Below are 72,089 nucleotides of genomic sequence, written 5' to 3' on the forward strand. Positions count from 1 at the left end.
AGGCAGCATCTATAAAGGAAGTTGGCCGATCGACGTTTCAGGCCGAGATCCATCATCAGGACTCCTCACCATGACCCGAAATGTCGATTTTTTATTTCCTTCCATAGATGCTGCCTGACGCGCTGAGTTCCTCCAGCTTTTTGCTTGCCTTGCTGAAGATTTCCAGCATCTGCAAAGTCACATTTGAGTTTCTGGTTTAAGAGTCAGACGACTGCCCCGCTGTATTTGCATGATGCGCATTTCCCCGGGACATATCCCGCCTCTCCCCCGAAAACATTGCCCCCCCCACTGCGCACGTGCGCAATCGGGACAGCGCCCGACCAGCGGCGCATGCGCAGACAGGGTGGCGTTCGCACAGCGCTTCGTCAGTGACGCATGCGCGAAAAGAAGCGGCGGATCGCAGTCGGCCGTTGCTGTCCGGACAAGAAAAGGAAGCTCCCGCAGCAAAGTCAGCGCCAAAAAGTGCGAGTGAAACTTCACGTCGGATAACGGTAAGGGATCAGCGGGGATTCTGAGGGATGAGCCGGCGGTGGGAGCCGGTCGCGGTCGCACACAGAATCCTAACACGTTCCTTCGGACAAAGAGTTGCCCGCTCAACATGGCGGAGGCGAGGCCGAACCCCGGGCCGTCCGCTGGGGCCACCGCCCGCCTCGACGAAAACCGGCCGGTGGTTGAGGGAGGCAGATTGGCGGCTGAGGTGTGGCGGGGAATCGACAGCAGAAGCCAGGGGCTGCTCTGCGCCAGCGATGCGCCTTGGGAACGCGTCCTGAAGGGCAGAGCGCCTTAAAATGGCGGCGGGGAGAGGTGGGGGAGGTGCTTCCTTCGGTGTCGGCTTCCGCCCGCCTCTGTAGCGAAATATAAAACCTTTCATTCTCGTGGCTGGCTAGAAACACACACATCATTTTGCATCTGACTGAATAAAGGAATCTGTAATCTGGAGTGTCTTCAAAATTCCCGCACTAGCACAACAATACACTTAAAACATCTGAGGGTCGGATTTATGGCCGCCCGCATTTATTCGATCAGCTGTGCATTTTACCTGCAAAGATGCTTGATATACAGCCTAGGTTATAGCCGGAGGGAAGTGGTCAAAGATCACAGCTCTACTCGCCCGAAATCTTCCGTCGGGGCAAGGAGGGCAATGTATGCACTTGGGCCTAAAAATTATTTATGCACTCAGACCAGATCACACCACGAAAAGATATCTGCCGGTGATTTGTATTAAGACCTCATTATTTTTTGTGTGTGATTGATTTGGAATTGCTTCCTATTTGGATTCAGCTTCACCAGGAACATGCACTGTTCACCCTGTTTTTCATTTGGCCTGTGTGAAAGCGCTTGTCAAGTTTCCTGTGCTGTTCGGCATTATCCCGTATGTGGAGTCAACGCCAGTCGGGGAGAAAGAAGTTAGGTGCGCTGCCTTTTCCACAAGTTATGAAAATGGTGCTTGCGTTCACTTAGAGGGAAGGTTGTACCTTTGGATCAATAACATAACGAGGGGCTGGGGTCGTTGGACCAAGTGATTGCTGGTGTGAATTGGTGAAGAAACGTCCATGTGGCAATGTGACAACGGTGAACGTATTGAGTGGAGAAGAGTCTAATCAGATTGAAGTATGACAGCTCAAAATACAGTATGAGTTTAGTGGCTCAACCTCACCCTAGGATGAAGTTTAGTTGATCCAAAGTTGCCTCTGCCATTTTCACAGTTCCCAACCAAAGAAGAGTATGCACAAGGGTATTGTTTTCATCTCATTTAACAAATTTAATCAGTTTATAACAATAAAATTTGAAACTGAATTTGTGCTGCTGGTGTATTTTTTTTCATTATTCATTATTGTGTTAATTGTGAATTAATTATGGCCAGAATAAAATATCCTATGTACAAACAACTACAACTCAACTGATTTTAAAATGAGCATTCTATCAATTGGAATAGAATATTTTTATGCATTGATCTCTTGGAAAGATACATTTTTAAAAATTCATTTTGATACTTTATTTTCCACTTACAGTACATTTTTCTTTGGAATTCTGCTTTAATTGTGTTCACTTAAAAGTGCAGGTGTGAGCTTGCAGCAGTTGAGAAAAGTTCTAAATTTGTCATTAATTTGTTCAGTTCCACATCTGAGTGGATTATGACAGCCTTTTTAAGTTAAAATGTTATTTCCGAATAGTGTTGAATTTAAAATCTTAAAATTCAAAATCAATTTAAGTCTACCAGTGTAGGTTTTAACAAGGCAAAATGTTACTACATTTGTAAGGTGCATTTTGAAGAGCATGCATATATTACAATTACAATGACTGATTAATCTTTGTGATGACGTTCAACTAACTTGGTTATCCAACTAAAGCACATCAAATGTTATGGCTTTCTTCGGTTGAAAATGGGGAAAAAGTATTGTAACTTCAGCAAAAAGGGAGATTCTATGACTGCTGATGGTCTATACTTGAATTTCTCAAAAAGTTCTTGGCACGTATCTGTATGTGAATGTTGAATTTGGTTATCTATCCCAGGAAGGGCAATTATCCACCCATATAAAATTCTTACCTATTTGAAAATAACCCATTTGAAACTAAGTTATTTGTGTTGTGATAGTAAATACACTAAAAGACTTATTTGGAACGCTTGGTTAAATTCTTTGTTATGGAAGTTATTTAATGCTCATTTTGATTGGCAGGACCTGAAGATTTTGATACTTCTCTGTCCATCCTATTGTAACACAATTAAGTTCTTTTGCTTTAATGATTACTTTTGCAGTATTGGTTTAGTGTGTTATTGCAAATAAAATATATACATTGTGGATCGTGACACAAGCATGAAAGGACCAGACTTGTTTGATTTGAGTTATGTCCTTCGGCTCAGTTTGGATTAGGCCAGATTGACTGTAAATAAATGCCCTAGGTTCAGAATGTGATTGGGCTGATTTCTTGTGACTACGAAGGTGTTGGTAGTATAGAAAGCTGTCACATTGTGTAGTTTTCTTGTACAAGTTTAGAACTCCATGATCAACCTTTTACTTGCCTCCTGCAGAGCTCTCCATTTTTCTGACATCTATGCTCTAATCTAAGAGTCTCCGGAATATCCCTAATTTATCTGTCTCTACCACCACTCTCGCTGATTAAATAAACACCTCTTTGACATCTCCCACCCCCCCCCCCATACTTTGCTCCGAAATGATGACCTGTTGTTTTAACCATTTCTATCTTATTGGCTGTCCACTCTTATCAATGCTCTGCTCATCCTTTTCACTTCTATAAAGTAACTCCCATCCTCCTTCACTCAAAGGAGAAAAGCCTTGGCTTGCTCAACCTCTCCTCATAAGATGTGCTATTCAATCCAGGCAGGATTCTGGTAAATCACTATATTCTCTGTAGAGTTTCCACATCCTTCCTTTAATGAGGCAACCAGGACTGAATGCAATATTCCAAGTGTGGTCTAACTGAGTTATAGAGCTACAGCATTGCCTCGCAGTTCTTGAACTTAATTCCCTGACTAATGAAGGCCAACATATCATGTGCCTTAACTACCCTGTCAAGATGCTCTGCAGCTTTGAGGGACCTATGGACAAGAACCTCGTGATTTCTCTTGTCCCTCCACACTGCTAAAAATCCTGCCAGTTACCCTGTATTTCACTTTAAAGTTCGACTTCCAAAGTGTATCGCTTCATATTTTCCTGGATTGACCTCCTATCTGCTTCTCCTCAGCCTAGTTCTGCCTGTTGTTACCTACAACAACCTACTACACTAAACACCACCACCAACTGAATTGTGTACCTCCCACTTGCTGGTCAAAATCATAGAAACAAAACACTGATTATTTGAAATTAAGAAATGTTTTGAATCTGTGCAATTGCCTAGCAGTTAAAAGGGTTTAATAAAATATGAATATTTTGTCAAAACTTCAGAAAGACAATTTGTTGTAATTAATATATGGTCTGAATAAAATACCTGAGGGATTTGGTCAGTATCTTACAGAATGATGGAACAAGCATCAGACCAAATTAATGTTTTTTTTAGTTGTGTATTTCAGCCTTACTATTTTATTTAAACTTGTGCAGAAGGAAGTCTGATGTGGACTGCAAGCGTATGTAAAATGAAGTAGATTCCTTACAGTGATGGATTTCACTAATGTGTGTATAAAAATTCTATAAATTCTTGGTACAGGTCCGGCTTGGATTGGTCTTGGTTGGGTATTAATTTTATACCTGCATAGAACTTTTATAAAACACATAATATATCCATGTTTTTGTTAAATATAATGATTGGAAGGTACTGAAAGACAATTATTTATTTGATTCACTCTCAAAAGTTTTCTTGCTTTGAGATTTCTGTTGTGAGTGTTGTAATGGCTCATGGCCTTTGGAAAATTTTTACTATTTTCACTAGCTGATGGATTAGAGATGAGTGGCTTAACTTTTTAAAAATATTTTCCTGGTGAGCAGATTACTGTATAGTGGGTCATGTGTCTGGTAGTACAATAAACTAGAGGCTATTTTTAAAATAAGTGGAGGGTGACACTGTTGCTGTTAGCTGGGTTCAGTACTTTAATATAAAGTAGTCCTCTGCTTATTGTCTAATGATGTACATCCATTTGAATGTTTCCTTCATCAATCCCATTCCATCTTCTACATCTTTTATTGTAGTCGTGGTTAAATTGAGCTTCATTTTGGTTTACTTGTGAGTGCTGTATCCTCATAGTCAAACTAAATAACACGTTGGGTGAGTATATGTACTTAAAGATTGTTTTTGAAGAAATTATTGAGTTCAGTTAATTATTTCAGCAAACTAAATGAATTGTTTTTGATTTGTATTACCAATCCATGAGTGAAAGTTGTTTTCTAAATGTATTGTTGCGGATGTAGTGAGTTCATCTTTGCTATTTTCTTGCATAAAGTCTCTTGTGAGCAATTCAGTTATTTCACATGCTTTGTAACCAGATTTTTGTCGTTCAGTAAGAATAAAATTTGCCTTTTGAGTAGGTGATGACATTTTTTGCATCAATGTCTATTAGAACATCTACATATTTTCTAGAATTTCACAGAAGGATAATTTATGGTATGTTAGGAAACTGGTATTTTATGTGGAAACTACATCTGCAAACATGTTTATTTTCAGAAATGCATAATACACCAAACACACTGGGATTCATTTATTAATTCTCTATCTTAACCGGTGACATGCCATCAATTGTGGTTAAACTGAACAATTAAGCCTCTGATTTTTGAGAAAGGTATTGGGAATTGCATGGGACAATTTCTTCCCTGCCCTCCTCCCCCAAAGTAATATGCCTTGTAATAAATTATTAATTGTGACTCACTGTAAACAATGTCAAATTTAAAACTTAATTATATAAAACACTACAGAATCTGTAAACCAGTTGCTGGCTCTGCACAAAGAGTAATCTGGTCTTAATGCGGTGGTCCCAAATCTCATTTTGCATAACTTCTGATGTAACTTACAGGGCACTTTTTGCTAACGACTTCTCCTCAAACTTATCTAATGCAAATGGAAATTTTCTCTTTTTTGTTTCACGTGGTGAAGCCCATAAAAGGATTCTAAATGATGTCCCGGAGAAGAAGCAGAAGCCCATCCCGAGAACGTAGAATGCGTGGTGACCGGGGTGCAAGTAACAAGACAGACAGTGCTGATCCTCGAGATCTTGAGAGGCGCGTTTTTGTTGGAAATTTACCCACCGACTCCATGGTGAGGAAGGATTTGGAGGATATGTTCCTTAAATATGGCAAGATAAATGGTTAGTATCTGGAAACATTAGATTTTCCAACTGAACCCGATACTTGATTCTAATGTCCTACCTTTTACTACACGAAAGGTATGTTACCACAATTTTAGAATTTAGAACTGTATTATCCTCAGCCAATCCAGTGCCATTTGTTGACTCTTTGCTTCTAAGTTAGTAAATTGTAGTGGAAAGAACCAAGAACTGGAATTTTGCCATCTGTAGCTAATTCACGATTTGGTGGAGCAACATGCTAAATCAGTTTGAATCATTAATTTGTCCATCTTTGCACAGCTCTGAATTCCATTGCATATAATGGATATACCCAAATCATGTGAAGGGAGGGGTTTTAGCATCTCATGTTGCTTGAGGTAAGTTTGATTCTCTGAATTTGTATGGTCAGTTTGGACCAATATCAATCAAGATCAATATGCATGAAATAGTTTGCTTAAAAAAAACTACTCTTAAAACAGATGTTAACTTTATTGGGGAAGAAGTCCACAATTTGGCGAAGTGGTACTTGAAAACTTGCAAATGGGTGGTTAATTTTCTATTCTGAGGCACAATAACGTCATGCCTATACACTTAGTCAATAGAACGGGAAAATGTTTCTCGCCTACAAACTCAAGAGTACCATACTATTGCAACTGTAGCGTTGCCATCAACATTTTTGGGCGTCCTTCATCTTTATACAACCAATTCTTCATTTTGGTCCAACCTGGAAATTTTAAAATATGGTATAACTAAGCTAGTTATCTTTTGGAAAACCATCAGTCTTATCTGTCTTGCAACGTGGAACCCATCGTCAGCTTAAGTTGGATTTTGGTATTTTTCACTTGAGAAGTTCAGTCACCAGTGATGTCACACCCGTTTCCATAATTTTGAATCTTTGAATTTTTATCAAGCTTGTCAAAGCTGTAGGGCTGCAAGATCGGCTAATGAGTGATGATTTCAATTACTATGTCTCTTATAACTGAATCTCATAAGAGATTAAAGAGCAAGCTCCTTATTTAAACTAATAATTAAAAATGCAGCTTATTTGATCAGTTTAGGTACAGGTAGGAAAGAAGTTTTTTTTTGCCTTTGGCTGCTTATGGTGTCTGTAAAAGTCTTGATTCTGAACTGAAAACCCAACAAAACAGTCAGGTTTTCATGGAAGTTGATTACTAGTATAGCCTCTGCATGACTGTAAATATCACAGATTTCATTGTATAAACTTCTGTATATTGTAATTTGACAGGAATGTGTTAAATCATTTCAAGCTCAATATTTAGGGTATGCGGGCTTACTTTCTGAAAGATTATTTGAACTATTTGGTCTCCTACCTTGACACCATGCATAACAACAAGTTGTTCAGTTCATTTCTCATGCTGGAGAAATGATTTTCTTGCTGGTGGTTTTGCTGGTCACCTCAGGGATGGTCTTCTACTGTGTATGTATAATGAACCCTCAGAGCAAACTGTAGTAGTGATGCAGTTTGCTGCTGTTAAATGCTTTTTTTTTCCTGTTTCAGAATTATTTTAGCTGGGAAAATTTCTTCTGATTGTTCATGTAGGTGGGTGTACAGAGATTTTAAATTTCTGTCTCACTGGATTAAATTGGGGGGGGGGTGGGGAAGTATCTGGATATTTAAGATTCCATTTTGTATATTGACCATTGAAGGAAATGTGCTATCTACTGCATTCCTATAGTCACTGCACATTCTGGCAGTTTCCATTGATAATGCTAGCTTCTGTTTGGTTGCCAGTTCATTTGGATTCCTGGGACCCTGCAGGTATGCTATGATTGAAATAATTGACCACAGCCTGCTGAAAGAATCCTATAGACAAGAGAGCAATGGATTAACCTGGCTCAACTTCAATACTGAGGAAATGTTGGAATATACTTGTAATTAAAGAAGCTAAGACATCAGGCTTCATAGATGAGTGATTCATCTCATTTTAAAATTTAAGCAAAATAAAATTAAGAATAATTAGCTTTCGCAGGCTGGTCCATTTCCTGTGTTGAATTTTTGGCTTGCTATGGAATTAGCAACTTCATTAGATTGAGAGATTATCTGTTAGATTTTCAAGGATTATTATAAATATTTACTGCATAATAACTGAAATTATGTCAGTTGTTGTGTTTTCACTTAATTCTGTTGGAGAAAGTGTTAACTGTAATATACTTTTGATCATTGATAGTACTTTGGACTTCCACCTCAAAAATCTGGACGTTACTTCCAGTTTCACAGTGTAATGATGAAAATTGGTAATTTAAAATGCAGGTTTAAAGTACAGTGTCAAAACTGATAAAACTTGTACAATTAATGCTTTTGTTTATATCTCCAACTGTAAAACTCATTTTCAGATATTTGCTCAGACAATTACACACACTTCACTTCGAGCTGTGATGTCTAAAAAAAATCTTGATTATATTGTCCAACATAATTTTGAATTTGGCTGGCAAAACAACAGCTAAATCTGAAATCTAGAGCTACTATCCTAATGGTGTTATATTTAGGGTTCTCAGCCCTACAGCCATCAATGAATAATTTTAACTGGACTGACTTTTGATTTTTGTTCTTGGTTTGTAGATGTTGGTAAAGCTAGATTGGATATTATGTATTACTGGTAAAGGATAATGTTCTCATTAAAGCTCATTTTTGCAGCTTTAGTAAAAGGATTCAAATAGGATTGCTGATTTATCTGTTGGTTTGCTGATTTGGAAATCAGTCCTGGAATTTCAATTACTTTGAAGAGCTATGAAGCATGAGAATTTGAGAGACCATCGGAGACTATACCATGCATATTTTGAACTTTTGGCTTTTGAATGAATGCCAGATTGTTGGTGGCATATATTTTAAATTCAGAAGTAAAGAGGTTATTGGGTGATTGTTAGTCACATTTGCAATGCATTATCTATAGGTCTGGCACTGACCTATGAACTTAAGTCAACACTGTAACTAACAATTTACTTTTCCTGCCATAGGCTTACATAGTTGTAGCATAATGTGATTACTGACCATTTAGAAGTGATGAATTTGAAACTGGTGAAGAGGTAAATATTACACAGCTATAAAGTTGGTCATCTTTTGCTGGGATAGATGGAAAATCTAAAGCTACTATCCAAACTGCACTATTATATTAAGGTTTCTCTGTCCTATGTGGAACTAAATTGACAGCCTTCAATGGATGATTTCAAACTTTTGATCCATAATGTCTTATAGTGTGTGGACACTTGGAGAAATCAGAACTATATATTCTGGGTGGAATACAAAAAAAATATTGCCTTTTCTTTATTTGTCCACTTCATATTTGCATTTGTTTTTCAAAGGACAAGGAAATACAAGCAGAATGTTATTTAAATTTCATTAGGTGCTATTGAAGTTAATTGCTTTTATGATGTCACTGAGTGTGCTTTCTTTCAACTTTATATTTGCCTAAATGGTCATTGTTGAGCCTTTAAGTATCAGCACAGACTTGCAAAATGGGAGTTTCATGCTTTCGGTTTATCTGGTCACTTTAAAAGTTGCTGCACTGTAGTACAAAGCTAGGTGGCATTGAAGCTTGAGCAGGATGTGGAGAGGCTTCATGGGAATGCAGACAAATTAGTGGATGGTTGAGAACTTGACAGAAGAAATATGGAAAACTGAAGTTGTATGATTTGGGGAAAATATAGAACAGAAAGTACATTTTATATAGTTAGAAATTGGAAAATATGTTCAGAGAACCTGGGTATGCTTGCAAATGACTCTGAAAGTTGCAATGCAGTATAGCATAGAAAGAGGATGTCAAATGGAATGCTGTCCTTTATTGAAAGAAAGTTTGAGTACAAAATGTTATAATGCCACAATTTATACTGGCCTTGAGTATGTTGCACTAAGAGTATTATGTGCAGTTCTGTCCTCCTTGCCCTAGGGAGAAGTGTAACAAAGGATCCTGGGACTGGAAAGGTACATGTTTTGAACATGAATTTAGAAGAATGGGAAGTGAAGCACATGAGCTTGCAGGGCTTGTCAAGAAAAATGCAGAGATGTTTGTTCCCTGACCTGGAATGCTTCAACCAAGTGCTCAGCCAATTAGAACTTGGCTGAGAATAAATAAAATATCCTCTGGGTGGAAGAAATCTTGGGAATTGTCTGTTGTTGAGTTTGTTCAATATCTGATAGAATTCTGGATAAATATGTTGCAGGAATGTTTCTGAGGCAAAGGTTTAGCTATAAATTTAATTAGAGGCAGAGCAGGCAAGAGAGGCCAAGGGATCTTGTGGTACTACTCATCTTAACAGTCCCAAGCTATTTGGATCCTGATTTGTTCGCAGCTATTTTTCCATTTGTCTTACTGTAAAGGAGCATTGGCAGCCTAACTGGCCATTGCTTAAACCACTGAAAAGTAGGGCATTCATCACAGATGTTTCTTTGTTCCTTACATTAACCTAATGGATGAATCCGTGTTTGTTTGAGAAAACCGTAACCAGATTGCAAATAAGTTAGCCATTGCCATACATACAGTGCCTTGTAAAGGTATTCAGCTCCCAACCCTTTGTTCACATAAATGAGTAATATAACCAGGGATTTTGATCAGTTTAACTGAGAATTTTTATTTGTGAACCATGTGCTTCTTTTCTACATCAGAGCCCAATAACAATGGAAATTTATAAAGCATGAAAAACTGAATTGTCAGCAGTAGAAAAGTATTCATCCCACTTTGCCCAGTTGAACCACCTCTTGTAGCTATTACAGCCAATAGTGTTTTGGGGTAGCTTTGCACAGTGTGATGGAGCAAGATTTGCCCATTCCTCCTTGTAAAATTGTTCAAACTTTGCCAGAGTAGTTGGGCAGTGGCAATGGACAGCAATCTTGTCCACTGTGCCAGAGGTGTTCAGTTGGGTTAAGGTCAGTACCCTAGGGAAGATGACTTTTCTTCATTTCAAGCCACTCCATGGTTGCTCTGTTAGGCTGCTTTGGGTCCTTATACTGTTGAAAGATGAACTCCCTTCCCAGTTTAAGTGGAGGCTAGCAGGTTCTTGTCCAGTATCTTAATGGATTTAGCAGCATTCATTTTCCCATCAATCCTGACCAGATTTACAGTCCCTGCTGCTGAAAAGCATCCCCATTGCACGATGCTATCTCCACCATACTTTACAGTAGGGAGGATGTTACCTGGCTGATTTGCAGTATTAGATTGACACCGCATGTTCTGCTTAATGTTGAGGCCAAAAAATTCCACTTCAGTCTCAGCTGACCACAAGAGCTTCTTCCACGTCTTTACAGTATCTTCTAAATGATGCTTTGCAAAGCCTTTACAGGCAAGGATGCTTTTGTTTAGCTTCATAAATACCCTTTTTGTGAAGGCCTTAGAAATTGTGGACCCATGAACTTTATCTCTAGTTGCAGCCACTGACTTTTGCAGCTCACTCAAGAATGACTGTTGATGTCACAGTAGCCTCTTTTACAAGTGCCAGTCTTCTCCGACAACTAAGTTTAGAGTCCAGGCAGCGTGGCTGTTCAATATTTTCCCCACTTTTTCCACAATGGACTACTCGAGGTATGTACAGTGCCTTTGTGATGGTCTTGTACTTTTTCCCTGCGTTGTCTGTTTCTGTTATCGTTTCCCTAACTTGTCTTGAATGGTCTTTTGCCTTCACTCATTTTGGTTTGGTCTGTTGAAAACCTACCATACTGTTGGACCTTACAGAGAGGGAATTTATTCTTAAGAATTTGTTGAAGACAGGTGGTCCTCTAATTTTCTACATCAACAGGTTGGGTGAGTTGGTAAGGTTAATATAGTGTATTGCACCTGGGGAAAGTTGACATATTAATTACAATGGGGATGAGTGAATACTTTTTCAGCCTCCAATTTTGGTTTTTAATTTTAGGTAAACAGGTTTTGTTTTTTTTTCCTTTTAATTGGACATGATATACAGTGTTTTGTAGATTAGCTCCAAAAATCCTTTTAATTTTAAATTTTAAGTTTGGAAAATAAGACAGTACTCAGTGAAGATATTTGTGGGGGCTGAATACTTCAGGGCACTGTACTTAGGTGTCCTTTTCAGAGCTGGCTCTGAAGGGGATGGCTGCTTTTATGTCACTATAAACTTCTCTGTATAGGACTGTTTTGCTACATTTCTTCTGGTGTCTTGTTTTGCAGGTTCTGAATCACTGTGCTGCTTCAGTACTCTTACTTTAAAAGGATTTGGTTGGTCCCCTATCAGAAATTGCCTTCAATACTGAGGTGCACAGTGAATGGCTAAGGGCCTAGTTATTATAAGGTTAACTGAAATGCACACAAACAGACCACCTTTTTGCTTTAAAGCTGTGCTGTAATTCATCTTGGTGGCTCCCTTCACTCCTCCTCACTTGACATCATGCTTGACTTTTTTTTCCATGACATGATGTTATGGAATTTTAGTACTACAGGAATAGTCCTCAAGTTCTGTGGTGGAGTGGAGTGAAAGATTCAAATGGATGAATCTCTCAAGTCCAGGATGCATTCCCAGTCTATTTTCTGAATGAGGTATGTGACTTCAGTTTGAAGTACTGGCAAAAGGGTGAGTGAATTATGGGAGTTCACAGACCATTTAAGCCACTGCTTTAAATCACTTTTGTATATTTTTCACCTGAAAGTAATATACAGAATAAAATACTTTGGGTGTGGGACTTCTGAAGTAAGCTGGTGTACTTGGAAGGTAAATGTCTTCTATGAAGAAGAAAAATGTTTTTTGTCAGTGAGTGTTCATCAGAGCTGAAAATATAAAATAAACATTTTTGGTAACCAATGTTTTATAGGTAATATAATTTTAATTGCCTGGCAAGTCATACCGGATTTTTTTTTTGCTTTTGCAATCAAATTTTAAACTACTTATTTTTTTAATCTCCATCTCAGTTACATTTTTGGTTTATAAACTTACACATTATTTCAATTAAATTGTTTGGAATTTTTTTTGTTCCCAGTGGGGCAAGAATCATGAACTTAGTACTATGGGCAATACTGGCTTTATCAACAACATGATTTTTTTTACGTAATTGGTGTGATGCTTAATTTATTTTGCATAAATTAAATAAACTACAAGAAGAAACTCCTATTTCTTATAAATGTAATCATCTCTGTATTAATCTTTTTTTGTTGCTTATAGGCATTATTAATCCCTTTAGCATTATTAATGCCTGGGGATTAGTGATAATTTGTAAAAGCTGAAATGTGTCAATTTCTAAGATAGTGGTATTTCCATTAATGGGAACAAATAAAACCACTTAAATACTGTTTTTCTTCCAAGTTGCTTGATTTGCTGCAATTGACAATCAAATCCTGTATTGCCCTAGCATTTTCAGCAATCGCTTAAAATGAAGAATTAGCATTGCAAGTAGATTTATTGTAATCTTGACATTGTGGTGTGTGTACATAAGACTGCGTGATCTCTCATTTATAAATGTGCCCTGCACGCTTCAGTCTGGGTTAGAGAATCTGATTATAGCTTATTTCTTTCATGTTTCTTGTCCGTACTCATCTAACTAATCTAAATCTTGAAGACTTCAGTAGTGGAGCAGTGGAAATTGGGAACCTTCATGGAGAGTAACACTGACATCTTGGTCCCTCTATACTGTTTTTGATTACTGCCTCAAAGGCTTGGATTATTTTGTGCATTTCACTTCATTTAATCTATGGTTAAACATCCACATTATTTGGAACTGTCTGTGACAAATTTTAAATGTTTTGACTAGAGCATTCAAACATTCACAACTTTTAGAGGTGTCAATGGATTTTGGAGTGCTTGACTTGTTTTACACCAGTCACACCTTTGTCAAGATGATCCAAGAAATACATATAGTTCAGAACTTTTGAATGTTTTTAAATTTCTTTCATGAAGGAAAATTGCATGTTAATTTTGAAGGTATCTGGTTCTACAAGTTAGCTTTTTATATTTTTATTTTGCAAACTGGCATCTGGAGGTTTTGCCAGTGTTTAAAATTTAGGTTCTGTTGAGGTTAAAATGGCAATGTCTACCAAATAACTGCAGTATTCCCGTGGAACGATGTTTTAGTCATATTTTTGACTACAAAGTTGCTGCCAAGTTGTGTACTTGTTGCAGTCACATTAATGTATAATTGTCATTGTTAACTTTTATGTATCAAATAAAAACATGCCCATTTAAGCTCTGAACCTGTCTGTTTTATATTGAAAGCAAACTGTTTTTGCATCTTTGGCTAATTGCAGATGACAAGGTGGAACTTTTCTTTGAGTCAGTATTAGATTGAATTTACGAGTGGGGATTGAGATTAAACTCCATTGGTAAATGCTCATCATATCAAATTAATAATTAACCAAATTTACTGTGGAATGGCACATACACTGATCATGGTTTGGACTTCAAAGTATCTTACTAACATGTTTTAGCTGGTTTATGGTTGAGTGGAAAAGTTCTTTTTTTAATGTATTTGTACATTAGAGATCCAATGTAGTTTTGTCTGATAAAGAGATGAACCAACCCTCCACGAGGAAATTGTGTCAAACTGTAATGGATTTGCGAAGTTGGAATAATTTAGGGTATAGTTAATTGTAACCGGTCATTTTGGCTGTTGGTATTTAAAAAGATGTTCTGTAAATCTAGTGAATATTACAAATTACTTTCCCTTGAAGTCAATTTCTCTGTAGCGTCTTGACTGTTTCAAAAAGCTCCAAACAATGGAGGTTTTGTGGATTTTCTTAACACCACCATTGATTCTGATGGCTAATTACAACAAGTAGGCTTCATTCTGGTGTTGTCTGGAGCTATCATATTAGAAGATGAGATCTTGTTCGCAACATTTGGAATTCTCCCTTCTATAAATGGGAAATTTTGCCTGAACAAGTGAACAGTTTGAAGAAGTAATGGACTTCGTCATCAGTTCTGTTGACCTTCTGTGAACTAGACATTGCCAGTTTAACTTGCAAGTGTCAAGGGAAGTAATTTTGCTCTATTGAATGGAGATTTTTGAACATCTGGAATTTTTCCATCCCACAGGTATGTACATTTTCATTAACAACATTAATTTTGCAGCTTTGTCAATGCACCATGGATTTGGGTTTGTGCAGTTTGATCGTGTTGAGGATGCTAAAGCTGCCGTGCAAGGAGAGAACGATCGAATGTGTAGAGGGTACAGATTAGGTAAGAACTTGAGATAACTGCAAATGTATACTATGAATGCAATGGGATTTACAAGCATTAAAAATCATTTTTTTTTATAAAGGACTGTATTGCTTAACAGTTTGCCATTGCTCAATTTATTCTGGTTCCCTGTGCATTAGTGTATCAGCCCATATTTTCAAATAAATGGTTTTGAAAGCGTGGACATTGATGTGTTAACACTAGTTTTGGCATGTTTGGCATCTTTAGTGTGCTCACTGGTAATCCAGAGTTTATTCTGAATGAGGAAACATTACTCCAGACCATCAATCCAACTAATTGTATTTTTGTGATCAAAATAGCGGAATTTTATGTTCCAGAGAGATTTTCAAACTGTTCATTTATCTAAAACACGGTTATGAAGATCTGCAATATCTTTTCTCTTAATCTTTGATGGAGCACTCTTCCTGTTTGACTCCATTTTCCAAGCTAATGAAAAATAATATTTTCCACAAAAAAAAAACTGTAGTTTGGAGTACATAATTCAGATGCAAGTTCGTGATCACTTGTCCGAAATTCATCTGTAAGCTATTTGCTTTACACTTGAAATAATTCTTCTGTTAATAAACACTCACGTAAATCTTGTCGGGTATGTTTACTTTCAAGTCTGTTATGTTTTTGTTTTGTACAAATTGGTTGGTTGGTTCTTTTCAGATGTTAATATGGCAGCTGATCGAAGAAATTCGAATAAATCTGCACGGAGACAGAGTCCTCCGAGAAGGTAATAACACTTGTGCATCTTTTTATCACGAAGACAAGACTATTTGCCAATGATGGGATGAAGGTCGTCTCTTGTTAAAGCAGCATATTAAAATCCTGAAATTGCCCAATTTGTATGGGGAGTTGTGAATCTGCTTTTTAAAGTGGCTGTTCCACCTTTGCGTTGAAGTAAGTTACACAAATCTTTATTCAGGATACTTGTTCGTTTTTGGCGTGTCAGTTGTACATTTTGCTAGTTACAATAAAGTATGATTGTAGCATAAATGCTTATGTATGTCAAGATGTAAATTAGTATTTATACAAAAACTAATAAAAGTTGGTGCATTTTGAAATGAATTGCAGCTTGCAATAAATTTTCCAACTGTTCTTTGGAGTGTTGACTGCAGCATGGTTCCCAGTGATTCTTGTTTGCGTCCTTCCGTCACACATCACTACACATCTTGTTTGCCGTTCCTTCAAAGTATCATTTATGCATTCATTAACACATTTAGTCTTTTATTGCCATGACTAGTGAGGTAAGTACCAGAACGGAAAGGGGTGAGGGCGAAAGAGGCTGATTTGGAGCTGGCGATAATTAGTTATTGCTATTCTATGCTTCTGTTGCCAAATGGTTCTACAGTCGTCTTCTGCTGTACAGTGACATAGAGCTCGGTACCTGAAAGGTTTGAAAGCTGCTCTAATGCCATGACAGTCGATTCATTTGGAATTACTGTTTCATCGATTTGTCACTCGTTCAATTGTCTTGAAGTGTCAGTCTTCTTCATGAGGTCTGTTTGGAGATACCACTTCTCTTCTTGTAGGATTACCGCCTGATATGGCAAGGCAACTCTTGGTCCATTAGCTATACTATATGTCCACCATCATTCACTTTGTGTGAACTTGGACCCAAAAGTATGGAATATGGAATTTCTGGGATGCTGATTACTTGAGGAATTGTTTCATTTAAGCAAACTGTTTGTCTAGACCAACATATAGATTTCATCATTGAAGATTCTTGGATGGCTCTTTTTCTGGTTCCTGCTCATCATTTTTGCTCTCTGCCTCTCTTGTTTGCTTTCTTTGCTTATTTTATAATATGCTGATGGAAGGTAAGTAGCAGTCGATTAGCACAAGATTTCAACGAATAGGATGGATATTTCAGTTACACTGACTTCTAAGGAATTTAAACATGGATCTCTGAAAAGGTGAGCAAGAAAAGCTGGAACTGGAGTCACCGGAACTGTTGGAAAATGAGCTGGTGGAACATTGGCATATACTGTAGAAGGTTTGTCTACATTTCCATTGCGAAACACCCAATGGGACAAATAAAACTTCAGGAAATGACTAAATGTATTCATTGTCAATAATTATGCTAAAATTGGATCAATGTTAGAGACTTTCTGATTTATGCTGACTGTGAACCTAAATAACTATTCTGGTGAGATTCCTCAGTTGTACAAAACAGCATGCAATTCAACTAATGACCAGTTATGATCATACATGTATAAAGAGGGTATCTTTAATGCTCAGCTCATTGCTGGGTAATATTTATATTTTCCCTATTTCCATCCATCAGCTCTCCTCTCCCCTCTTTACCCCTGCATGTTAAATGTTACAGTTTACAAAATCTGAGTATTAAAGCTGCACAATTTAAAACAAGTGTTGGGGTCTCAAGTGATGCCTAGAAACAATGTAAAAATAGCCCAACTTGATTTGTTTTTGTTGTTGCTACTCAGCTAGAATGCTTTCGTATACTGTGAAGTGCACAATGTAGTCTATAATGATACTTCAGTGAAAAGCAGCAAACGGCGAATGGGGATGGAGATAGGGAACAAGATCGGAGTCGATTGAAAACTGAATTAATTAGATTAAAGATACAGCAAGCACTAACCTTACATAATTTTATTAAGATGTTTCAAGGTCATCTGTTATTTAACCTTCATTAACCTCAAGGCATCTTGTGACTTAGAACATTGTTTTGGTATTCAATGAATTTTGCATTATTGACAACATCAAGTTCTTTGGATTCAAATATGAATTTTCAGTAGATTTAAGCTGAGTATGAGAATTACAGCAAAAGGGCTTTTTCAACAATATGCTTATTTTATTTATCTGCTTTCGTTAGAGATCCATTTGCCTTTGGTGATGAACGTGATGTAAGACGTGATCGCTCCCCACTCAGGCCTACAAGGGATGAACGTGATGCAAGAGATCCTCTGTATGATCGATACAGGGATACCAGAGACCCCAGGGAGTCAAGCTACAGGTAAAATTATTGAAGTGAAAACTGTTTAGATACTCATGTCAGGCAGTACCTGGAGAGGCCTGAGATTTCTATATCTCCTTGGAGCGACAGAGGATGAGAGGTGACTTGATAAAGGTGTATAAGGTAATGAGGGGTATTGATCGTGTGGATAGCCAGAGGCTTTTTCCCCAGGGCTGAAATAGCTAATAGGAGAGGGCATAGAAATAGGTACCAAGGGGATGTCAGGGGTAAGTTTTTCATTAGCATGATTTTCCATAATCAAAAGAGCAATCTATGATCTCAAGTTCACTAATCTTTTCCATGTTTAAATCAGGTAGTTGCTTAAAATGGCCAATGCACTACAAGCATTAAGCATTTATGATCTCACTCATTTAGAAGTTATTGATTTCAATATACTTGAATGCTTCATTAGCTTGGCCAGGCACACCCACAGGCACAATAAGTTTGGAGATCATACGTAGCCCTTAGGCAATGAGGTACTGTTAGACTGTAGAATGTTACATAAAGGTTGCTCATGTGATAACAATCTCCGTAATAGGGAGAAGAGAAGAAACCTTGCCAAGGCAATAAATTGACTATATTTGGGCCATTGAACATTTTAATTTTCATCGTTTGATTTGAAGACACAATTACTTCAAATTGTGCAATGAAAAATACTGATTTGGTATGCTTAAAATTTACTGACCTTCCTATTAATTCGTTACTGATTGGTTAGTTACGGAGTGAGCAGAATTACCCAGGGGTTTAGTTGGAGCAAGACCTGAATTGAGTATAGTTGTAGCATACTGAAATAGTGAACACAACAGTAAATTCTTAAGTTATTGATTGCTTAAGGATTTGATTCTCTTCCATTTTATCTGTTTACTTGATTGGAAGTGGGTATCATGCTGGAACTTTAAATGAGGAGTAACTTCACTTACATATGAATTCGCAAATACCACTGTTCATAGTTTCCTGTTGGGATTGTGAAATTTTTTGTTTTAAGTCAGTATTAACTGCACAAAAAAGTCAATTATGTTGATTTTGATAGTGCAGTTTTGTTAATGAAAGCAAGTATAAATCTTTGAGTCACTAGTGTCCTAAATTTTATAATTTATATTAAATGATGCTAGTAAGTTTTCATTCATTACAGCAAAACTTAATTGTATGCACTCATTTTAAGATCTTGCATACAGATTTAAGAAATTGTACAGCAATGTGTCTGTTTGTTGCTACCAGTCAAGAGCCAAGTCTGAAGACTTTGATAATAGTTCTATCACTCAGCAAGATGAAGATTATTTTGATGTTGGCCTAGGTTTCATTCCCCTTGTATGATCTTGGAACCATTTCTACTTATTAAACTCTGACAGCAATTTGTGCTGTCATAAGATTTGGCATTGAGAAAATAGCTCTTACCTCAAGTGAGTCTTGTTTCCTGTACTGAGTCCTAAGATAAAATTGATATTGCACCTCAGAATTCATATGTTCAATGGCAAACTGTTAATTTTTATTCCTAATTTCCACACACAGATTTTTCATAGGTTCAGCTGATTCTTCTGATTAGTTCTCCTCATCCTTCCAGCATAAATGTTCTGCAGTAGTTTATAGCAACTAGATGTTTTGAATGTTGTTCATTTTTGGCTTTCGTGTCCGTTGCTAACTATTGATCATCTCTATGCATAAACCATTAAATTATTCCTGCCCTGTGTTACACCCTTGAAAATTCTGGATGTTTTACTTTTGCAATGCATTGAACTTGTGTTCTGGAACCTGTTTTTACAAGTATTCTAATTTGTACAGGTCCACAATCCCTTATCTGAAATCCTTGGGGCCTGTTGCATTTTGGAATTAAGAATTTTTTGGATTTCAGACTCTTTCTCCCCCCCCCCCCCAAACCAAAAAACACGTATGCTCAAGTCCCTTATTTAACCTGCCTCAATGTGGTGGACTTTAGGACCCAGTGGCACACCAAACCTATGCACATCCTCCCGTATACTTTAAATCATCTCTAGATTACTTATAATACCTAATACAATATGCTGTGTAAATAGTTGTTATACTGTATTGTGTAGGGAATAATGACAAGAAATATTGTATCATTTCTTAATGCATGCATTACTAAATGACAATAAAAGAGGACTGCATGTCTTCATAATCTAAAAATAATTTATTTCCAACAAAAATGTTCAATAAAACATAAAAATATACAGCCTCAAATGAATCGAATCAAACACATGGTAAATGACGTATTGGAATAAATGTAGAATGTCACTGTCACTATAAAACTTTAGTAACTTGTCTTTCTGTTTATTTAAATCGTATACAGTGGTGAGTTCTCTTTTTCTTGTTGTTACCCATAGGGGTATCTGCAGCTCTTTTTGACATTTTCACAGTGTTATTAAACACAAAGTCAACAGTGAGCACAAAATATCAGAGAACAGCAAATACAGGTGTAACCAGTACGAGTGCTGAGCCACAACTGACGTCTGGCAACCTCTGCTAGTGCTGCCATGTCACACCTGAGTGACGTCAGCTGTTGGCGAAAAAAACTTCGGTTTTTGGAGCTTTTTGGATTTCAGAATTTCGGGTAAAGGAATGTGCACCTGTATTTCAAGTTAACTTTGAGTTAGCAATTTATGTTTAAATTGCATAAGGCTGGATATACTGATTGTAGCTCTCATTGTAGTTTTGTCCAATAAATCTATCTTACTACTCCTAGCTAACAAGAGATGTTAAATGGATAATTGTATTTCTGACCCACACTTGATGATTTGGAAACAGCTTCTTCTCCTCAGCCATGAATGAGATTGCTGAATACTACTCATTATTCCTTATTTTTGCACTGTATTTATTTTATAATTTGTCATAATTCTTTTGTCTTTGCACTGTACTCCTGTTGCAGTACAACTAATTTCACATCATATAAGTCAGTTATATAATCTATTTCTGATTCTGAGCATTGGGATAATAATACATAGGAAGTTAGATATGAATTCCTTAGTATAATGGTCATTAGATCTGAGTATATCACCATCTACTTGCTAGTTACCTTATGTTGTTATGCTATAAAAAAAACTTAACCTTATTTGTACTAGAGTTGGAACCATTTTGATTATTAAGGTTCTACTCCAATTTTGTGCATAGTAGTCAATTTCCTGTCTTCATTCCAATTTACCTCCACTCCACCATCTTACCAGGGAAAGAAAAGATATTAAGGCACCAGTCTTGGTTTACCAAAGATTGGATTGCTTTGGAACCCAGAATTTATTTTGGTAATGTGGTCAAGGTCTAACAACCCATTTATTTCTAATTTGTCTGAAACAGAGATCCAGAAAGTAGCATTTTCGAATTCCATATTGCATATTCCAAAGTTCAAAGTAAATTTTATTATCAAAGTGCACGTATGTCACCATATACCACCGAGATTTTTTTTCTTGTGGTCATGCTCAATAAATCTATAGAATATTAACCATAACGGAACCATTGAAAGACTGCCCAACTAGGGTGTTCACCCAGAGTGCAGAAGACAAAAAACTGCAAATACAAAAAGAAGAAATAATAATAATTTGATAGATTACATAATTCTAAAGAAGCCCAACAGAAAAGCAGAAATCTTTCATGCTGTTATGTTGACTACCAAAAAGCATTTGACTCTGTCCCACACTCATGGTTAATAGAAGTTCTTAATATTTATATAAACTACACCCAATACTTGTGGAATTCCTGCAACATCTGATGAGGCATTGACGTACTGTAATCACTGTATCTATTAACAACCAAAAAAGGACAGCCAGCGTTATCAAAATAAACAGGCATTTTTCGAGGCAACTCTCTAAGTTGACTGCAGTTCTGTCTGGCATTAAACCTGCTCTCTAATGTATTGAATTGGACAAAAATTGGGTTTCAAATCAGAAACAATGAAATGAGCTATACCTTAACACAACGTTTATACACAGCTGTTGTGAAATTATATACTCCTCATCAGTTAAGCTAAAGCAATTAATTCAAATAGAACTATTTTCAAAAGACATAAACATGAACTTTGGCCTAGATAAATGCAGAACATTAAACATAAAGAAAGGTGCAATAGGGCTAATAGAATACAAAACAGTGCAGTAGAATACAATACAACTGATGGATGAATATGAAACATGTAGGTATCTGGGATATCAGCAAGGGAAGAAAATAAGCCATAGCATGATAAAGGAAAAAAACTTTTTGACAAAATTTACTTCGAGGCTTACGAGAATCTGCCAAACAGAGCTCATCAGCAAAAATACAACAAAGGCAACAACCACTTTTGTAATACCTATATTAATATATTCTTCTGGCATAATGTCTTGGTCCAAAGAATCTGGAGAACTTACAAAGAAAAATAACTGAAATGACAAAATTCAGAAAATATTATGTACATTTGAATGTACTTAGATTAACACTTACCTGAAATAGAAGGGGGAAGAAGAATAACAGACATTAAAAATCAACACAACAGTCAGATAGAACTTTAGAGGATATACTTTCATCAATGACTGGAATCAGTACTACATGCAAACATAGACAATTCTGATAAGTATGCCACCACTAAACTTAAATGAGACCACAACCAAGAAAAGTGAGGACATTATCACTATTGAAGAAAAAAATTAACTAATGGAAGAGCATGACCCTCCATGGAAGACATCTCCACGATCTGAGTAGACTAGATGTCGATAAGGAAGCATTGAATGCCTGGCTCCAAGTTGGAGACCTCTTCCCAGAAACAGAAGGTTTCCTTGTGGTAATACAGGACCATGTGATTAACAAAAAAAAATCAAAGTATATAATAAAAGACCAACAAATTCAAGATGATAAATGAAGAAAGTGCCAAGGAAAAACCAGAAACAATCCAACATGTTACAAGATCTTGTAGCAGTTTAACACAGTCTGATTACTTATACAGGCCCAATCAACATAATTCATCAAAAGGTACCTTTAAAATACAAACTCTTAAATGAAATCACACCTTACTATAAATTCAAGCCTGATTCAGTTTTAAAATCAGAATACCACGAATTATGTTATGACTGATTAGTTATTACAGATAGGAAAGTCCATAATAACCATCTGGCTATAATAATACAGAATAAACAAGCTAGAACAACTTAGTTACTTGTGTTTGGAATGGCTAAATCTATTAAATAACAGATATCAGTAAATGAGAAACACCGGAAATGTACTGAATTAAAAGAGGAAATTGAAAGACTTTGGAACATGACAAGGTATACATTGTCCAGATATCTACAACTGGTGTCATCCCAAAGGCACTACACAATAGCATTAAACAATAGCTACACAGAAATATATATGTAAATCTTCAGAAAGAAGTAATATTACACACCACTAGAATAGTCTGAAAGTTCCTAGCTGTTGACAAATGAGCATGCTTGGCTATGCCCGCACCTTAGGTTTTACCAACTTGAGCTCAGAAGAAATGCAAAGAAAACAAATAATAACAATGATAAAAAAGGAATAAATATTGAGAACATGAGATGAATAGTTATTGAAACTGAATCCTTCGGTTGTGGGAATATTTTCTTGTGGTGTGAGTCCTGAGGCACTTGTACCTTCTTCCTGATGGCAGCAGTAAGAAGAGAGCATATCCTGGGTAGTGAGGTCCCTGATAAGTGCATGCTGCTCTTCTGTGACACATTTCATGTAGATGTGCTTTACCTGTAATGGACTGGGCCATTGCTATTTTTGTAGGGTTTTCTGTTCAAGGGCATTGGTGCTTCCATACCAGAATGTGATACAGCCAGTCAGTGTACTCTCGAATATACATCTTTAGAAGTTAGCCAAAGTTTTAGATGCTATGCCAAATCTCCTCAAATGAAGGAAGTAGAGGCGAGGCGCTGGTCTTCATAATAGCACTTGTGTGCTAGGCCCAGGACAGGTCCTCCAAATAATAACACCTAGGAATTTGACTTGTATTTCTATAATAAAATTATATAAGATGCTGTCAGATTTATTGGTGAGTAATTTCATGCCAAATGATGAATACTTCTTCCTGTTTGTTAAGTTCCTGTAGCATTTATTCTATCATGGTTGGAGTCTGTAAACGAGTAATCTGGAGGCCTGGGCTATATGATCCAGAGACGACATCTGGTAGTTGGAGGATTTGTACTGCTAACTTGATAAATCAGGCATTGAATTATAGTGTGAACAATCATGATTATGAAACTCTTGGACTGAGTGGAAAAAGCTGTCCTGTTCATTAATGATCCTTTAACGAAAACCTCTTAATTTGTATATGCCTCTAGAGAAAACATGGTAATGTAATAAAACCAGATGGCGTTTCCAGTATCCTCTGAGTTAATACAGAAAAAGTTGGAAATACTCCTTAAATCAGGTAGCAAACACAGAAAGAGAAAGTTAATATTTCAGAGAGACAGTGGGCTTCTGTTTCTATCCTGCATTTATTTCATCTACAATATTATATATATTTCCATCCTCTACAAATTATTCAACAAAGACATTCACCCTCCAGTCTTCCTTATTTGCACTTGGGACCAGTGCCAAAATTGGGAGAGCTGTCTTTCAGAAGCAGACTCCTGTTGTATGTGCAGTCATACTTTTCAAGCAAACCCAGGCTTCTTTATTTCCACCCCGACTGTGGGACAGACCTAAAACTGATGGAGGTAGAGGTGGTGATGGTGCTAGAAGAAATTGATTCATTTACTACTTGATACCATGTATGACATGGTATTGTGTTATATCTGGATGAACATTCCTGTTATGTCAGCTGCCGTCCTCTTCAAGTTAATGCTGTCATGTTGAATATCACTTTTGAAGATGCGCTGATAGCACGGCTGTGGAATGGATAATATTTCACTGTCAGCAGTTAGTAGAACCATGGTGACTGAGTTGGCTGAGTTATGAAAGATGTAAATGCCATTCTGATCTATGGCTGGCGAGGACAGTTGTATTTCATCAAGATCTATAACTTCATAGAACGTAGAACATTCATTGCTATTTCATTTAGTCAGAACTGAAGGGTTTCCTGTGGGTCAATAAGGTGTATACTTGACCATGCCAGGAGCAAACACTGGCTGAGTGGCAGAAGTGGGACCGCTTCTTTTTATGTTACATGTCAGTGATTTGGATGATGGAATTGATGCCTTTGTGGCCAAGTTTTCAGGCAATACGAAGATAGGTGGAGGGACAGGCAGTGTTGAGGCAGGGGCTGTAGAAGGAGTTAGACAGATTAGGAGAATGGGCAGAGAAGTGGCAAATGGAAAACAGTATTTGCAATTGTATAATTGCGTACTTTGCAAAAGAAATAAAAGTATATACTATTTTCTCAATGGAGAGAAAATTCAAAAACTGAGGTGCAAAGGGACTTGGGAGTCCTTGTGCAGGATTCCCTAAAGGTTCATTTGCAGGTTGAGTTGGTGGTGAAGAAGGCAAATGCAATGCTTACAATCATTTCGAGTGGACTAGAATATTAAAGCAAAGGTGTAATATTTATAAGGCACTAGTGAGGCCCCACAGAATATTGTGAGCAGCTTGCAATTCAGTTCAAGTTTAATTGTTATTCAACCATACATAAACACAGCCAAATGAGACAACGTTACTCCGGGGCCAAGGTGTAAAGCACAGTACCAAAAGTCACACTGCACAAAGCATACATAGCACCTACAAGATAGCAAGCACGTAAAATCAGTGAGATAGTCATGCCAAAAATAGTCCAGACCAGGGTCATGAATGCCGCAGAAATCTGCAGTTGACCACAGTACAGCTTGTCTTGTGCCACGCCACCTATGGTGGAGCGTACCAGCTCCAGTGCCTCTCCTGGAGGCTGTAAACGGGTGACACTGTTGCTTGGCCTTGTCCTTGCACATGCAGGATAGCAAGCATATATATCAATAAAATACAACCACACAAAAAGAAATAGTTCAGATCCCGAGTCCATAAATGCTGCAGAAATCTGCAGTTGACCATAATGCAGCTTGTCTCCTGCCAGGCGAATGCTGGGAGGCAGCACTGACTCCAGCCTGGATGCAGTGTCACACCAGCTCTAACACCTCTCCTTTGGGCCCCTTACCTATGAAAGGATGTGCTGATGTTGAAGAGGGTTCACGTACATTATTCTGGGATTGGAAGGCTTGTATGAGGAGTGTTTGATAGCTGTGGGCCTGTGGTCACTGCAACTCAGAAGAATGGGGCGGATCTCATTGAAACCTATTGAATGTTGAAAGGCCTCGATAGAGTGGATGTTTCCTGTGATGGGGGAGACTAAGACCAGAGGACACAGCCTCGGACTAGAAGGATGTCCATTTAGAATAGAGACTAGGAAGAGAGGGGTAAATCGGTGGAATTTGTTGCCAGAAGCAGCTGTGGAGGCTTTGTCATTGGGTATATTTAAGGCAGAGATTAATAGATTCTTAATTAGTCAGAGCACAAAGGGATATTTGGAGAAGCCAGGAGATTGGGGCTGAGAGGGAAATGGGGCTGCCATGATGAAATGGCAGAGCAGACTAGATGGGCCAAATAGCCTAATTCTCCTATATCTTATGGTCAGTTACACAGAAGTGTGCTTTTCGCTAATTGAGTAGATTTAATCTATCAAATTACTGCCTCATGAGTTATTCTGAGTTCAGAGTGCATTCAAATATAGCTAAGAATCACCATTTGGCGTGGGTTCTTTTTTGGGGCTTATTACAAACCTATAGTGTCAATAGCCAGCAAGAGAAAACGGTAGAAGACTGAATGGAAGGAACATTTCTTGCCATTGAGCTAATAGATTTAATAGTCAAGTTATGGTCAGAATGTCAACATGATGCGGTGTGCTACTTGACAGTAAAGCATAATCTCTTGATAATGTGCTGTTATTTCTTAACAAAACTGGTGCAAGTGGAATGATTGGCCCATGTGCTATTCAGCAAGCAATGACAATTGTGTTAAACATGTGAAGGACTTTACATTGTAATTCTGTTCACTGGGTTTTCTTATAAACAAATAATGGCAGCAAAACCTCAGTTACAGGAATTCTTAAACATTTTAATCTTTGTTATATATTACGATGTGTTTCATGTAATTTAATATCTCTTTGCACTGCAGGCGAGATGAAGTTTATGACCGCTATTACCGCTATGATGATATTTTGCGCAGGAAGGAGGAGCCATATCTGGATAGATTCCGTGAGCCATGGGATCCCAGAGCATCTCGGGATGTTGATGGTAAATAATGGGATATCGTTTGATAATGTTGCATGCAAAGAACAAATTAATTGAATGTTTAGCAAAAACTTTTAGGTGATACTGAGATTTCAAAAAAACCTTTTGCATGAATTTTGGTGAATTCAATATTGGGAAATCTGAAACTGTTGTATCATGATTTTGGACCGTGTTTCATCCTTTACCAGTATTTCATCCTCAACCCGTGGAGTCTTTCTAATATTTTTCAACATTAGTTGTCTCCTAAAGTATTCCTGCTGTCCCATTTTAAAAAAAAATGGTAATATTTGCATGCAAAAAATTTTAATATTCTAACCCTACTTGATAATTCAGGAGATCTTCTACTATCTGACTTACTCATCAAGGATGATGGTGTTCAGTGATGATGGTGATAATATGTCCAGCTCCATGGTTATTCCAGTAAAGGGCATTTCTGTCAGGCTTGGTTTTAGCATCTATAAATGTTTTGTCTATATTGGTTGATTAGTGCGATTCATAAAGTGTTTGTACTTCTGTACTTTCTATATTGTTTGTCAAATCAGTTAATGAACGTAGTAAAAATTATTTATCCACTGTGGTTATGCTAAGTGATTCACCTAAAGAGAATGGGATGAAACAAACTCTGTGCAGGTGGGAGGTTGGCAAGGTGGCACTTACTGAAGTAGCTATGAGCTGTCTTGATTCAAGTTAGGAATTATAAATAAGCTTCAAAATGGCCTATTTACATCACAAAGCACAGGTGAAGATATGTAAGTGGACAGGCTATAACTGGAAAAAGGAGCTTTTGTGAAATAATGGCTTCTTTGCCCAGTCTCCCTATTAATATCCATATAGTTACAACCTCTGATAATACAAAGGCCAGAAATTGCTCCTCACAACATCATATCTTACTTGTCTGGAATCATGTTAGGTGAGATGGATGTGGGGGTGAAATTTTTGGGTATCTTGAGCTGCTGAGAGACTGCTAAATTGGGATTTTGAAGATGAAGTAGTGTTGAGGAGAGAGCTGTATAGACTGGGGAAAGAAGACGTTCTGGAGGCTTGAGATGTAAGATGAAGAACGGGTTTTCTTGCAACACAGTGGTAAAGCTAGTAGAGCCACTGCCTCACAGCACTAGTGACTGGGGTTTAATCTTGACCTCAGGTGTATGATTGTGTAGGTTTCCCCGGGCGCTCTGGTTTCTTTAGACTTGAAACATGTTCTAGACGACCAGTATTCTCTGGGTGTTTAACTTACAGCCTGTTCCTCTTAAAGTTCTAGCACCATAACAACACCATATTCCTTCAATTTTACTTCAGAGGACTCAGTAATAACTGGATCAATTCAAAACTTTACAGTCAAGCCACCTCCAGTGAGTTGTAATGTGGAGAATTAATTATTTTGACATAAGGGTTGTCAAAACAGTGAGGAATGAGGGATGAAGGTGAAACCAAAGCATTTGCATTTTTTTCTATTACATGTATGAGTGGATAGTCCACTTCTGTCTTTGCCAAAATTCCAAATTATGGAAGCTAAATTTGCTGATCACAGTAACTGCAGTAGGGAAAGAAACTTTCAGTTGTAAAGTCTATACATGAGAGATCCAACTCATCCATGTATTCTGCTGAATCCTTGTATCCAGATGCCTTTTGAGTATTTAATTGAATCTATCTTCACTTGCTGTATTTTTAGAACTTAAAAAGTCCTACTTCTGTTGGTTTTTCACTTGTTCTTGACCCTTTGCAAAGAGGAACATTTTTTCTTTCTATTGTATGTTCACTTTATACCTCCAGTAGATACCCTTGCAGCCTCTTGAGAATAGCCCTAATTTCCTTAACCTTCCCGTGTACCCAAAGTCCTTCATTCTTTTATTTCATTTTAATAAATCACTTCTCTACCCTCCAGAGCCTTTGCATCAACCTAAAGCATGATCCAAGAACTTGATATTAGTCTTGATGAAGGATCTTGGCCACAACGTCAACTGTTCACTTTTTTTCCATAGATGCTGCCTGGCCTGTTGATTTTCTCCAGAATTTGTTTGTTATTTGATATAATAGTTTGATGTGAGGCCATTCTATGTTCAGCATGCTCATCATGACTTCATTGTTTTCCTGCTATATGCGTTACACCTAATAGGCCCACATCCGAAATAGTTTGGTAACCACTTTAAATAACCCTGTTTTTCTCTTAAGTAACACACAGATTGCTGCCCAGCAAATCTCCTCTCCTCCTCCCCCTCCCCCCCCCGCTTATGTTTGTATGTCTTAGAATTATGCTCTCGAGGTAATGTATTTTTCTACTAATAATTATCTTATTTGCCCAGGATTAACATTATTCTGCCGCACATTTGCATATTCTATCTACCTATCTATGATTCCCTGAAGTCTGTTGCAAACCTTGCATTTTTTCAGTGGCTTGAATTTATGTGTTTGCATATTTACAAATGGTGCCAAGTACAACAGACTCCAACTTAATAAAAGCAGTGGTCTTTAGGATTGCTCTGCTGGGGAACTTCCTTCTGAATTGCAGCATCCTTGGGGCCCAGTTTTGAAGGCAAGTCTGTAAATAGATAATATAACAAAGCGTATAGCTAAAAAGCAAGTAAGTCATGATGAGCCTGTATAAAGCATAGAATAGCTTCACATTAAAGTATATCAAGTTTTTGGATCACACCTTAGACAGATGCAAAGGTTCTGGAGGGTAAAGAAGTGATTTATTTATTATTTTTGGAGGTGCATGTGTATCCTCAATCACAATTCCCTCATCAACCCCATGTTATTTCCTCAAAATAAAGTTCGATCCAGTCCATTAGGCGCAGCTTGGCCTTTAATAAATCCAAGCTAGCTCTCTTTAATTTGTCACTTGTTAATAAAAATTAGTAGTCCATTTGTCGATTGACTATAGATTCTGTCCCTGAATTATTGTTTCCAGAACTTTACTGATCACTGAAATTAAATTGAATAGCTTGTAGTGATTGAGTTTATCCTGTGTTCCTTGAACCAACTGATACAATGGCACATTTGTAGTCCTCACTCTTGGCATGTTTTGACAATCTACAATCTCCTCTGTGCCTTCCCTCTGCAACACAAGAGTATATCCAATCTGGACCAAGTAATTTTATCTTGAAAACTGTAAATTCATGACATACTCAGTGATCAAGGCTGTTTTTTAGCTCACTAACGAGATTTTATTGTGTTCTGGACCTTGTGCCCTTACACAGGATGATCTCTTAGTATTCCTATATCTAATTACTGTCCAAAAGTACTGCAGTACAAACCACAGATACACAAATGTTGAACATTTGTGGATTGATAAATAGCTGCTATGCCTCTGTTATCTGCTGTTCAAATCATGCCAATGAACAATTTTTCTGAGATGTAAGACTATATTGCTAGGATGTCTGGCTTCAGGGAAATGTAGGAGTACACTGTCCTATAATGCCTATATACTGAGCTGTTAATACCATGTACTTTTTAATTAGCTTATGTCAAGCCATAATCTGGGTGGGGTAAGCAGAAGCTTTTTAAATTTTGTTCTAATTTTTCTCCCAAGATCCCATGAGAAGAGAGCGCCGAAGAGAAGAATTGTATCGCCAGTATTATGATGAAATCCAAAGACGTTACGATGCTGAAAGACCTGTGGATTGTTCGGTTATTGTCGTCAACAAGCAGCAAAAGTGAGTAAAAGAAAGTTACTTTTCATGATCTTGGGACGTGTCAAAATGATATATTTTGGAAACTTATTCAGAACCTTAGAAAAGCTTACAGCATAATAGATATCTATTGGTACTTTGACTAATTGTAAAAAACAATCCATTTAGCCTTCCTCCTCTGTGCTCTATGGTCCTGCAACTTTTTTTTCAGTTACTTATCCAATTCCCTTTCTGTCTGCTACCATCTGTCCAGTGATACTAGATCTGAATCATTCATTTTCTTTGTTTTTATTAATTAGCTTCATTCCTATTTTTGGCTGCTCCAGTTCCTTTTATTTTGCATCAAGCAAGTCCTACAAGCAACAGTATGATATCATGTGGGCAAAGTTATCTTCTTACTGATTATCATGCACCATCTTTGCTGATGGATTGGTATTACTTCATATAGTACAATAAGCAGAACTGTAGTAAGGACACAGAATGTACAAAGATGGAGTGGAGCTGCATGAATATAGGTTTGACAGTATTGAAATAAGTGGACCTCTTCTTTACTTCATGGAGGCCTGTTAATATCTTCACATGAGCACATTTCCATTTTGTTGTCTGTTAGCATTATTATGCACAATTAGAGTCTTGGAACAGATTTGGTAGTGTGTAACATTATTGTTCAGTATGTCCTTAATTATGGATTTTTAAAAAATTATCATGAGTAACATGGGTGTATCTAAACAAATAAATTAAGGCACATCTCATGTAAGGTAGTGCACAATTGACACAAGTTAGGTGGCCTCACAACCAATTTTTGCTGCATTTAGTTGTAATGGTTGATGGGTTGTTACGAGTTAACAGCTGGATGAGGGAATGTTGCTGAGAACATAGTTATTCTGAGCAGCACCAAAACCTATTCAATGATTGTAAAAGACAAAGTAGAAGGATTTGTTACTATTGCATCTCTCTTGGCTTCCTCCTAAGGTCCATACTAATATCAGTCTTCAACTAATTTGATTGGCTGGGATCTATTTATTTGCTAAGTCTACTCTAATAGCATCTCCAAACATATGCACAGTTCTGCTGCCAAGATAAGACAGATGCAATTGGTATATAGGATTGCCACCACCTGCAGGTTCTCCTTTAATTTGAGTTCATTCTGACTTGGAAATAATGTTCCCAGTCACTTTGTTGCTAGTGGGTTGAAACTTGGGTGTCTCCTCCCCAAAAGCAGCGGGATTCCATTCACCAGGAGAACTAAATAATTCAAGAAAGCTCATTGTCACGCCCAGAGCAGTTGTGGATTGATAGTAAATTTTTAGAATTATCTGGAATATTTCATGTGCTTAATAAATCTATTTATGATCTGTTAAAAATATGATCCACTGGCTTTAGTTCCGATACAGCAACAAGATCTAACTGGCATCACTGTGAGCTACATCATAGTCACATGTGAGTTTCCCAGCTCTTTTTTTTTTATTGCTTCTTTTGGTTGAAATTGCAAACTGGTGAGTGTGAAAAATGAATTTTCTTTTACTGGTTGTTTATTTATGCTCTAAAGATTGGGTGTACTTGTTGCATTTGCTTCGATTGTCACATTCAGAGAACCAGCCAGTGTTCCACCATGAAAACTGTTCAGTTAGGTGAAACGTTACTTTACAAAAGTTTATAAAAGGGAAATGGAACAAAGCAAATCTCAACAGTATACTGTTAGTAGGAGGATGTATTGTATTTTGTATATTTATAAGGTAAGGGTTTAGTTATGACAATTGGTTACAGAACTTGGCACAGTAGAAATAAGAATCCAGTTATTGGACGTTGGGTTCAAGCTAGGAGAGTTCCACACGGCATAATTTCTTGGTTTTCACTGATTGTATAAGGACCCTACAGCATCATACAATGCTAGATGGGGGGGAAATGAGTAGGTTATTATCAATGTAGTTTATTAAAAGTGTTCTTTTGAGTGTGTAACTAGCAGTGAAGATGAAGAGGAATTAGTGGATACACAGTATCTAGAAATCCAAAAGGTACTTGATAAGGAACTTGATAGGAAAATGAGCCTTTTCTCTCCGGTAAAAAAAATAGAAAAGTAATTTTTAAACAGAAATGATTGTATGTTACTATACAAAGTGTTTTTGGTGTGCTGCTTCATGAGATGTAGGAAGGAATCTTCATGGGTGTAGCAATCGGTTACAAAGCAAATGATTACAAAGGATTTGGATTTTAGAAGTCTTGGTTAGAGGGCAAGGTTTTTGTAAGGCCACATTTGGAGTATGGTATACATTTATAAATTTCCATTTCCCTGCAATGGAATTGGTGTATTACAGTTTTACTAATTTGAATCTTGTGATGATGACATTGTTTATTGAAGAGACATCAAAATCTTCCTATACATTATAGAACTTGAAATGAGATTTAAAATTTAGTTATTAAATATCAAAGAAAAACTCCTCTAAGAAGTTGAAAGTAATGGTTGACAAGTTTGGAAGCCTGAGAAATGAGAAGTTGGCATATATGTGCATCAACCAGACCATTGGGAAGGCCAATTGTACGTCGATCTTTGTTGATAGGGAATTGTAAGACAGTGATATTTTATCACATTCATATAGAGCTGATTACCATGCACGTTATTATATTGCCCAAGAGGAATCTACATTAGAAAGATGCAAAATTGGATCAGTTCACAGGGTAAGCCAACAGTTGAATTGGAAGAATCAATGGTCACATTGTAACAGTGGTGCTTGTGCCTGTTCCAAAGCTGAAAAAAAAAATCAATATTGCGCTCTATAGCTGTATGCCCCATTTGGGTTTCATTTCGATTAAGGTTTTATTCAGCATATTCTGGTGAGCCCACAGTGGTATTTCCCTGTTTTATCATTGCATTAAATGCTTAACAAATTACAGCTGGGACTGGATTAATCTGAGTTGTTAGAACTTTTTCTTTGGAATGCTTTGTTAAGAGCACATGGTTCTATTTATCAGACAGAATAGTCTTAAGTATTTTTGCAACTGTGACTCTGGGTATCTGAGAAAGTATGTTTTGTAGCAGTTGAGATTTATTGAGGCAGATTTTCCGATCCATTGGTATCAGTGATGTTGGGTCCTATGCTTTAATTCCATTGGAAAACCCAGTTTCCAGCACAGGCTTTGATCTTAATTGGCATCCTTGATAACTACACATCTGCTGCTTTGGTGTTCCTTCTTGAGTCCAAATGTGAGAAGCACCTACTTAAGCAAACCTCCAAGCTCAGGCTTGTCCTGGAAGAAATGTAACTACTCTTAATTTAGTTTAGATTCAATTATTTTAAATTGTGGTTTAGTATTTGGATGTGCCCTTTGAATTTAAAGAAATATTTAAATTTTTTAAAAAAGGGGCAGTTCTGATCTGTGGACACAGATTCAGTGTTCAAAGTTGTTAAGTTTCTGCTAGGTTAGCTTTGTATGGGCTGGGTCACATGGAAGTGCTATCAACAGAGTTCTGTGCAGGAGACCATGCTAAAATAAAGTTGTGTGGCATAAGGTAGTCAACTATTTCATGATAGTAGAATGTCTGCCCAGGTTTCACAGCATTTTTCTGCTATAGTTCTTAATTTGGAGATCTTAATATATGGATATTAATTTTATAAAATTTTGCAATTAATTAGGGAATATGCAGAGTCTGTTGGTCGTAAGGTTCGCGACCTTGGTATGGTGGTTGACTTGATATTCCTGAATACTGAAGTGTCGCTTACTCAAGCCCTTGAAGATGTCAGCAGAGGAGGCACAGCATTTGCAATTGTTATTACTCAACAACATGAAATACACAGATCATGCACTGTCAATATCCTGTTTGGGACACCACAGGGTGAGTTTTCTGCCCTCTTAAGATAGTGTTTAGCATATTTTCTCTGATTTGTATTTGCTAAAATTTTATGTGATCATAAAAAAAAGTTAATCTTTGTATTTTGAGCAGCTTGTTATGCCTGAACCAATTCAGCACAGTGAATGAAAACAATTTGAAGTTCTCATTCCATTTTAATCTTTCAATATCAGTTTAGAACTTGCTGATGAACATTTAATACTGAGTATATTTATTGTCAGGTCATATTTTCTAATGCTGTGCAATGTTCAAAATCTTGGTGAATTGTTTTTGTTGAAGTTTAGTGGTGTGGATGTTGCTGGCAAGGCTGGGGTTTATTGCCTTCCCTTGAGAAGGTGGAATTAAACTACCCCCTTGATTGTTTGACATGAGCAGTTCCAGGATTTCGACGGGGTGGCACTGCTGGTAGAGTTGCCCAGTTTCATCCACCTGGATTAGTTCCTGACCTCAGTGCTGTTTGGATTTTGCATGGTTTCCTCCCTCAATTGAAAGGCTTGCTGATTCTTAAGTTTATTTTGCCTCGGTAAATAGCACATTTACTGCTTAGGTGAATGGGTGGAAGTTGGAAGGAATAGGATTAGCGCAAATAGTATAACTAATAGCGAGATATTTCCAAGGGAAACTACAGATTGAGATTCCTTTATCATCAAAACATACAGTGAAATGCGTCATTTGTGTTAACAAACACAACTTAAGGGTATGCTTGGGGGGGGGGGGGTGCGCGCACATGTTCTGATGCCAGCATAGCATTCCCTCTATGTTCAGCAGAACACAAGCAGCAACAATAACTAAACAAAGCAATAACAGCAACACAATCCCCTTTCCCACCCTCCCAGTCATGTACATGTATGGGCCTTCAACCCAGGACGGGCTGACTCTTAGGCTCACAGACATGGGCCTCCAACCTTCAGTTGCTTGCCTGGACTTGCAGCCTCTTAGACTTATGACCTTTGGGCACACTAACCCAGGGCTGTCGACCTTTGGGCCTTGACCTCTGGACTCATTGGCAGAGGTTTTGTAGGGCTCCAAACCAAGGAGTTGTTTTTGGTGGAGGAAATTGCTGGTTTAGCATATGTTGTAAATACAAATATGTTTGAGGGAGTGAAAAAAGTGGCTGAATACATACCAGTTAAATGGGGTGTTTTGTCTAGGATAACATCAAGCTCCCTGTCTATTGTTGGAACTGTTTTCATGCAGTATTAGGTGTTGTTACTGTTGTCAAATATCTTGAGATTGGTTTGAAGTAAATGAAGTTTTGCTTTAACCAATCACATTTTCTGTCAGAATGAATTTTGATAATGTTTTTGGTTGCATCTTTTGAGAATGATTCATAAAACTCAGTTCAGCTGATAAGTTGAGTTTAAAACTTTCTCATTAAGTTAATTTAAATTGTAGTGCTAAATTTGCTCAAATTCTTTACAGCCAGTCAGTTTGAACAATGCAAATGTCCTCTTGCTGCTTCTTTTTGTTCTTTAATAACAGGCAGACCCCCCCCCCCCAAAAAAAAATGATAGTTTTTCATTGGGATTCATAAATGCTGATCGTTGTGACCAAATAAGCTTTCTTTGTAATTTTCCACCGATATTTCTTTAACATTATTAGTTTCAAGTCAAATCAAGTTTATTGTCATTTAACGATGTTATGTATATAAAACGTATATTCTTCATCTCCATTTCATCTTTTCTGATGATAAGATGTTCCATAAGAATGCTTTTGAGATCCTCTGTTCTCCTTTACTGTGGTTTTCCCTGTTAATAAAACTGCCAATCAAGCATTCTTCTTCTTTTGTCACCTGTGCTCCCATCCAAAGCTTTCCATCAATTCCCACATTTAGAGGGCATTTTTTTGTCTCTTCAATGAGGTTCCACCACCAGATGCATCATCATCTTTTCCAGGGTGGATGAATGCTTTGAAGTGCATATTTATTCATATTGATGGGTCACCTGAACTTTCAGTTGTTCCTCATCCTCTTTACTTTTCTCTTTTTGGGTATATAGTAAATTTTTGATAATGTGGCAAACCATACTTCAGAAATCCTCTGATGGTCCAGCATCTGCTTTATTCTGGAATGTGAGCTAGTTCTAAGAACAAGTGAAATGTGGCTCTGGTTTGGACTCTGTGAGGTTAGAGTTCAGAAAATGGGTAGATTTTACTCAGAGATGGGGTTTTGTCTGATTTCTTGCTCGATTCAAATTGATTGGATTCACTATATAATGTATAATGAATCCACCGTTATTTATAATTACAGTGTAATGTTTAGAAATACTTGTCTGGGCGTTAATAGCATACAATGAAATGGAAAATCTTTTGGTGTTTCTGAAGCTCAAAGGTGACAAATTAAGATAGTTTTACTCTATTTCCTTTGTCCTACCCATTCTTTCCCTATTCTCTCTTTCTCAGTTTAGACCAAAGGTTTTTCACCTGACGTGTCTAACTATGTCTCTTTTTGCAGCTGCTGTCTGGCCTGACTTTCTAGCCTTTTCTATTTCAGACTTCTGGCATCTGTATAGTTTTGGTTTTTCAACCTAAAGAGCAGGATTCTCTTCCGGATATAAATGATGATCTTTTAATTGTCAGTGGGAAATGCAGAAGATTGCTTGTTCAGAAATTGAAGGAATAGTTTTAAATAATTTGACGAGGGAGCGTTTTGTTTAATTTGTCATATACTAATACAGGTTTCGAAGAATTCTGGAGTTTAAGAAACCAAAACAAGTTTTCAGTGAAAAAAGAACTGCAGATGCTGGAAATCTGAAAATCTGAAAACTAAAAAATACTTAGGTGAAGGAGCATCTGGAGAGAGAAAATAACATTTCAGTTTGATGACCGGACATAGAATGCTTGACCTGATTAATTTCTTACCATTCATTTGTGAAATTCAAGTATGTTTAATGCAATGTGATAAATTTTAGCTTTAGGGTTTGTCTAGATTGGTAAAACAATGTTTTAATTTTGGTTAATCTTGATAAATTTCGGGAATCTAGAATGTTATTAAATGCAATTCTGTTTTGCACTTCTCAACTCTAGAGCATCGTAACATGCCAATAGCTGATGCTATGATCTTGGTTGCACGTAATTATGAAAGGTACAAGACAGAAACGCGTGAAAAGGAGCGGGAAGAGGTTGCAAGAAAGGCTGCAAAAATGGCAGATGAAGTAATCATGCGTGAACGTGAACCTACCCAAGGAGGGCTTGAAGAGCGAGGAAACCCCCCTAGCATCCAGCCATTATTGCACCTACTTGCGGATGGAAGATACCTTTCCTTGGAGGAAATTGATAAAATCATAGAATATCTGAGAGAGAAAAAGGAACGGTTTCTTCGAGGAGGAGATTCTTTGCATGGTAACATTGATAATTTGTATATGCAAGTTCTATGATTTTGATGTGGTTGCAAAAAGAATTAGTAGTGGAGGCAGTGTTTTGACTGTTGTAATGATTATTTGAAGTTTTGAAACTGCAGAGACTATTTCCTGCTGCAGTTGCTTTGTTTGGGAATGTAGCTGCTGAGCATGAAGCTATGTAACCTGCTCAAACTATTGTCAGGTTAGGAATGTGCCCCATTGTGGATGAGAACACCATACATACTCCCGATCTAATTGTCCATGATTTTAAAGAGCATTTAAAGGTGGCATTTCAAACTGGATTTGCTTCCAATGAATGAATAAAATATTTAAATTTAGGACAATTTTTTTTTAATGTATTGTAAAATTTATTGAGGAAAGGTGTTTGATAGGAAATTCCTTGAACTTTCCACACATCTATCACCATTTAGTGGTGCTTCTTGTCTGCTCTCTTGAAAAACCTGGCTCTTATTTTAGCATTATGTTTGCCTATCCTAAACTCCCCCAGGAGATAAATATTCTTCAATTTCCAAAATCTGTTCGGAATCCTAAAAATATGTATCACTCAGAACCTTTCTTCCACAGACTATCTAGTTATAATCTATCCTTGGAGGCTTGGCAACATTTTCTTGAATCTGATGCATTCCTTATATTCAAATCATGAATAAGTACAGGGAATGTGGTGCCCAGCATAGATTTTGTCTTACAATATTAATAATCCTTTCTAATTAGACTACAATAACATTATTTCATCTGCTTGGTCACTAGTTCTCCGATTAAATTATTTGCTTAACCAGGTCTTCAAAAGTAATGTTTTCTAATTGCTCAGGTCCTTTATTAAGCTGCTGTAAATCAACATAAGCATGGTTATAAGTGTACTATTTTTCTTGACAGGATCTGTTCACAATCCAGCTCCCATGCAAAGAACAAACATGGGCTCTGTTGGAATCAGTCCACTTGATGCACAACAGTCTCTGCCAAATGCTCAATCTTTGAAGGGAGGTCCACAGGATGCACAAGCAACACAACAGCAAGAGCTGCAAGCAAAGATCTTAAGCCTCTTCAACAGTGGAGCATCTGGTACCAATACTAATACTGCAGGAGCACAGGGCCCCACATATGGAAGTGCACTAAACACCCAGCCTCAAAGTCGTGCTGGTCAGCTTGGTCTCAGTAATTCTTCATATTTGTCTCAAGCTCAGCAGCGCATGACAGGCCCTAATTCACAACTTCCACCTTTAATAAATCAATCAGTTGCACCAAGAGCCACTGCAATTCGCTCACCTCTGCCTCAAACCCAAGGTATTTATGGCCAGCAGCAACCTCGAGGTCCAAACCCCATCCAGTCAAATGCTTTGTCTCAGGCCCAGAGATCTGGTGTTGCAACAGGTATAAACTTTGATAACCCTAGTGTGCAGAAAGCATTGGATACTCTTATTCAGAGTGGCCCATCTCTTTCCCACTTGGTAAACCAAGCATCTGCTCAGGTACCACGTACTGGGCAACCAATGAACCAGGCTTCTATGGCGTCTTACCAGCGCCACTACTAAGTCTGGGGTTGGGTGGAATTGTCTTTAAAAAAGAGCAGTCAGCACATCTATTGAATCCCCTTAAGGCTACCTGTTAAGGTTTCATAAACAAATGTCGGTATCCAGAGAGTGCTTCAATAAATCTGGTTATTGTTGGGTTTGAAAGTGATTTTAAGAAGTCCATAACGATTTTATGGTAGCCAGGAAATGAAAATTTTTATAAAGGCACTCGATATCGGTTGTTACTGTATATAATTTAAAAAAACTGCATTTGTTAATGAACAAGGCCTTAATGCAATCACTTGGTTCTTTATGACTTTGATCTTTTAAAATATATTAAAAAAAATTGGAAATGTTAGCCAGATGATTGTGTATTAAAGCATGATGCTGCAGTCTGAATCCAATGTTTTAAAATGGGTATTTCCAAAAATGTAACTAAAACCCAGGATAGCAGATCTCTTACAAAAGTAAACAAGTTTTTTTTATATTTTAATGTTTTGCCTCTTTTTTTAATAATTAGATATTACGTCAGACAGGTTTGTGTCGTCATTATAGTTCTGTAAAATTGACTTTTGTAATTTTTATGGTTTTCTGTTACATTTGTGATTTTCCTTCCCTTATGTTCACTCTCTGCAGCTATGAGAAATTGTTTTACGTGCTTCATTTGTAGCCGGAACCATTTGCAGTTGTGGAATGGTGGCTGTATATATTTCTTAGTAGAAATGTTAATGTTTGAGTCACTACTTTCATCTGGTTTGTAAAGAATAAACGTTTCTCTTCCATTTTTCCCCTTTTTATTGTGTATGTATTGGATGGGCAGGAGAATGTTGGAGTCCAAAACCTGAGCAAAGATGGGTGACAGAAAACCAGTGTAAACACATTCCATTCTAAGTATAATAAAAGCTTTTTCCCCACTGCAATATGAACAAGGAAGGTTGAAGAGTAAAGTTAAATATTGAGCAATGGCAAGTGAATCATAACAGCAAAAAAAAATGGTATGGTGGAAGCGAAGATTTTGTTTTTGAAAACCTGTCTGAAATAGTGTAGCAGAAATTGGAAAGTTGACAAGTGGGCATGAACTTCCACTGCAGAAAAATGGGCAAAAGTTGAGATTTCTGAGACTTGGTCTGTCCGAGTTCAAGTTGTGAACAATGTGCTTAAGGTCAACTATGAATGTTTATTTGAAGGCTAGATCCTTATTTAAATGGAATCGAACTGAAGATGAAATGAAGAATGGTGCATAATTGGATCACTGTTAATTATCAAAGAAGCCCTTTGGACCTGTGGTCAATATAAACACCCAAGAAGCTGCAGTTGAAATTTTTCTACAAATATTGCAAGTGGTGTACTGATTATTAATCTGAGGCTAATAGTTTAACATCTGTGATGGGATGTCACTTCAGATTAGTTTGATTCTGTGGAGTCAATATATGGTTTTTACTGTGCGTTTTTCTAATCCCTGTGGAAGTTTGACCAGTAGCAAGAGTTCCATAATCCAGAGGATTACAGATACAAGGCCATGCATTTTCGTGTTTGAGAAATGTATTGTCTCATGAACTGTACAAGATCATGACAACCAAAGAGAACACAACTATCAACCAGCTCTTTAAAATGATAATGACCCAGTGAATTTTCTTTGTCACTTCCTGGTCATTGTTTTTAAGTTCTCCTGTTACATGATCTCATTGAACAAGGAAGCCAGTGTATATTACTAGTACATTTATGTAAAAATGCAGCTGCAGCCATGTGATTTTTTTTTTCAAAAGGGAATTGTAGTGTTGTTCCTAAACTAGATTTTAGTAAAACCTACTAGAGCACAGGGAACAACTGGAAATTATAAATTTAGAAATTAGTGCACCAATGGTGTATTTTTAAAAGCTATATTAATATAGAAATTAGATCCCATAATATAGTTATTGTGTGCCTGGTTATTTCTATCTTTGATCTTGATGTGCATCAATCTTAAAATGAGAAATGACTGCTCTTATTAAATTTTAGTTTGAATTTGTCAGTTTTGGGCTTAATTCACGTCATCGGTATTTTGGGTTGGTAAAGATTGGGAAAAGTCATCTTTATATATAGGTCAAATGTTTAGATTTGGGGTAGTAGTAGAGGGAACAACAAACTCTTCTTTTAATTAGATAAAAGCTGTAGTGTTTATAATAGGATTGTGTGGCACAGACAGTAATGTTAACTTTGTAATTCCTTGGAGATTAAACAAAGTACACTGAGGCAGCTGCATTGCTTGAGTTAGAGGAGCTGAATTATATAGCACTGAAAGAATAGTAAGTGATTTCTAACCAAGTTGAGGGATTAATATTGATCATATACATTGCTAGAAGACCATCAAATGCACTGGTCTGCTGCAAGGATATAATTGTATCCAAACATCTATCCCTATTCTGATTAAGCACTGAGTCATCAGTTCCTCTTTTTCTTCTGGCTCAACAGGGTATTATTTATGTTTCAGACACCCAGAATACTGTGTGGATAGCAGGACATGTGATCATCAGCCAGGCGCGTGACAGAGCAGCCACCAAACCGTATGGGATCAATCTTGGCCTTGATAAACTCGGTTTTTCAGTTCAATGGCTGAGCACACCTGACCTGAGATGGTGCCAGCTCCGTGGCTTATTAATTCATCACCTGAGTCATAACCAGCCCCCAAAGTACCTGCTCATTCACTTGGGAGATAATGAGATAGGTTATACCCGGGCTATTGATTTAATATACACGTTGAAAGAGGTGCTGGGAGCTCTGGAAGCCCTACTTCCAAAAACTGTACTGGTGTGTTCAGAATTGCTTCCACTTCCTAGATGGGCTTCTCAACCTGGTGCTCAACTTGAGTCTGTAAGGAAAACCATAAATGGGGTAATGAAGCAATACATGGAATACAGAGGGCAAAAGTTCATAGAGCATCCTTATTTTAACATTGAGTGTGAAGCTCTTTATACTGGTGCAGGAGTTTACTTATCTGATGTTGGTTTAGATTTATTTAATAATACTTTGATGGATCGTTTGAAGTATTATGTAAGTGAAAATCTGATACACAGTATTTAATGTTCCTCCATGATTAACTGATTCCATCTGTTCCCTGGTGCATATGAGTGGTTGCTGCAGTACTATTTTGACTCTAGTCAAGGTTGGTTCATCTATCAATGTGGAGTTTTATTGAAACAGTAATCTTATACAGCTGCTGATAAACCAATATGGTCAGTGCTCAGTCAAACCAACAAAATGGGGTGCAGCACATCTGCATTTTGTATATTAGCTTATAGACAAGACTAGGAAAAGAAATTCATGCCTGTTTGAATGGTTTCTTATTTGTAATAAATTTGGGCTAAATAGCCTTTCATTGTTAAGTGGTGTTGTGTTTTTTATTTTAACAGGGCTTCAAAAGCTAGGGCTCAATAGAACAGGACTACTTTAATGATGCCTCAGTGTATTTTTAATCCTGATACCATAATTTTTATTTTGCATTAAACATTGGTGTTGAGGGATGCTGGTTATAACATTTCACTGGGGAAATCAAAGGACAATGTGGGACATGGTGTCGTATAAATGCAATTATTGTGTTCTCTGCCTTTGGTGAGGGTAATTTTGTACAGCCACTCTTTTAGGTAAAGGATTCAACTTGAATTATGCCTGTTTATAAAATGCTAGCGTGCCAAAATAGTAGTAATAAGATTTGTAAAAGTTAGTATCTTAATTTGGTTGCATTAAAATGCTGTATTGTGTTTTGAAAGTTTCAGACACCCAGAGGGAAAAAAAAATACTTTAAAAGGTAAAAACAAGGCAAATTTGGGGATTTCAATGGATTGTTGCATTTTTCAATGTTTGTATGCCTGCCTTAGTTCCAGGAGGCAAAGTGGTCTGTAATAATTCATAGTAGAAGTGCTTTACTATATAACAACTCAATTTCTGTCAAGTTTTGTCTTAAAATCTTTGAATGATATAACATGAAAATGGGCCCTTCAGCTAGTGGCCCAACCATCAGCCATTGATTTACACTAATACTACATCAGTCCCAACATTTACTCTTCCTACCTTTGCATTGTTTCTTCCTAGATTCTATCAATCACAGACCATTTTTAATTGCCAATTAAACTACCAGCCCACAAGTTTTTGGGATGTAGAAAGGAAACACACACAGAGGGACAATGTGTAAACTCCATACAACCAGTACCTGAGATCAGGATTTGAACTTGGGTTTCTGGCACTGTGAAGTTAGGTCTCTAAATTGATCCTGCACTCTGACACTCTGTTTTTCTAATTGTGCTTATTTTTTTAATTGCTCTGCATTTGATGTTTTTCAAGATCAATGGCCAAATTATTGTTAACTCAGAAAAATTAGCTTTAGTGCTTCACATTGGTAGGGTTAGTATCCATGAAACTGTTCACCAGCTCTTCATTATGAAGAAAAAAGTAAAAGTTTTATTATAGAATGTTATCAAGAGATTGTTTTATAAACACAACCTCCATTTAACTCTGAAAGGTCTGACTGATAGTAGAGCTGGCACTTTGTGCTGCAAAATATGCTGGGTTTGATGTTGATCTTCAGTGGTCTTTGTATGGAGGTTGCATTTTTTTTCCATGAGTTTCCACTGGGTGCTCTGGTTTCCATCCACATCTCTCAATTGGGTGGCAGAAGAATTAGGGGTATTTGATGGGCATGTGCGAGAGACAATAGGCTACAGGGGAATAGGACCAAATGGCAATGTTTTTGGAGGCAAGCACAGATTATTTGGGCTGAATTATCTGTTCTCTGCAAACTGTAAGTATACAAACTTTGTGTCACAGGATATTTTCAAACTGGTATAGTACACTTGCACACTTAAAATGTGTAAGATAATAAAATTAAGGATACCTACATCAAAGTTCAAAGTAAATTTATTATCAGACATCACCATATGCAACCCTGAAAATCATTTTCTTGTGGGCATACTCACTAAATCCAAGAAACAATAGAATCAGTGAAGGACCTCACCCAACAAAATTGGCAAATAACTGGTGTGCAAATAACAACTGCAAATAGTAAAACATGAGATGAGTTCTTGAAGGTGAATGCATAGGTTGTGGGAACAGTTCAGAGATGGGATAAGTGAGGTTATTATTTTTAGTTAGGTTATCACCACTGGTTCAAGAGCCTGAAGATTGATGCTCTCACATCCTTCAGAGATTGAAATTGCAGTCATCTGGAAGTGAAGCCCCATTGTCACCTATGTTGGTTGGTTTCATTTTGTAAGAGGTAATAGCATTCAAACCCTGCCACAGCTGTCGGGCGTTCTTCATTTGTTCAAATTTAGTCTGGAATTGCTACTTGGCCTGCAGGATGGCTTTCTGGAGATCATAACTGGATCTCTTGTTTCTTGTTCACTAGACCTGAAAGCCATTCATATCTGGTCCTTAGCAGATTATGGATCTCATGGTTCATCCAGGGCTTCTGGTTGGGGAAGACTGGATGATTTTGTGGGGACACACTTATAACTTTTTATAAAGCCCGTGGTAACTGGCATATTCTTTCAGATCCTCTGAGCCATTGAACACTGCCCAGTCCACCAACTCAAAGCAATGCTGCAGCTGCTCCTCTGCTAAGAAGATGCTGGGTAGAGGGTGTCGCATTCCACTGCATTTCCGCCTGGCTTGGAGTCCACCCTTCCTCCCTTGCTTCCGGCCATGGCGATGTACCTGCATCTGCTTAGAAGTGCTGTAACTACATGCTTAAGAGTTGTCCACCAAATCTTTCAGAAGATCGTGAAATCACTAGTTAATTATAATGGTCAAAAGTACATTGCTTAAAGGAAAATTACATGCTGCATATTGTAATGAGAGTAATTCAAAAGAGGTACAGTATACGTATTTACAAGTTTTTGCAAGCAACATACAGCATATCGCTGTGATTTACCGGTGCCATCTTATCAGTATTAACCGTTTAGCAATGGTGAATGAATATATTATTAGTTTGAGAAGATTAAAGGACCAGATTGAGGGATTTTAATTTTCTACAAATGGGAAAGGTACAAAACTCTTCTATGTAATTTTCTTCAGTGATTACAAAATCCATTCAGTTGGTTTTGATTATTTCTGTAAGTATTAATGTGAAGTCGGCTGTATTAATGAAGCTGCCGTAAGACAGAAGGAAACTGTTAAGATGTAAAATATTTTTTCCTTGTGATATATTTTATACATCCTACATTGCAAACTGTTTGGATTAAGCTATTCTGCAGCAATTTAAAAGTTTTCCCAAATAATTAGGTGTGATTTGTACACAGCAAGAAACAGCAGATTGGGAGAATACATATCTGGAGGGATGTCTACCATTCTGTTTATTTGTCACGTTTACATCGAAGCATACAGTCAAATTTGACCTTGACGTCAATGAACAACACAGTCCGAGGATGCGCTGGAGCAGCCCGCAAGTGTCGCCATTCTTCTGGCGTCAACAGCATGCCCACCCTTAACTAACCCGTACATCTTTGAGATGTGCGAAATAGCCAAAGCATTTGGATGAAATCTTCGTGTACCGTTCCCTCGAAACTGCGCAGCCGCGCAGTAACAAATGCCGCCCGCGCAGCTAGAATTTTTTAATATATGATTTTATTATAATTGTGAAATACCCAGTAATTAATTATAATAATGAATATTCACTGACGCGCCATAGGGCTGTGTGCTTAGCCCACTGCCCTGCTTTCTCCACACCATGACTGTGTGGCTAGGCATAGCTGAAATGCCATTTATAAATTTACTGACGAAACCATTTGACAGTATTTCAGATGGTGACGAAAAGGCCTACAGTAGCGAGATATACCAGTTAGTTGAGTGGTGTCGACAACCTTGCACTCAATGTCAGCAAGACCAAAGAGTTGATTGTGGACTTCAGAAAGGGCAAGTCGAGAGAACACAAACCAATCCTCATAGAGGGATCAGAAGTGGAGAGTGAGTAATTTCAAGTTCCCAGGTGTCAATATAGGACTTAACCTGGACGCAACTATTGATGCAACTATAAAGAAGACAAGACAGCGGCTATATTCCATTAGGAATTTGAGGAGATTTGATTTATCAACCAAAACGCTCAAAAACTTATACAAATGTACCACGGAGCGCATTCTGACTGGCTGCATCATCCTCTGGCATGGGGGTGGGCTACTGCATAAGATCGTAGTAAGTTGCAGAAACTTGTAAATTTAGTCAGCTCCATCTTGGGTACTAGCCTCCGTAGTATCCCAGGCATCTCCAGGGAGCGGTGTTTTAGGAAGGTGCCGTCTATCATTAATGATCCCCAGCACCCGGGAAATGCCCTCTTAACATTACTACTGCAGGAAGGAAGTTCAGAAGCCGGAAGGCGATTCAGAACAGCTCCTTCCCCTCTGCCATACGATTTGTAAATGGTCATTGAACCCACCAGCACCCCCTCAATACTGTTACTTGCTCTACTTATTTCAACGTGCCAATTTAAAATATATATCTAACGTAATTTGTTTCTTATCTATATTTACATTGGCAGCCGTGTAAATATTTATTTATCATTTATTTCATTGTACTGCTGCTGTAAAGTTAACAAATTTCACGACATATGCCGGTGATATTAAACCTGATTCTGATAATGCATCAATTTTCTAGATAATCAGCGTACCATAACCATAACTGAAACATTTTAGAGCTTCGACGTATTAACATTGTCAGTGTTTAAAGTTGGTGGTGCCGTTTATTGGAGTGTATCTACAGGTTCCGACGTCGATACTGCGCCTAATATTCGATTTAGGTGTGTGCAATCACTTGGGTAATAGATTTCCTGACGATGATGTAAGAGACGAGCAAGCTTTTGACCCCGTTGCTATTGCAAACGCAACCAATTTTGCATTTGGAATAGAATGTTATACGACTGACAAAAAAAGTACTCAGCTACTATTATGAACTACAACGAAAGCGCTGCCTCAAAAATATCGCAGCAATTATGTTATTTCAAAATTGTCGTTTCTGAGAAAGTTAAGACTTGTTCAAATAAGACGTCCATTGATATGTTGAACTATGTGCTTAGAAACGAAAATTTGAAGAATTGTCAGTTCTTGTTGACACTGTTGACTGTGAAAGTGAATTCAGTCTCATGAATTCAATCGAATGTAAATCCAGAAACGGACTAGAGGTGAAACATTTGTGTTATCTAATGAGAATCGAGACGTATCTTTCATCCGGATGCAAAATTAATCTGGACAGTGTTTATAGACGATAGGATTGTAATAAAGACAGAAAAGTTTGTGAAATGCGAAATGTTTTCTTTGTTGAACTGTATTAATTCTACCCTTCAATTAATAAACACAATCAAAAGTATGAGTTTTTTCAATTTTCATTCTAAAAATTTCATAGTATCCATATTACCATAAAATCACATTTAAAGTGCTGTGCAGTTTTCAGGCCATGCAGAAATATCCTGCTTAGAGCAATGGTTGATCTGCGAAACTAAAAAAAAATTAGAGAGGGATGGGAACCGAACTGAAGAGACGGGGGAAGGGTCTGTTGGCTCATAAATAGAGAAAGCTTGGAGACAGTGCGAGAGGGAGAATAGGCCAGGTGATAGAGAAGGAATGCGCTCAGACCGATGGTTTGAGAAGTGTCTATTTTAATGCAAGAAGCATCATGAGCAAAGCAGATGAGCTTAGAGCGTGGATCAATACTTGGAGCTATGATTTTGTGGCCATTGCAAAGACTTGAATGGTTCAGGGGCAGGAATGGTTACTTAGAGTGCCAGGCTTTAGATGTTTCAGAAAGTACAGGGAGGGAGGCAAAAGAAATAGTGGCATGACACTGTTGATCAGAAATAGCGTCACGGCTGCAGAAAAGGAGGAAGCCATAGAGGGATTGTCTACTGAGTCTCTGTGGGTGGAAGTTTGAAACAAGAACGGGTCAATAACTCTAATGGGTGTTATTTATAGACCACTCAGTAGTAACAGGGTCATCGAGGAGCAGATAGGGAGACAGATTCTGGAAAGGTGTAATAATAACAGGGTTGTCCTGGTGGGAGATTTTAATTTCCCAAATATTGACTGGCATCTCCCTAGAGCAAGGGATTTAGATGGGGTGGAGTTTGTTAGGTGTGTTCAGGAAGGTTTCCTGACACAATATGTAGATAAGCCTACAAGAGGAAAGGCTCTACTTGATCTGGTATTGGGAAATGAACCTGGTCAGGTGTCAGGACTCTCAGTGGGAGAGTATTTTGGAGATAGTGATCACAATTCTATCCTCCTTTACCATAGCATTGGAGAGGGATAGGAACAGACAAGTTAGGAAAGCGTTTAACTGGAGTAAGGGGAAATATGAAGCTATCAGGCAGGAACTTGGAAGCATTAATTGGGAACAGATGTTGTCGGGGAAATGTATGGCAGAAATGAGGCAAATGTTTAGGGGATACTTGCTTGATGTTCTACATAGGTACGTTCCAATGATATGGGGAAAGGTACAGGAACTGTGGTGTACAAAGGCTGTTGCAAATCTAGTCAAGAAGAAAAGAAAAGCTTACGAAAGGTTCAAAAAAGTAGGTAATGATAGGGATCTAGAAGGTTATAAGGCTAGCAGGAAGCAGCTTAAGAATGAAATTAGGAGAGCCAGAAGGGGCCATGAGAAGGCCTTGGTGAGCAGGATTAAGAAAAACCCCAAGGCATTCTACAAGTATGTGAAGAGCAAGAGGATAAAACATGAGAGATTAGGACCAATCAAGTGTGACAGTGGAAAACTGTGTATGGAACTGGAGGAGGTAGCAAAGATACTTAATGAATACTTTGCTTCAGTATTCACTATGGAAGAGGATTTTGGTGATTGTAGGGATGACTTACAGCAGACTGAAAAGCTTGAACATATAGACATTAAGAAAGAGGATGTGCTGTAGCTCTTGGAAAGCATCAAGTTGGATAAGCCTACGGGACTGGATGAAATGTACCTCAGGCTACTGTGGGAGGTGAGGGAGGAGATTGCTGAGCCTCTGGCAATGATCTTTGCATCATCAATGGGGATGGGAGAGGGTCTAAAGGATTGGAGAGTTGAAGATGTTATTCCCTTATTCAAGAAAATGAGTAGAGATAGCCCAGGAAATTATAGACCAGTGAGTCTTACTTCAGTGGTTGGTAAGTTGATGGAAAAGATTCCTGAGAGGCAGGATTTATGAACATTTGGAGAGGCATAATATGATTAGGAATAGTCAGTACGGCTTTGTCAAAGGCAGGTCGTGCCTTATGAGCTGGATTGAATTTTTGAGGGTATTTCTAAACACATTGATGAAGGTAGAGCAGTAGATGTAGTGTATATGGATTTCAGCAAGGCATTTGATAAGGTACCCCATGCCAGGCTTATTGAGAAAGTAAGGAGGCATGGGATCCAAGGGGACCTTGTTTTGTGGATTCAGAATTGGCTTGCTCATAGAAGGCAAAGAGTGGTTGTAGATGGGTCATATTCTGCATGGAGGTCGGTGACCAGTGGTGTGCCTCAGGGATCTGTTCTGGGACCCTTTCTCTTCATGAGTTTTATAAATGACCTGGATAAGGAAGTGGAGGGATGGGTTAGTAAGTCTGCTGATGACACAAAGATTGGGAATGTTGTGGATAGTGTGGAGGGCTGTCAGAGGTTACAGTGGGACATCAATAGGATGCAAAACTGGACTGAGAAGTGGCAGATGGAGTTCAACCCAGATATGTGTGAGGTGGTTCATTTTGGTAGGTCAAATATAATGGCAGAATATACTATTAATGGTAAAGCTCTTGGCAGTGTGGAGAATCAGAGGGATCTTGGGGTCTGAGCACATAGGACAGTAAAAGCTGCCACGCAGGTTGACTTTGTGATTAAGAAGGCATACGGTGCATTGGCTATCATCAACCAAGGGATTGAGTTTAAGAGCCCAGAGGTAATGTTACAGCTATGTAGGACCCTGATCAGACCCCACTTGGAGTACTGTGCTCAGTTCTGGTCACCTCACCACAGGAAGGACGTGGAAACCATAGAAAGGGTGCAGAGGAGATTTACAAGGATGTTTCCTGGGTTGGGGAGCATGCCTTATGAGGATAGATTGAGTGAACTTGGCTTTTCCTCCTTGTAGCAATGGAGGATGAGGTGACCTGATAGAGATGATGAAAGGCATAGACCATGTGGATGGTCAGAGGCTTTTTCCCAAGGCTGAAGTGGGTAACATGAGAGGGCACAATTTTAAGGTGCTTGGAAGTAGGTTATAGAGGAGATGTCAGGGGTAAATTTTTTATGCAGAGAGTAGTGAGTGCATGGAATGGGCTGCTGGCAATGGTGGTGGAGGCGGATACATTAGGGTCTTTTAAGAGACTCCTGGGGAGGTACATGGAGCTTAGAAAAATAGAGGGCTATGGGTAACCTTCAGTAATTTCTAAGTAAGTACATGCTTGGCACAGCATTGTGGACTGAAAGGCCTGTATTGTGCTGTAGGTTTTCTATGTTTCCATGTTGCCCATGTGGTCATGGAGAGAACATATCAACTCCTTACAGACAGCAGTAGGAAGTGAACCCAGATTCTGGCCTGTAAAGCATTACACTAGCACCATACCATCATGCCATAGCAATTTATCTAGGACTGTACTGAACTTGAGTTTTGATTATTCAAGTAATAGAGGAATAATCATTGGATTACAGAGCCAATTATATTGGATGGTGTTCTGGTAATTAGGTATGAGCTTCAATAGGCATTGTTGTACCTGGTTTTTCATCTTTTCCCTTCTGAGGATAATCCTGTAAGGTTACTTACACCATCAAACTGCCCTTAATAATCTATGGTATTTTTTATTAAATCTACATTTACTTCACCTAGTGCAGTGTGCCAGATCATCCCAACTGAATGAAAAGGGTTGGATGGGCAAAGAAGTGCGAGTCAACATTGTGGACTATTATCAATCATTTTACAGTGTCTAGTTAATGATTCATTATCAGAAAGGATAGCTTTTTCCATGAAAATACCACCTCTTCTCTGATTAAGACACCAGTCCTAAACTTATCAGCTTTCATAATTGATAGTCCTGCTAAATTTGTGTCCAATGTTTAAGGCAGTTGTATTTTTCCTATGTTGCCTTTCTATCTGCAGTTTTCCACTTGAGGTCTAACTGTATGGTAGAATTTCCACAATAATATCTTTGCTTTTGTATCCTATAGCTCTATTATCAATGCAATTAACTTGCATGTTTTTTCCTTGCCACCCTGATAGGATGTGTGTACAGGGGCACAAGCATGTCTCTGCTCACCTTCTCCTTTCAAAACTTTGCTCTTTACATATTCTTAATATTAGTCTGTCCAATGATTTTTATTAACTTGCATTTGATGAAGGCAAGCACCTTCATCATTAGTAGACTGTTGGGTTATTTATGTACATTTACAGTGCAGCTCCTTGTTGAATCATATTTGTAAAACTAAATCTAAAGGGTAATGCACCATAAACCGCTGTACACCACTGTTAATGTTATGGGCTCTTTAGACTTGATGACTGACAATTACACTCCATTTGTCCTACACTGAATATTGCTTCATTCCGTATTAGAACAGGACTCATTGGTTAAAAATGTTTTCTTTGACAAGGCTAAAATTCTTCTCTTTCCCAATCTTATTTCTCTAAGTAAATCTGCCTTTAGGTTAGTTAATGCTTCTTTATATCACTTCTATCATTACATGCCTTTGAAATTTGTCAACCGTTTTATTAATAACCTTCCATTTATTTTGGAGCTCTACATTGCAGCAAAATAATAGATAACAAATGAAAGCAAAAATAGATTTGATCTAGAACCATTTTTTAACATGCTTTCAGAACTGTAAAATTATGCTTAAAGCTGCTGACAGAGGAAGACACAATATTATTTCCTGGATATAGACAGAGCAGTAGCAAAATCATTATTAGTAGCAATCAATATTGGAAAAAAATAATGTGTGGGTGATTAATTCCTCAGCACACACTGACCTACACTTAAATCTTTTACAAATAGCTGTGGAAATAAAAGAGGCACTAAATCATCAGCTTTCAAGATTGTGTAATTTTAACTCATCCACTTTGCAAGAAAAATATGGGGAAAAAGAATTTAAAGAAGCTGAAGCGGGATATGGATATCCTCACACATAGATCAACAAATGAATGTACTGTGGGGCAATCAATTAGGAAGGGAAGTGGTAAGGTAGACTTTATTGTAAAAGGATTTGGGTGCAAGAATAAATGATTTTACTGTAGTTATGCAGGATCCTGGGGTAAGAGCACTTGGTGTGATTTGTGTTGATCTGGTCTCTCTAAGGAATAATATTCTTGCAATAGAGAGTGGAACATAGGTTTACCATATAGGCTCTCAGAAAGCTGGGAATTATTCAGAAGCAAGATAACACTCCCTAGAGTTTAGATGAATGAAAGGTGATACACGAATGAAGAGTTTTCATTTTAAGTCCTGCTGTTAACCCATTCTTTTAGTAAGAGTTTAAAAACAAGGTTCTAGTTTACACATTATCGATCTGATAATTTTCTATTGGGAAATTTGGCCATAATGCTGTTTTAAAATGATGATTTGAAATGTCTGCTCCAATTTTGTGCTGTGGCCTTTCCACTGGAAAAAGGCACATTTAGTTTAGTAATTTATAAAAAAAGGGCAGAAATTACTGCACTAACATTTCTGACCCTGTGAAAGTATAGGATTTCTATGTAGCACCAGCAACACCATAATATCAATCAATCTTCTAACCATTCCTGAAGGAATACCAATCACAGTCCAGAAAGTAGTAATAGCTTAGAGATGCACTCTATGGAGGAAAAGTGACTCTCATCTTAAACTCTGAAAGCAACAGTAAATTCTGGCTTTCAAGATTAAACACAATTAACTATCATTGAAGTGAAGCCACCTTGGTAGCAATGAATCAGATTCCACACAAGTGGCCGTAGAAGAGGAAAGCAACCTTGGGGAAAGAACGAGCTGCCAGAAGAGGTTGAGTAGAGGCAGGTAGAAATACATTAAAAAAAAATGTGGACAGGTCCAAGCTTTACATCAGGTCACATAAGGAGCTTGATCAGCATGAACGAGTTGGAAAAAGGGTTGGTTTTCATTCTCTATGAATTACTCCAGTCCCACCTGTCAAATAAATATTATGAAACAAAGTTATTTGTTACATCATAATTCTTGCATGGTTTCATGAAGGGTAGTAAATTTAGTCTTCAATGAGTAAGTAACAATATCAATTTAAGTGTCAAGGTAATAGGTGGTCAAAATCTTTGCTGAAATGGTAATTCTACTTTTTAACATGTCCTGGCCTAACCCATGGAAAAGGATATTGATTTTGGCCCAAAATAACTGAAAAGAATGAACTGTGCTCAACCTATGGAAGGGACTTTGGTTCCATTGTAAGAAATAGTCTGTTTCTGGCTGAGTCTAGTTCTGAGGGCATATAATGCAGATCAAAATTGGCAATTAAACAGGAAACATTCAATGAGAACCATCTGTCAATATTGCCACTGTCTTTATATATCTTTGGACATAACTTTAATGTAGTAGAAAGACTGGCTAATTTCCAAGGATAAATGTGACTTTATCTGGTAATACTTGGAAATAACTGGATGGTGACGAACATTGATGCTCTGTGCTCTCTGGTGCGCATTTCAACTTTTTTGCAATTTACTACGGTAATAAATAATATGTTGTTAAGTCAATTAGATAATAGATTCAAAATGAGCTGTGAAGAGGGTAATGAGATTCTGATGTGGTTTCTATTCAAACAGCTCAAATTTGCCTAAACTTGCATAATAAATATTCCAGGGTGATGGCATCTCTTATTGCTGGCTGCAAATACACATTCTAAGAACATCCTAATTTATTTCAACCTTCCAAATATTATTTTACAGTCTTTATTAAAATGTGTGCATTCAGTTAGTCTCTGGTAGGTTTCTTACAAGTTACAAATTGCATGCATTCAAACTTTTGACAACGAGATGTACCACAGCACATGACTACACACCAGGTAATACACAGGCATCCAAACTCTGCCAACTAATTCTATAATACAAAAAAAAATCAAGAACAATGGGAAATACACAATATAATCATCAATATATGCTTAGTTCCTTAATATTTAAATATATCTTTGTATAGATTAATAAATGTGATTATGGGAGAACATTAGATTGTTAAAATTCTTTCTTAACTACACTTCCTATTTAATGGAAGTGAATACCTTTTAACCAAGTGTATGCACTTTCAATCATGTTTTAGAGGAGGGAATGTTTAGGGAGAAATGATCTAAAGTATTTCTTAAGTGGTCATAGATGTAAGGAGTGACATGGTCTGAGGAACAATGTTTTAAAAATTTATATATGCTATTTTCCAGGAAATACTTGGCCCTTAATGTGTGTATTTAATTATGCTATTATAATTATTAGTATTAATTGGTCTGTAGTTCTCCTGCAGTTCCTAGTGCCTAGAAACAAACTATCCGAAACATATACTAGAATCACCTAATTATCTCAAAGTAGGTACAAATTTAACTGTTGAGTTTAAAGAACCATTGTCACTTGTTATTTGCATAATATGAAATGTTTTCCAAAAGAAATTTGATTAATATTGTATCTACCATGACACTCATGGTAGATACAATATTAATATCTCAAAATCGGAGATTTTCAGTAGTCCTCTGATGCTACGGCATTAAAGTGGCAACTGCTAGTAATTAGATATAATGTGTTACAGGAAACCATTTCTTCCTGCAACAGTAGTTTTATTTATCAACTTCAGACATAGATTAGTTATAATTATTTATGACATCAATTAGATCTTTAATGTATTTTGCAGTAAGAAATATATTCAGAGAACATTTTTTAAAATATTATATTCAAAATTGTTAGTTTTGGTAAATCCATTTTTTAATGTAATTGTTGCCCCTTATATGTAGCTCTTCCAAAACCATTCCATTGTATACAAAATAAAGTAGCCATTTCATCAGAAAATCACTGTATAAAGATACTTGCTTGGAAGTATGAAGTGACAAAATATTTTTGGTCTATTAAGGTCTGTGGGAGGTCTTAGGCCACACTTTTATTTTCGGAACTTGTAAGGGTATTTACTTTTTAATATATACATTAGTGTTCAGCTTAGTGCCAAGTATGGGATAAAATATGGAATTACTGCAGCCAGTAAAATGGTTAAGGTAATCTTAAATAGTGGAGACATAAATACCAAATTGTAATTTTTTTTTCAAAGAAATTATTGACAATTGAACCTAAAATGAGTGACAATGTCCTTTATTCCTCAGCCATTCTACATCATAGCATTTTGGTCAACACTAATTTTAATACCACTCAGTACATTGGTTTCACAGACTAAGTTCACCTTGGAACTGATATTCAGTGCAGTTTGAATATTCAATTTACGTACATGATTTATGTACATTACGGTCATCTTTGCCGGTGCAGACATGTGGTATAGATTTAAACATATCCTGACTATTCACAAGGACATAAACACAAGATATTCTGCAGATGCTGCAAGTCCAGAGTAACGCACACCGAGTGCTGCCGGAACTCGGTAGGTCAGGCAGCTTCTATGGAAAAGAATAAACAACCGATGTATTGGGCCGAGACCTTGTCCTGATGAAGGGGCTCAGCCAAAACGCTGACTGTTTATTCCTCTCCACAGACCCTGCCTAAGCTGCCGAGTTCCTCTAGCATTTTGTGTGTGTGTTATTCACAGAAGGATATGCCTATTGTATTTCAGCAAAAAATGTGATTACAAGCCTGTGTGAAGTTATCTTGGCATTCATTAACATGTAAACTACTGAATCAAAATAGATTTTACTTTTAAATCTATTTTATAAAAATGAAAGTTAGAGCAAGCAGATTTGTACTTTGCATATTTCTTTTTTTTTTGCATTCAGTTGAAATTGCAACCCAGTAGCATCATTTGAGAGAATGAATGTTAAGAAATGAAACAGAAGTATTGCTGGCAGTAATAATACAAGTAGAAACCCCACTGCTAACCTCTCATAATTATTCCCCCGTTCTAACATACCCCAAGAACATACACAGATGGCTGAAACCTGCTTTGTTGCTACAGAATGAAATACCCAAACTCATTTTCGTAATCCTTATAACTGAAACAATGTTAAAGAGATAAAAAGACATAAACACCATAACTATACCTAACACATGATTGATTAAAGAAGGCAGAAGGATATACTTTAAACACAGCTCTACAACAATCTTACTCTTTCTATATATAACATATGAAAATTGTTTTTGAAATATAAATTTAGGTACATTTTCCAGTAAAATCTGCAATGACCATTCAGTGGCTGATATCCCGGTGACCTATTACAGTAATTAAGTTGCGCATGCACTAGATCACATTGCAGTAGCAGATAATAAGATTTTAGATGAATTAATTAAATCAGTAGAACAAACTGGTCTGGAAACAACAGCCTAGTATCAAATATCTTCATTCTTCCAGTGACTTTTTTTTAAACACGTGTCTGAGCACCCATGTTAGAAGGTTTGTTGAGTGGAGTGTCTGATGTTAGAGTTTTCCTCTTTGGCTTATTTTATAAATTTGTGCCATTTGGTGAATGACCAGTTCAACCAAGGTTTACAAATCATAAAAACATTGGAATGATCACCTATAAACAAATTACTTGAATAAGGATGTATTTATGAAGATGTAGAGTTCTTACAACATTAAACAGTCTTGTCCAGGAAAGACATTGGAAGCACAGACAGCCTAAAAGCACTGATAGAAATGATCAGCAGAAAAATATGGAGGTACCTTGAGAAAAAGTCAAGTAAACACCCAAGACACCAAATTATAAGTGCCCAGTAATTACATACCCATGATTACTAAGATAAATTGTTCAGTCAATGAAAAATTATCAGTTTCAATTAGAAACACTGTAGTAGATAATTAGCCATAGATGGAACTGTTCAATAAAGAGACATCTGTGTCTATCTGTGGATTAGTCAGAAAGGTTTGAAACTGACTGGAAAATAAGCACTCATGAGTGCTATAAGAATGTAATCAGTAGATAAATGCCTTTGGAAATCCATAAAAGCTCATCAATATATAAATTTCTGTGGATGTCTGTTGGAATTATCTGATAAATATATGTGTGGTTATTCTTTTTTTTAGCATCTATAGATGTTAGTAAGAATTACCTAGTCAATAAACTTCTCTCTGTACTTACTGAAGCTGCCCAGTAAATTATACCTAAGATACAGTCCACTAAAATAAATACATGTGAATTGGGTGGAAATTAACAAGCAAATAACTGTGTGTATAAACTACAATACTTAAAGTAAACAGTTGGGGGTTTTGTTCATTAGTAAAATACTAATAAATGCTATTACAAATTGTATGGTAAAGATCTTTAATCACTTATGGGATCTATCCTGTGAATAAATACCTATAGTTTAATCAGTTTTTAAACATTGTAATAAACTGGCCAATATGTTAACTTCATATGCTGTTACTAACTATGTCGTATGTATACAGAGACAGGCAAGCAAAATGTCTAAACAGCATTAGAAAAGATCAATGAAGTAGCTGTTAATACTTTTAATATCTGTCTACTAGATAGCTATAGGCACTTTCAGGTGTTAGCTGGTAAAATCCTATAGACAATGCTCGAAAATGGCCAGGGGCAGTACCCATAGTTGTATTAAGCAGTGTTCAAGATGCCCAAGAGAAACTATTGTAATGTATTGGTAATTTCTGTTAGAAATTGTCACATTTTGTTATTAAGCTTTTAACTGCTTTCTTGTAATTTGAGTGATGCTAGGAGTCCTTTTTAGTATTTGTATGTTTGTTGCATGAATATGGGTGGTGTGTGACAGTGCAGGGTGCTCATTATGGTTATTGAAGGAAAGGGGTTAAGTAATTAGGTATGCTAAATAGAAATTCTGTAAAATTATTGGATGATTACTCTCAATATTTTATTATCAACTCCATTAAGTCCTGATGCTTTTGTTATGCACATTACCAGGTCTGAATAATTCTTGTTGCACCATTGTAGCCAATGAATTAGTACTGTACTGCCTATGAAAGCATATTGCAAGAAACCAGTGGGAATCATTGCAGCAAATATAATGATTTTAACATAAACTTCATTTTAATGAGGTTGCACTGTATTTTCCATTGACTTAAGAACATTCATGATTGATTGAAAAATGCAAAGACATGATCATCATTATTGGATGCTATTGATGTCATTGGGAAAATGTATGAAATCCAAAGAAAATAAATTGCTTGGTAATAATCATTATACAAAATAAACCAAAGAGCTCTAATATTTTAAAGCTAATTTCTGTTTTAATTAACTGTTAAAATAATAAATCATAATACTCGAGAATTTGAAATGGTGACTAAAGTATTTTGGTGACATCCTGTGGCCATAAAATGCATACCATCATTACTTTGTACCACTATGAATATTTAAATTCATTTTTTTTTTGCAAACCCATTTCCCCAGTAAAACATTAAAATAAAGATCCTAAAAATAAAGACAAAATAAATATCACTAAAACAACAAAGGATTTTTTTTGTGTAGGTACAGATTAAGAACTAGAAGATGATTTGGACGTGATCAGATTGCCCAACAGAATCCAAGTCCTTAGTAAATATATAGTCTTGAAAATGCAGAAACAAGTGAATGTTAAACATTTATGTTTTTGAATTTTAACTCTAGGTAGTTGCCTTGATTTAAATCCTAAATTTGTGCAGCTGTCTAGACTAGAGCTTTAATTGATAATTTGCTCTCGATTTCATCTCTTTGATTTCAGAGTCAGTTTATCTTCTGCAAAACTGTTCTATTGTTAAATGCTTTGTTTTCCCCATTCTGTTTGAACAGATTAGATTTGATTGCATTTCCCCAGTAAGATGCACTGAATGGTCAAATCTAAATACGGCTTATTTCAGTCAACATGTAACAAATTATTGTCAAAGGGAAATGCTCACAAGACACAGCTTTTAAATACTTATGAGTGAGCTGCCAAAACTGTTGTTTTCACATTATATGTTGTCATATAATTTTGAAAAATGATTACTGTTTATCTAGTTACACATTTGATATCAGCTCCAAATTATAGTCAAATTGATATGTAAAGGAATGAAAAATGAAAAAAATGCTTTGATACATTTTAATCATTTACATTTCAGATCTTCTAATTAGTAAACACACTTTCTGAGTGGTAATTTTTAACTTGTGAACCTTGTAATAAATGAGAGCTAATGTTCACTAGATGCACACAGCGCCTTGAGTAATATAGGTCAGCCCTTCGCGCAGGTTACAACAATTTTACTATTTATAGTATATACACAATCTGCAATAACTGAATATCCTTTACTATCAGGGTCAGTGAAAAATGCTTATCATCTGCGAAAATATATTCATATTGCTCATAATTATTTTCCCTCAATTCATTCCAGCCAAAAAATAATCACAACTTCTTTGAGAAGTCTAACTATGATAAAAAAGGATGTTAAATTTATTTATAGACATTTTGAAATGCAGACTAGAAAAGCTATTGTCTTGTGAATAATTATGACTGGAGAATGCACAGCTCAGCTAATTATAGGGCGTGTAACAAATAAGGGATTGGTGCAGTTCCATGTCAACTAACAAATCCAATTAATCCTTAGACTGCGAGGGAAATATTGTCTTGCTGAAACAAACACAAGTATTACAGTTACTAAAACATCAGTATTATTATAGCAGTTCTCTACTAATATAACAAAAAAAAAACACTGGCTAACCAAAAAAACCCGCTGGCAATGAAAAGAAGTAAAACATTTTTAATGTTACATCAACTAACCCGAGCTTCTCTTTCCCATTTCATGTTTTATTTTATTTTACTTTTACTTCATCTGTATCTAATATACCACATTTTATATATTTTACATCCTCTTAAAAATAAATAGTTCTATTTTCTTTTTTCACCCTCCCCCAACCCCCACCCTCCCCCAGTCGCACCTTGGAAGCTGGGCCCTCCTTGAATAGGTTAACTTTCTTGTGGATGAATACCAAGCAAAGGGCCAGTGTCTGGAGATTGACACAGATACAAGCAAGCCAACCTTTGACCTGAAACTGTAGTGTAAGGTAGAAGAGTCCCAGCCTGATAGCTGATCTGTGGAATAATCCACCTGTGATGTACCAAAGGTTAAACTGTGGACAGAGTGCTTTCTGGAAAAGGTTTCTCTAGTCTTGTGAATGCTGCTAATTTGTATATGTCGCCACACACCCCAGAAGTGGTTACTCATATCTACCGTGCCCATGTCTTCTAATGCTAGCTTTCTAATATTGCAACTCCAATGACAGGTTCTTAAGGAGCAACAAAAGCTGAGAGAGGACACAAAGTAATTTAAGACAAGAAGCTGTGTAGGTGAGCATTCCCCTTCTTAGTCTTTTCATTGTTATTTTCTATCCTGTCTCCAAAAGGAAAGGCTTTACAAAAACCATTACCAGGAATGGGACAGGAAGTTTCATTAGCTGCATGGCAAATGCTGTACATTGAGATGAGGTGGGGAGTTACTGATCGATAGCTGTGATGGGTTCGTTGCGTGACTGCTGGCCATGACTGGTGCTCAGGAGTAAATGGTGATGACCTCACGACCCCCACCACGAACCAACAGCACTCGTTCCAGGCCTTCTGTTAACACCTCCAGGAACTCCATGTCTGCAGTTTGTGTTTGTCAAGGAAAAGAGCCGTGCCTTGTCAAACAAACGTTCAAAGCTCAAAGCACATTTATGTCCAAGTATGTATGCTATATACAACCTTGAGATTCGTCTCCTTGGAGACAGCCACAAAACAAAGAATTCCAGTAGAACCAATTAAAAAAAAGAAGACAGAAACTGAGGCTAAAAGGCAGATTGTGATCATGTGGACCAACTGATTTTTATCCATATCCATGCAATTTTCTTCCATTCATCTACCCCAGGGCAGCGGATCTAACCATCTCCCCTTGACGTTCAAAGCAGGATGAGGGGGGATCTTATTGAAACTAACCAAATATTGAAAGTGGTTGTACAGAGGATGTTTCCAATCATGGGAGAGTCTAGGACCAGAGAGCACGACCTCAGAATAGAAGGATGCCCTCAGAGTTGAGGAGAAATTTCTTTCTTCAGAGGGTGGTGAATCTGTGGAATTTATTGCTACAGAGAGCTGTGGTGGCCAAGTCAATGGGTATATTCAAAGTGGAGGCATTAGTTTCTTGATTAGGAAGGGCATAGAATGTGATGGGGAGAAGGCAGGAGAATAGGCTTGAGATGGAAAGTAAATCAGCCATGATGGAATGGCAGAGAAAACCTGACAGGCCCTATGGTCTAATTCTGCTCCTCGGTCATATGGTCTCAAGGGCATTACCATCACCCAGCTTTCACAGCAGTCAAGTCGTCTGCCTGGAGGAGGTATAAATAGAAGGGAAGAATGAGGATTGAGATTAAAGAAATAAAAATACACTGGAACAGTCAGAAAGAACACACAGCATTTGTTGGAGATCTGAAATACAAGAAAATGCAGGAAATACCATCTGACCAGGTAGCATCTGTGCAGGGAGAAAAGCTGTATTAATGCTAGTGATTATTTACTGTTATCTATTCTTCACCACCTTCCCTCAGTCAGTATCACCTAGTTGTTCTGGTCTCCCATCCTATCACAATCACTTCTTCTGTTCTTTCCACCCCTACAACATCTCTACTGCTAAATATAAGATTGTTATTTTTTAACTTTTCCTTGTTCCAGTGAAAGGTCATCAACCTGAGAAGTTAACTTTATTTCTCTCTTTATAGATGCTTTCTATCCCGTAACCTCCAACACTTCCAGTTTTTCTTTCAGATTTGACATTTCTTTGTTTTGTATTTTAATTAGAGAAGAATGCTGGGGTGAAGATTAGTCTATCTTGATTAAGAGGTTTTCAGCAAGAGAAAAATAACTGTTAAATGCCTTACAAGAAATTCAGCCCCAATTAGTGACTATTACAGATCCTCCCTGGGTTATTTATGCCTAAGGTGCACAATCTGTAAATGGTATATGAATGAATACTTGGGGAGACCAGCAGGATTGATGTTGGCTGCTGTGGGACTGCCGGCATTGTTTGCTGTGTGGGAATTCAGTACGTGGAACCATGCCTTTAGTTGGCCTGTAACATGCACATAATGTTGGAGGAACTCAGCAGATCTATCATGAGAAACACACAGTCAACATTTCAGGCTGAGACACTTCATCAGGGCTGGAAAGGAAGGGTGGAAGAAAATAGTGTGGGAGGGAGTGAAGTGAGAAGTTGGGAGGTGATAGGTGGAAGAGGTAAAAGGCTGAACACATAAGAAATAGGAGCAGGAGTAGGCTATCTGACCCATCGAGCCTGCTCTGCCATTCAATAAAATCATGGCTGATCTAGCCATTGGCTCATCTCCACTGACCGCCTTTTCCCCATAACATGTAATTCTACTATGCAAAAATCTATCCAACCTTGTCTTAAATATATTTACTGAGGTAGCCTCCACTGCTTTATTGGGCAGAGAATTCCACAGATTTCTGGGAAAAGCAGTCCCTCCTCACCTCCATCTTAAATCTACTCCCTCAAATCTTGAGGCTATGTCTCGTCTCACCTACCAGTGGAAACACCTTGAAAAAGGAAAGGGAAGGAGAAACAGGTGAGGAGAAGAGGAAGGGTAACCAGAATGAGAAATGGAAAAGAAGAAGAGAGGGGAATGGAAAAAGGGTGGGGGGGCTATAATTTATTGGAAATTAGGAAAATTGATGTTCATGTTTTCAGGTTGGCGGTTATCCAGATAGAATTTGAGGCATTGCTCCAGAACCTCATTCTGGCAGGACAGGAGGCCATGGACGAATATGTTGGAATGGGAATAGGGAGTGGAATTAAAATGGGAGGCCACCAGGAAACCCTGCCTGTTGTGAACAGTGCCCCAGTGCTTGACAAAGTGATCCCCCGATCTACTTCAGGTCTCACCAATGTAGAGGAGGCCACTCTGGGAGTACCAGATACAGTAGGTGACTTTGACAGACATGCAGGTGAAATGTTGCCTCGCCTGGAAGGTTGCCCTGTGTTTTAATCTGAATATATGGCTGGTCACATATCTGGATTATGAACTGGTGTTGGGAATGGAACCCTGTCAGAGTTTGTGGAGCACCTGCAAGTGCCAGGAATAAAAACATCCCAGTTTCAGAGAAATGGCTGAACTGATAATGGCTGTAGGAGTCACAATCATCGATACAACAGTTTCAGGGTCAACAAGCAATTATTGTGTGCCTAAAGGTTGCCTTAAGGTCAACAAGTGGTACACCAATGATAACTTTGATCGGAGGCTCATTGCTACAAACCAGACCTCAGTGCAAAGAGGGTCAGCAGTGGGAGAGGGTGGTGGTTGTGAAGTGGCAACTGTCAGCACCTTGTCAGCGAGGGAGTGGGGAGCTTGATGGGGAGGGGAAGGCTGATATATGAAGAGGCAGGCCCCCAAAGGCAAAAGTATGAAGAATGGGATTTAATCAATTGGAAGCCTGGCCTGGGTGATGTTATTAAAACTTGGCTGTGACAATGATGATACCACAGAAAAATAACACACTTATTTACAAACCCTATAGAAATGGTGTCAGGGTTAAAGAAAGTCCTTGTTATGTTTGTGCACTTTATGTACCCCAGTTCCTCTATATATCCAAACACATGTCAATCACCTCTTGCTTTTCAGCCGACAGACCAGGGAATATGGTCTCTCTCTTCCTGATTCTCTGTTGCCTTCATAATTACTTTGAGTGGGACTGTTTTGTTGTGCACTGTACCTTGTGACCTGATAGGGACAAGAATCCAGAACTTTGACAGATAAATTAAGTAAAATAGATTTGGGATTTGAAATAAAATCCTACAATGTTGGAGTGAAGGAGGATGAGAGGTGACTTGATAGAGGTGTATAAGATGATAAAAGGCATTGATAGAGTGGACAGCCGGCACCTTCTTACCCATAGTGGAAATGGCTAATTTGAGGGGGCATAATTTGAAGGTGATTGGAGGAAGTTATTGGGGGATGTCAGAGGAGTGGTGGGTGCATGGAACACGTTGCCAGAGCTGTTGACTGAGTTAGGGATACATTAGGGACATTTAAGAGGCACATGGATGAAAGAAAAATGTTGGGCTATGTGGGAGGGAAAGGTTAGAATGATCTTGCAGTGGGTTAAAAGGTTGGCAGAAGGGTCTGCACCATTCTATGTTCCAACTTTAATCTCCCATCTCAGATGCTGCTTTCCAATTGATTGAACTTTAGCAAAAAAAAAGTTAACTTTGTTACTTTGCTGGAATTTCTCTTCCCGAGGAAAGGATACAGTTTTCATCCCCGTTCCGATTTTTGGGAGGTCCGGGCATGTTCAGGAGGACCAGCTTTGCATCCTGAGACTTCTTCACGATGACTTCATTCAGCTTCACCGCAGTGTGCATCCGCCGCACATTCGACTGATTTCTGATTGACAGAGAAAATCATTACCCGCCGAACTGTAAGTTAAAGGGTGTTGAAATGGGTACCGAAGTGGTGCCCATGGGAAAGTGATTGCTAAACTGCAGCTGTACCTGACGTTAATAAGAGAGCTACATTGCAATACCAAAGCAACTAAAATAAATCCTGCATCGTGAAAATAGACAGGCAAGATCCAAATCTACAAATTACGCCATCAGCCTGGTGCATTGCTGGACCTTCACTGAGGTGATTAACACACTTTTATAAATCACTGTTTCCAGTATGTTAATAAATAGTGTATCAAATGTCTACCTCATTGCCCTGGTTTTGAGAGAGACATCAGATATTTATATCATGGATTTAATAGTGCAGGCATTTAACACTGAAAACAAAAATCTATCAATCCTCCAATAAACAAAATGCTATATTTCTCAGGGAGTGACATGTCACTGGAAGAGGAGGAATGGAAAAAGGAAATGTGGGAAGTGATGGTCTTCCCCCATGATTTGCAAGAGGAGAGCTTTGCATCTCTCAGTCACCCCTTGGCCCACTCTGTATTTTGTGTTACCCCTGGTTGCTTTGACATTCACCTATTCCAGATTACCAAATGGCCCAAACTACACCATGGACTTAGAAAGCAAATCCCCCAGAAAAAGGGACCCTCACTAACTGTGTCAATGGGCAGTGAAAACTACATTCCTATAAATGACGCATAGACATGGTTTACAATTCTATTAATGGGTGAAGAAGGAATAAGATGGGAAAGCAATCAGTTTTACTTACAAATTCTCCCATTCACTGGTAGCATGTAGAATGTGAGAGAAAAAACAATTAAAATCATTATTAATTCTGACATAGAAGTCAATTATTAAATGCACAATCTGCCTCATTCTGATCTTGCACCTTATTGCCTACCTGCATTGCACTTTCTCTGTAGCCTTTACCTTATTCTGCATTACTGTTTTACCTTGTTCTACCTCAGTACACTATGTAATGATTAAAACAGTATGAACAGTATGCAAGACACACTTTTCAGAGTATCTTGATGCATGTGACAATAATAAACCAATTTCATTTCCACTTCCAATTCCAAGCCAAGATTCATATGATACATCTTCCGGGATAAGATGGTGCCAGTGAAGAACGCGACCAAGGGTGACCTCCTCCAAACAGTTCCCGGAACGACTTCTTTCACTTCTTTTACACCTTCGCTTTCTTTCAAGTGTGGTTCTACTACTGTTGGAGCAGATGATCTACACTTTGGTGGGCTGTTTTCAGGACGATTGAGCGATCAAATGCTTTGCTGTCTCTGAGGGAGTTTGATCAGGTTTCAGAAGAAACGTGTGGCTGAGAGGCTGAGAGGCCAAGAAGCCTGGTGATGGTGCGCGGACCCCAGATCGACTCCATTTCTCCCCAATCTCGCTGATTAAAGTGCTGAGGAAAATTGAAATCATCAAGGCGAATGCAGAGGCTGAGAGGGTGTTCAGTGCTGTCTACCAGTCTCTCACTTGCTGCTCCCGGAGGAAGGTGTCTGCACGTGTCGGTCTCTCTCTCCCGCTCGCTCGCTGCTCTGGAAGGAAGGTCCCTGCATTGGAATCGCACTCTCTTGCTTGATGCTGTCAGAGGAGAATGCCTGATTTCTGGGTTTTTATCAACACGACTTGTAGATCGGACACTGTAGTTCACGTTCTGATCTGTTTCTGGTTTCTGATCAATCGTTTTTTTTGTTACTATTTTGGACAATTTTGTATTGGGGCGGCTTGCAGATAATGAACTGAATATGTCTGGTTGGGCTCTTTTGATTTTGTGTTTCATGTTCTGTGTTTTTTTTGCTTTTCTCTTGCTGCTGTTTGCATCACTTGTTTTTGCTTGCGTGTTTTGGAGATGAGCGTTGATTTTTTTTTGAATGGGTTCCATGGTTTTCGTTGTTTCATGACTGTCTGTGAGGAAGATGAATTTCAGGGTTGCATACTGCATACATACTTAGATAATAAATGTACTTTGAATCTTGAATCTTTGAAGCCAAGGATAAAGCTCCTAATATTCGGATACATTATTACAAATACCCAGTACAGGTTTAATTTTATTTACAGGTATAGTTTTATAACTTGCCAGTTTCACTTTTGCCTGACTTCAGATGAAGTATACTCACGGTTTCATACTGAAGAGATCCCGGATTTCTTCTGGTGTAACGGGTCCTTTGTTTTTACTTCTGTCTCCTGCTGACTTGTCTTTAGTCCAGGTCAAGTGAACTTTCTCCCCAGGTGTGCTTGTCTCATCAGCAGGTGACTGAGAGGCTATTGACTGAGTCGAAGCTGTCTTGTCAAGAATCAACTGAATCTGGAGCAAAGGAGCAAAGAGAGACAATACTGGGAGTAAACTGCACTGATGATGTTTTAGAATCTGATCGGGAAGGGGATGAACTGGGCTCTGTAGTGAAGGAGCGGAATTCTAGGCAAAGTGAAAATGATCTTTTTGTTTGTTTCTTATCAATGTCACAGTTATTGTCCATCTCAGATTACCTTGAGAATTTAGAGTCAAATGTACTCTCCAAACCATTGCTGAGATTTTCTGGATTTTCAGCTATATGACAAGTTGAAGGAAAAGGTGCAAATGACGTTTGATTTCTCTAACTTCGGATAATTTCTTCCCCCCAACCCCCCACACCTCCTCCTTTGTTTTTCCATTCCCCATTCTGGCTCCCCTCTTACCCCCTCCTCTTCCCTTCACCTGCTTATCACGTCCCTCTGGTGTCTTGCCTCCTCCCCTTTCACCCATGGTCCACTGTCCTCTCCTATCAGATTCCTTCTTATTCAGCCATTTAGTTTTTCCACTTATCACTTCCCAGCTTCTCGTTTCAGCCCCCCTCCCCTTCCCACCTACCTTTCCCCTCACCTGGTTTCACCTACCACCTTCTAACATACTCCGTCCCCTCCCCATGACGTCTTCCTCCTTCCTTTCCAGTTCTGATGGAACTGACAGCCTGAAGCATGACATGGAAACTTTTGAAAAGAATATACAGAAGTTACTTACAGAAAGAATTTTGATGAAACATTTCAAGTTACCAAGAGGCTGCGTTTCTTATCTTTATTCAGTTCAAGGATCAGAGAAAGCTACTGAAGGTTGCAAACTCAGACAGCTCCATCAAGGGCACCACTCTCCCCCAGCATCGAGGACACCTTCAAAAGGCTATGCCTCAGAAAGGTGGCCTCCATCATTATGGAGCCCCATCACCCAGGACCTGCCCTCTTCTCATTACTGTCTCTCCTTTATTGCTCTCTTTTTGCACAACTTATTTAATTTACATACAAGTTTTTTTGTTGGAACTCTGCCACAGACGGTCCCAAACCCGGCTGCAAAAAGAGGAATATTGGGTATAGGGCTAGTAGCCTTATCCTGTAAAAGCCCAGACCTACAGAAAAGCCAACAGAAGTTCCTAAGACCCCATCCCTGGGAGAAGAAAAAAAAATCATAGATGGGTTACACTTGGGATGGCCCAGGAGAGACGACTTTGGTGAGCTGCTGTTAGCAGCCTATGCCCCAGTAGGAGTGTGGGCTAAGGAAAAGAAAAAGGTTCTTATTTTAGTTGTAGTTTTTTTTATGTATTGCACTGTAATGCTGCTGCAAAACAACAATTTTCACAATATATGTCGGTACTTCTTTCTGATTCTGATACAATACAATAAATTCCATTGTATTTCTTTATTTTCCTGTAAATGCCTGCAAGAAAATGAATCTGAAGGTAGTGAATGGTGGCATATACTGTATGTAGATTGATAATAAATTTACGTCGATTTTGTCTTTAAAATGAACTCTCATTTCTCCAGATTCTTCCTACGGAACATCAAGCTCTATCAACGAATGCCATGTTATGGCTCTGTGCTAAGAATTATTTGAAAAGAAAGAGAATCGTAATACATTTTAGCTCCTCGTAATCCCCCTGTACTTGGCAAGAGAAACAAAAGGAGCATGAGAGGTTCAGGAGTTACGTTCCTAGCCAAGGTTAATCAAACCCTACAAGTGAATTATGAACCTGACTGCTAAACAAACAGAAGCAACTGAGTCAAAAGAGTCTTTAGGAGCAGCAGGGGTCTACCCTTTAATCAAATCATGTCCATTGTGCAGTAAGACTTAAGAAGCTGGCAACTGGCTTTCCAGTATCTCCCCTTCCCCTTTCCCTTCACTGTACAGCACACACAAAATGACAGAGGATCTCACAGGCCAGGCAGCGTCTGTGGAGGGAAATTAACAGTCAACCTTTTGGGCTGAGATCCTCCATCAGGACTGGTCCTGAATAACGGAGGTGACGAAGGGCAGGCCCGATGAGGGGCCTGGACCCGAAAGGTCAACTGTTTATTCTCCTCCACGGCTGCTGCCTGACCTGCTGAGTTCCGCCAGCATTTTGTGTGTGTTGCTTTGGATTTTCAGCATCTGCAGAATCTCTTGTGTCTCACTATAGTTGGTAGGAGAAATACCATGCACTGACCCATCAACTTCCCATTAGGGAGGGAGTATGAGGTTCTGTGGGGCAGTTGAGAGGTGTTTAGTTGTGACACTCCTGCCACTGTAATCTGTGGAAGCCTGATGGATTAGTGGGTTGCACACTCATCCATTAATTTGTTATAAACTCAAGAAATTCTGCAGAAATCCTTTTCCATTCCTCATTCTGATTACCCCATCCTTTCCCCATATCTGCCTACCACCTCCTGCTGGTTTCCTTCTTTCTTTCTTCACCTATTAGATTCCTTCTTCGGCCCTACACCTCTCCACCTATCACTTCCCAGCCTCCTACTTTATCCCACCTTCCCCCTAGCCTGGTCTTACCTGTCGCCTGGCAGCATGTACTCCTTCCCCTCACCCCCATCTCCTTATTCTGGCTTCTGTCCCTCCCTTCCCAGGCCTGCTGGAGGGTCTCAGCTGCCAGCGTTTTGGGTGTGTTGCTCATTAGTTTGTAATGTTTTTTAATTCCATTACCAGCGTCGCACACAATTTCAGTGCTTTGTCTCCGTCAGCCCATTAGGCTCATCAGTGAGGTTGAACTGACTGTTTGGAGCCACTGACCCTTCGCCACCATCGTCATACCTCCTCCTCGGGTTTCTCTTCAGCACTTCCCTCCTGCTCGTCCTGAGAGCTCAATCTCAGCTTGGCCTTCGCTGGATGTTTACGGCGAATGGATCCCCGTGACTCATCACTAATGCACTGAATCTGGGCGACAGGGAAGGGAACAACGGAAGAGGTTATCCTAAGAGCACTGGCTTCTTTTGTTCAGGAAATGGCCTTAGTGATTGACAAATGTTCGGGAGACATCATAGATCCTCAGTAACTGATTTTGTTTTTGTTTTGTGAAGATATGTAATATTTTCTCCTCTTTAAAAAGTCCTTTCCCATTTAGCACTTCTTGAGGAAGATGAGAAGGAAACCCAGTTTTATTACCAGGTCTCTGGGTGGCCTTTCAGTATGGTCATGGTGAGGCACAATGCTTAAACCTATTCCTTGTTTCAGCTCAGCCTGCCTTACCAGGGCATCAACCACTTGTGCGCAAACACTCACTTGTACCTTATATGGAGGCCACTGAGTGTATGTTCATGGTCTTCTGCTGCAGTAGCTCCATCCACTTCAAGGTTCAACACGCTGTACATTTAGAAATGATCCTCTACACACCACTGTTGTAATGTGTAATTATTTGAGTTACTGTCATCTTCCTGTCAGCTTGAAAAGGCCTGGACATTCTCCTCTGACCTCTCTCACTAACAAGGCATTTTCACCCACAGAACTGTCACTCACTGGATGTTTTTTTTGTTTTTGCATGCACTCTCTGTAAACCCTACAGACTGTTGTGGGCAAAAATCCCGAGATCAGCACTTTCTGAGATACTCAAACCACCCGGTTTGGCAGCAACAATCATTCCACAGTCAAAGTCACTTAGACCACATTTCTTCCCCGTTCTGATGTTTGGTCTGAACAACAACTACACCCCTGGACGATGTCTGAAAGCTTTTATGTATTGCATTGCTATCGCATGATTGGCTGATTAGATATTTGCATTACCGAGCAGGGGCTGCCGAGAGCGCGTTGATTGGTTGATTGTGATGATATTATGCCACTGAGCAATCAATGGTGCAGCAGTTTCAATGCTGTGCACACGTTCAGTGCGGCTCCTTGGCATTGTACCTCTTTTTCATTTTATTTTGAGAGAAAATTCTGAACTCTTTGAAATTTCTTTCATCATTACCATTAAAAGTTTCTTAAAACAGCGTGGAAGGGTATATTCTAAGAAGGCGCTGGAATGTGGTGACTCTTCATGTGTGGTTCCAAAGGGAATCATCAAATATTCCCATTTAGGACTACTGCAGATGAAGTCCACAATCACAGCCATGGCTACTTCAGTAAGGAACATTGTTTTAAGACATTTCAAAAAATCTATCGATCCTTACTATTTATTTGATTTATATATATCTATTTCTTACTTTAATTTATAGCATTGTTTATGTATTGCAGTGTAATGTTGCTGCAAAACCCTAAATTTCATGACACGTCAGTGATGTTAAACCTGACTCTGATCCAGTGCTGCAGTGTTTTATACTCTCTGCTCTATGAAGGAGAAATATCAGTTAAAAAAATCCAACCTCCTTTTTATTCCTTTATTCCCCACTCTGGTCTCTTACCTCTTCTCCTCACTTGTCTGTCACCTCCCCCTGGAGCCCCTCCTCCTTCCCTTTCTCCGTGGTCCACTCTCCTCTCCGATCAGATTCCTTCTTCTCCAGCCCTTTACCTTTCCCATCCACCTGGCTTTACCTATCGCCTTCCAGTTGGTCCTCCTTCCCCTTCCTACACCTTCTTATTCTGGCATCTTCCCCCTTCCTTTCCAGATGGAGCTTTCAGCCCAAAACATCGACCACTTATTCATTTCCATAGATGCTGCCTGACCTGCTGAGTTCCTCCAGCATTTTGTGTGTGTTGCTCTGGAGTTTCAGCAGCTGTAGAATCCCTTGTGTTCTATGATCTGTTCCTTTCACATGTCATCTCTCCCCTTGTATCTTGTTTATGTGAAAATCAAGATTCAGTCTCCAGCACTCTCATCCTTTGTCAGGACGTCAATACAGGAGGAAGCCTTTTGTACACACTCAGTGGCCTCATTGTAAGGTACAGCTGTACGCCTGCTTGTTAATGTAGACATCTAATCAGCCTATTATGTGACAGCAACTCAATGTACAAAGGTATGCAGACATAGTCACAGACCGAAACATC

At 38.1% G+C, this 72,089-nt stretch overlaps 2 protein-coding genes across 5 annotated transcripts in view; one reads left to right on the top strand and one right to left on the bottom strand.

Moving 5' to 3' along the window:
* The first annotated feature begins 358 nt into the window (after positions 1-358).
* LOC140185801 (nuclear receptor coactivator 5-like) lies at positions 359-42,745 on the top strand. Of its 4 annotated transcripts, XM_072239499.1 has the most exons (11): positions 359-491; positions 5,542-5,752; positions 14,756-14,863; positions 15,536-15,602; positions 17,706-17,846; positions 26,922-27,040; positions 30,570-30,693; positions 34,302-34,501; positions 37,541-37,855; positions 38,749-39,156; positions 41,854-42,745. In XM_072239499.1, the coding sequence occupies exons 2-11, from the start codon at positions 5,560-5,562 to the stop codon at positions 42,441-42,443; spliced, it is 2,265 nt and encodes a 754-aa protein (XP_072095600.1). In that variant the 5' UTR covers positions 359-491; positions 5,542-5,559; the 3' UTR covers positions 42,444-42,745. The 4 variants fall into 4 exon arrangements, with proteins under 4 accessions (XP_072095600.1, XP_072095610.1, XP_072095620.1 ...); XM_072239509.1 differs by lacking the exon at positions 14,756-14,863; XM_072239519.1 differs by lacking the exon at positions 5,542-5,752.
* Positions 42,746-60,964: 18,219 nt separating this feature from the next.
* Positions 60,965-72,089, bottom strand: part of LOC140210509 (solute carrier family 12 member 5-like) — a 347,453-nt gene continuing 336,328 nt past the window's right edge. The window contains exons 22-26 of the mRNA XM_072279513.1: positions 69,924-70,046; positions 66,994-67,181; positions 65,625-65,639; positions 64,714-64,847; positions 60,965-61,056 (exon numbers count right to left, since the gene is read on the bottom strand). Coding sequence (XP_072135614.1) covers positions 60,965-61,056; positions 64,714-64,847; positions 65,625-65,639; positions 66,994-67,181; positions 69,924-70,046 — 552 coding nt within the window. The remainder of the gene's footprint in view (positions 61,057-64,713; positions 64,848-65,624; positions 65,640-66,993; positions 67,182-69,923; positions 70,047-72,089) is intronic.

This window comes from Mobula birostris, chromosome 2 (assembly GCF_030028105.1).
Source record: "Mobula birostris isolate sMobBir1 chromosome 2, sMobBir1.hap1, whole genome shotgun sequence".
NCBI lineage: Eukaryota > Metazoa > Chordata > Chondrichthyes > Myliobatiformes > Myliobatidae > Mobula > Mobula birostris.

Excerpts from the sequence above, each read along its gene's own strand:
- LOC140185801 (XM_072239499.1), top strand. The coding sequence starts at position 5,560 with ATGATGTCCCGGAGAAGAAGCAGAAGCCCATCCCGAGAACGTAGAATG. Across the intron at positions 30,694-34,301 it reads GTCGTCAACAAGCAGCAAAA|GGAATATGCAGAGTCTGTTG; the intron begins GTGAGTAAAAGA and ends GCAATTAATTAG. Across the intron at positions 39,157-41,853 it reads ACCTCTGCCTCAAACCCAAG|ACACCCAGAATACTGTGTGG; the intron begins GTATTTATGGCC and ends TTTATGTTTCAG.